This window comes from Nicotiana tabacum, chromosome 2 (assembly GCF_000715075.1).
Source record: "Nicotiana tabacum cultivar K326 chromosome 2, ASM71507v2, whole genome shotgun sequence".
NCBI classification, from domain to species: domain Eukaryota; kingdom Viridiplantae; phylum Streptophyta; class Magnoliopsida; order Solanales; family Solanaceae; genus Nicotiana; species Nicotiana tabacum.
In genome coordinates, this window is record NC_134081.1 from 102,985,166 (window position 1) to 103,057,254 (window position 72,089).

The 72,089-nt window shown below is 39.4% G+C and overlaps 1 protein-coding gene and 2 long non-coding RNA genes across 3 annotated transcripts; 1 reads left to right on the forward strand and 2 right to left on the reverse strand.

The window, feature by feature from the left end:
• Nucleotides 1-12,241: 12,241 nt before the first annotated feature.
• Nucleotides 12,242-15,076, reverse strand: LOC107826263 (uncharacterized). Its single transcript, XR_001657241.2, has 4 exons — nt 14,989-15,076; nt 14,400-14,465; nt 13,428-13,500; nt 12,242-12,867 (listed from the first exon to the last, which is right to left on the reverse strand). It is a non-coding gene; the product is annotated as an uncharacterized LOC107826263 (long non-coding RNA).
• A 1,233-nt stretch (nt 15,077-16,309) lies between these two features.
• On the reverse strand, nt 16,310-20,817 carry LOC107826261 (nicotianamine aminotransferase 1-like). Its single transcript, XM_016653228.2, has 7 exons — nt 20,108-20,817; nt 18,221-18,560; nt 17,924-18,142; nt 17,777-17,836; nt 17,368-17,523; nt 17,187-17,280; nt 16,310-16,901 (listed from the first exon to the last, which is right to left on the reverse strand). Exons 1-7 carry the CDS (start codon nt 20,281-20,283, stop codon nt 16,741-16,743), a joined length of 1,206 nt encoding a protein of 401 aa, XP_016508714.2. The 5' UTR covers nt 20,284-20,817; the 3' UTR covers nt 16,310-16,740.
• Nucleotides 20,818-34,660: 13,843 nt separating this feature from the next.
• LOC107826262 (uncharacterized) lies at nt 34,661-38,129 on the forward strand. Its single transcript, XR_001657240.2, has 2 exons — nt 34,661-35,436; nt 37,842-38,129. It is a non-coding gene; the product is annotated as an uncharacterized LOC107826262 (long non-coding RNA).
• The last annotated feature ends 33,960 nt before the right edge of the window (nt 38,130-72,089 follow it).

Here is a 72,089-nt window from a genome sequence, read left to right on the forward strand (position 1 = left end):
TCTGCCGATATTCTTTCTGACAGTGTGAATGATTGACGAGCCTTCGAATATTCAGGTTGTTCTTAGATCAAGTGGAAAAGTTAGGCAAGAATCAAGTATTTTCGTATGTTTGCAATAAAGTCAGATTCTATATCGAAAGTTACTGTGTTTTCTTACAAGTGAATATACTCCTCCCCTCCAATTATGTCGCATTCTATTTATAGGAAACATATACCTAAAAACCCTAATAGTACAGGTATAGAGAATATCTACTAGAATATACTTTTTAGTATCTTATCCTAAAACTAGTTGTTACAACTCTGTCTAAGGTGCTCGACCTCGACCTTGATCTAATATGACTTCTTCGACCTTGATCTTCACTGACTCATCGACCCCACCATTCATCTCTTGGAAGACCACTTCGACCTTGGGCAGGCCTTTGTTGAAGTCACACTGATAACACGTGGCAGTCTATGAAGGCCCTCTTAATGTTGACAGGGCTCAATCATATCACAGATGAATTTTGGCCCATACAGTTAGTCCCTCTGCTTGTTGAGGTCGTCTTTGCAGGCGAGTTCGATGAGCGGATAATGTCGTTCGTGGTCGATCTTATCGAGCAGACTATATGGGTTATAATTGTTGTGGCGAGCAGGCAATATGGCCCGCTGTGGGCCGCATATTTCAGTGAAAAGTCTTAGAGTAAAAATAAGGAAAAATACGAGCTATGTCCATTTATAAATAGCTTATTACAAAAATTGTCCAATTCATAAATTATTACTAATATTAGCCAAATAGTTATTTGTAAGCAAAAAAGGTCAAATGTTTGCTTTCTTATGAATGAGTGTTATTAGAATAGATTGGGTACATCTTAAGGAACTTGAATCTCAGTTTTGGGATGATTTGGTGAAGTTTTGAGGTAGTTTGAATTGAAAATTCGAAGTAGAAGATGTACATGAAAAAATAATAGGTGTATCACTTGTGTATCACATATGTATCATATTTGTATCAAATGTATATCACATGTATATCCATGTACACCTGCTGTAAGATACATGCGTGATACATGTGTCGCACAAGAATTTTTTGAACTCGATTTTAACTACGAATTTTGATACCAAATCAGTTCAAATCACCTACAATCTTCCTTAAATTTTGTATATTGAACCATATATATGTTTTCAAGGAATCTCAACCATACCCATTGAAAAAAAAAAGTCATTTTTTGCTTAAATTTTTGGAATCTTGTATATATATATATTTTTTGTATTTCATCACCTTATTTATTACCTCATTCATGAAATTATCCTTCCGTCTTGCATCTAATGTTGCTAATCACGCTTAAAAATTTGAAATGAGATCTTTGTGTGTGATTCTTAGAGAGAAAGAACCTTATTTCTTTGGGTTTTCAATTTTTATATGTGATTGGCTAGTTTTAGTAAGTTTATGATTAATTGTTAGAGGTTGGTAAGTTAAGATTTTTTTGGGACATTTCCGTAAGATTCCCTAAAAATAACTAATATGAAGTTCAAGAAAGCAATGCAAGAACTTTGGAAAAGTTAAATTTTTATCCTAGCTGAGGATGTACTCATTACAGTAGGATAACAAGATAGGTGTTCTAGCAGATATGGGATTAGTTGTCCAGATGTTGCCTTTTTTTTTTCCTTTGCATTGTACATATATACCTGGTAAAAAAAAATTCACTTACCAAAAAAAAAAAAAAAAAAAAATACTAATCACATAGAAACTTTCAAATTGCGTAACAACATTAGTGTTTTTTCAGTTCAATTTAAATCCTCTCTCGTAATTTGTTCTGTACATTTTCTCCAAGTCTTGCTTTACCATTTTATAAACTTGTTTTCATATTTTAAATGTCCTAAGATATTTTGTAATCTTCTCTTATCTTTTATACTATATTTCATCTACCACAAATTAAAAGTTTTATGTTAATACAAATGATATAATTTGTTATAGTGACAAAAAATCGATACTGATAATAATATTACATTAATAAATTGATCTCATGTTTGTTTTAGAAATTAGTCAAAATGACTTTAAAATAAAATTTGATAATCGGATATTTAAAATTAATAAATTAATAAGCGGATCCTTGTCCACACTTTCTTTCATAGTCTGATATTACATGATTGCAATATTGGACAACCCAAAATTAATATGCTTAAGTCCAATAGAATTTCCTTCTAATCTATTTGGAACATCATACTTCGAAAAATAGTTAAATGGATATATTTTTTATGTGTCCGAGATTTTGAGCCAATTTCTTTCTGATATATCCGATTAAGCATATTTACAGTAAGTTTGTGTAAAAAGATTTGCAAATTGAGTAATTAAAACGATATAAGGCTCGATACTAAGATCATAACCCATAATCTTTAAATCATGATTTTGTCTTTGTATGTAATTTTCAAGGAACATTATAAATGATGTGAATAAAAATTCTACTACTTTAATTTTTCTTTAGTTTTAAGATTCAAGGTGACGCGTTGCTGGCTCAGTAAGGTGTTCCTATGATATAGTACCAAATTTCATATCAATTGTTTGAACATATTTAAAAAGGAAATGTAGAAATATAATTTCCCATATCGATTCTGTAAACGTAACCAAAGGAGTCTAATGAATGGGATAATTCACTCGTCATTTTAAGATTTTGACTTGAAATTATATTTTCCACACATAATACTTTAGAACAAAATTATTTCTAATATTTTAAAACAGGTTTATAAGGGTCTATATAAGTATTATATTCATTACCTTATTTCTTCAATTTTTTAGCGGATGTCTCATCGGGCAAAAGTGAAAACCCAAAAGAAAAATAATAAACAAAAAAGGAGCCAACGTTATTCACGTGACTCCCATGATTACTAATTACAAAACCAGATGTTAAAAGCTTAATATATGTGATGAACAGTTGACAAATGCAAAGGTGAGAAACACTTTAGTTAGATTAGAAATAAAAAATTTAAAAAGTATTTTTTTCCAAGATTACGTGGCTAGTAGCTACTTTTTTTTTCTTTCTTTTTCACCTTGTTATAGCTACTTCTTGTGTATATTCTTATTTGAGTTTTAAGTTATATATATGATGTTAGTGTAAAAATTTTGTTACACTATTAGGTTATTCAAATGATATCTAAATGAATTGTTTGCTATAATAATAATAATTAGGGGATTTGATAGTACAATTTTTTTTTAATAGTGTATATATAACTTTAAACTCATTTTATATTCACCACGTTATAGCGACTTTCTGTTATTATATGATAATGAACTGAAATTTTAAAATTGTACTAGGATGGAACAAAAACTAAAATATCAAAAACAAGAAAAAGTTACGTGAAATGATAGATTTTTATCTGAAATAAATATCTACTATCTGACGTATTTCAAATTCTAAATTGTAAATATCTTTCCTCGTCTTGCCTTCCAAATCCCAATTGCCCGGCAAAGGAGAAAGAGGAAGGCACTAGAGGTGAAGGGTTTAATATATTTGTTAGCTCTAGTTCTTTTTCCTGTATAAAATGTATAAGTCGATCCTTGTTATCAACAATAAGTCTAACGGACGAGTACAAAATACAACATGAAATTAATACTCGCTAGCCAAAGATAATATAGATAAATTATAATTTTTACAGAGATTGAATTTAAACAATGTTCGAGTAATTTCTGGTTTAATTGCTATTCGAGAGGATCAACACTAGTTAAATAATTATAAACCAGTATTTTAAAAGGCGTGGGCGTAAGGGGGGCATTTTACATATGCCTCAGCGGGGCGTAAGCCCCATAGGTATTTAATTTTTAATATTTTATAAAATAATATAATGACAATTAATATTTATAAACAGGTAAAATTGCATAAATATTGAAGAAAACTATATATATGTGTGCTTCATCCCCATAAAAAATTAATCAAAATAATCTATTATACGTTACTTACAAGCACAAGTAATTTGAGTCTAAAAGAATAAAGTTTTCTATATGGAGGAACAAAAAGGACGATTAACCTGCAATTTGAACTTTGAATTTGCTGCTATGAAGAAAAATGTAGTTCTCTTTGTATTTGTAAAAAAAAATTAAATATTCGTTGCTTTTGGGAGATATTAGCAGACTAGCGGACAAGATAAAAATTTGAAAAAATCATGAATTAGGGCTTAAATCAATAAAAAAGATTTTTACTTTTAAATTTAATACTTTTGAGTTCCTTTTTAAACCTTTTGAGTAATTACCAAACTCACTTTTGAGAATTTGGGTATTATATGAAGGACTAATTCAATAAATTTTATTTTAATTTGAAAAGGTCTCTGGGGCTTACTCCTTACTAAAAAAACACGCCCCGAACGCCCTGGCGTACGCCCCAAATTGCGGGGCATACGCTTCTTGAGACTTTCGCCCCACACCATCGCCCCGGGGTATTTTTGGTACGCCTCGTCCCGGAAATGCCTTTTAAAACAGAGTTATAAACTAAGTTTAACTACTAAAATAAAGCAACTAACAATTGACAACAAGGAAATAGAGATTCACAGAGTTGGTTTCTTATCGATGTGAGGAATAAGGGTTTGACAGGATAAGTGCAATATAGCTATTTGGGATTTAACTCTAGTTTAATTCGCTTTAATGTTCTAATGATTCTCACGAATTCACTTGATGATTAGTTCAAATGTGTAATCAAGACTCCTCACTCGATTAAATCTTTACTCTACGAGGTGAACTAATATAAGCATTGTGAAGTATGCAAGCATGCGTTAATGGACTAGTCCTTAGGAAAATATCTCTCGAATATTTTTCTAACTTGATTTAATCAACAATTCAACAAGCTCTTCCGAATACTTAAGAGAATCAGTGAATTAAATAAAATAAAATAATACAAATATAATCACCAAAATATTTCTCTTTCGATTAAATAAACTGATGAATAAAGTTACAACAATTCAAAACTCCATAAACGAATTCAAGCATGAACTAGAGCCAAAATCCACAAATATTTATCAACGCACGAAATCCGTCAAACCCTACAGGAAACTACTCCATAATCATAGAGGAAGTCATCACAAATATAATTAAAGAATAAGAAAGCACCAATCTAACGTTACAATCCAAACTCTCGTATTGAATTGATGGAAAGATAATGAAATCCCGTGTCTTGTTGCCTCCAATGCTCTCCCAAAGCTTCCAAGGTCAAAAGTCCTCTAAAAATCGTATTTTTGGTGTATTTATATCATGTAGGAACGGACTCGGACGAAACTATCCTTTCCAAGCTGAAGTAGGAGAAATACTCTGTAAAAATTGCACATGAGCGGCGCATGGCGCATCGCCCCACGCGGTGCACCTATGGAAAGTTCATAGAGTTGATTTTTACACTATGCGGGAATTTTGCACTTGCGCTCCGCTACACATGGCGCGGCGCGGTAGTGCAATTTTCTTAGAGTAATTTTTGTTTTCTCACTTTTTGACATCCAGACTTGGTCCTCGATACCTGAACGTGATCCCGACTTAATTTTTTAGGTTTTTACTCAGACTTTAAAGCTCCGACTTGTTCAAATTAGCTCTAACTTATCTTAATAGCTCAGAATCACTTCCTTCAAAGCATAAAATACATAATAAGTGAAATATACTAACATTTAAGCTCAAATACAAGTAAAATACAGTAATTGGAGTGTAAACTATGACTAAAATAAGGGATTCTAGCCTACCATCAACACCCCACGCTTAGACCATTGCTCGTCCTCGAGCAATCAAACTGCACTTCACATAGAGACGGCCTTCTTATCAGACAACTTCCCTAACACATAATGCCAAGAATATTAAAAGCCGACTAAGCATCATATCATAACATCCTCGCCTCAAGACTCGACTCAATAGCACCACGCATCTTTCACAACATGCTCACTTACTCTAACACAGAGGTCAAAGAATTTACCTTACCTTCATAAATCATGTGCCCACATACAAACAATAGAGAGTAGTTCCACACACGATAAATTCAAGAACAAATAGGAACTCAATACAGAAAGAATTCACTCACTCTTAGAATTAATATTCATATGCCATAGAAGACGTACCATAGGCTTACCCGTAGTATAATACTCTATTAATTCGAGCTCATTCAGTCAAAGATCAAGTAGAACTTAATTTGGTTGTAATATAGGTTGCGGGACGGGTAGGATAGATTTGGATATAGTGACTACACCTCCCTAAGCACTTTAATACGTATACATTAACAATTCAAACCCCACATTTATGTTGAACCAAATCCCACATTTATGTTGAACATATTAAAACCAAGCTCCCAATTTCTTTAAGCACAAATAAGATGAGAACTACCACTAGCATGGAATTCATTTTTTTTTCTATTTTCAAAGTTCTGATTTTTTTTCTTTTCTTTCAATCAAACTTTTTCTTTTCAATTACCTACAAGTGGCTCTCACAATTTTTCAAACAGTGCACCTTTCTCCTTTTTCTATAGTTCTACTTAAAACCCGACCATACCTCAACTTTCGCTTTCATAGGCTCATAACAATTTCAAGTGCTCTAGAGAGGTAAAATATTCAAATAAATAGACAATTCAAACAAGGGATCAAGCTTGTAGTGTGGTTGCCAAAAAAGTAGGATTACAAGCTCAACGGGGCTAACAAAGATACATATTAATTTAGTGGGTAAAAGCACATATTTGGCTTAATAAATAAATGTCTGTCACTTTCTAGACTGAACAAGACTACTATTTCGCTTTGCAAACATACGGGGCAAGTTCTAGACATCAATAAAAATGCAGAGAATATCAATAAATACCTCACACGCATATTGTCACATAACTCACTTAGGACCTGATTTATCCTGACTCTCTAGTCAAAGCAGTTTAGAAAAATCAGAATCAAACAATTTAAGGCACTTATACGCGAGTCAATGACTAAGCCTAGGCGTCACAATTAAGGCACTCACTATTTTCAAGGTACAACAAAGTCAAGAAATGCCATCTCCATTTAATACATAGCACAAGACTTCACTATTCCTATTAAAAGAAAACTAACTACACCCGGTTCTAACAAAACCCTTGAAAAAGAACCGTGACACAAAGAAAAACTAAGAGGCAATTGTTATATTACCTAAGAAAATAAAACAAAAATAAAAGACACCTTTTTTTTCTTCTTCGACAAAAATTCCTCAAGAAGACAGTCGAGTAAATCCATTGTTGGGAAACGTCAATTTTATTTTTCAACAAAACAATAACAAAAAACACAAAAATAAAAATAAAAATATACACACATATTTACATCCCCTACCCCACACTTTAAATTGTGGCATGTTCCCATGACACACAAGTAAAAAGCAAGAGGTAAAGAAAACTCCCTTGAATTTTTTTCTTTTCCCAGAACTGATGAACTTTATCCCTAATTCTGAATTCATTCCTCGTTTCTGCTTTTCGGGCTTCTTTATAAAGCTCCGTAGGCCAAATTACTCTGTGGATATCTGCAAAATGTGCTCTTTACTTTCTTTTTTGGCCTTATTTTGAGCGGTAAATTGTTCTTGCATGATGATCCTCAACTTGTTCCTACATTCTTTCACAGGATCCATCCATGCATATTCCTGTAAATTTCCAAAAATAAAAATTCACATGATCAATGTTAGAATAAGAAAACAAAAAAAAACAGTCATGTGAATATTCCTATGGCATTTCCAAGACCATTTGTTTCTCATTCTCTTGCAGTACAAGCTGTAAATATGAAAAGGTGGATGTGGGTTTGAACTCTTCTTTTATTGCTTCACAATCAACCAAAGGCTCATCTTTAATCATCTCAATTGAATCAGAGTCTTCTTGCAAAGTGGGAAGTTCTCTCTGTAGATGCTCATCCTCTTGGATAGGCTCATTCCAATAGGGTGTTTCCTATATATATTCATCATCACAATGCAATGAACTTTCTAAAAGTATATTTACTATTTGACTCACTTGTGTTGTTAGTGTCACGATCCAAAAATTCAACTAGTCGTGATGACACCTAACCCAACCCGCTAGATAACCCAGTTATTAACTATCCAATTCCTATGAAATTCAATAAGACGATTAAGTAAAAGAAAATATCTAAATCTTATACATTCCCCAAGGACCGGTAGTACAAATCATGAGCTTCTAAGATTAGAATTTACAAAGTTAGTATGAAATAAATACATCATCTATTCGAAATGTACATAAACGGATCTTTATAAATCTAAGGCTACCATGAACAAGAGGCAGCTACAGCCGGAACGCATGTACATCTTTAAATCCAGCTCTCGTCAGTCTCCGCAACATCAGTGTCCAACATCTGCACGCAAGGTGCAGAAGTGTAGTATGAGTACAACCGACCTCATGTACTCAATAAGTAACAAACATAACCTTAGGTTGAAAGTAGTGATGAACTTGTACCAAGGCCAGAGTCCAACTCCAATAACCAATAACAGTTCATAACGACATAAAGCAAGTAATAAAAGAAGTGACTCAAAGATAAAATACTCAGCTTAATCATGATTTCTGAAAATTAGTTCTGTCTTTCAAGCATATCAGTGAAAACCCAAGTCGTTTACCGAAGTTACCAAAAATATGAGTAAGTTTGAAAACAGTAATTTTTCCAAAACTCCTTTCAACAATAAATAAGACGTTTTATTTTCTTTCTAGATAGCTAGTGTAAAATACATCACTATGCCCATATGTCAATATGTGGGAGAAGTCATGAATGACGTGATACCGTACAATATGAGAAAAATACATCTCGATGCATGTATGTCATGTGTGCATGTTAATACAATGTATCTCAAAGATGAACTCATGTACTCACACTCTCAGAGTACTCAATCTCATTGTCTCACATATTTCACTCATCATGCTCAATCACTCGGTACTATATATGGCCAATCCGGCCCAGGGAAGATCTATCCCAGAATATACACATCAACTGATCATCAGTCATTCAGTACCGAGTAGGGCTAATCCAGTCTGTGGGAAAGATCCATCCCTAGGTATAAATGCTTCAGACAAGATCCATGTCCAGGGAAGATCCATCCCTCAATATAAATCAACCGCGCTCACTGGGGATGTGTGCAGACTCCGGAGGGTTTTCTTCAGCCCAAGCGCTATCATAAATCAGTACAACCACTGCGGCGTGTAGCCCGATCCCATAAATGTCTCTCTTAATCAGGCACTCGGCCTCACTCAATCATCAACCTCTCTAATCTCTCGGGCTCACAATGACATGAACTAGCCCAAAAATGATGATATGATGTATCAATAAATAACAATAAAGACTGAGATATGATATGCAATGAAATGAATATGACTGAGTATGACATTGCAATGTAAACGAATAACTCAACAGCAGTAATGACCTCAGTGGGTCCCAACAGAATAAGCATGTAGATTAAACATGGCTTTTAACATGAATCATAGCTCGATAACTCTAGTACGTAGAGATTTCATGATCACAGACAAGTTCAGGTAACTACACAGTACCACAGAAATAATGAAATTACAGATCACACGGTGCATGCCCACATGCCCGTCACAAGCATGCGCGTCACCTCAACACCAAACACATAACATGTATATTCAGGGTGCATACCCTCAGCTCTAAGATTAGAAGAGTTACTTACCTCGAACAAGACTAATCCAATGTCGAGCAAGCTAAACAATGCTCCAGAAATTCTATTCTGTGCGTATCAACTTCTGAACGATTTCTATCTCCTCAATTCAAGCCAAACGATCTGCATCTATTCAAACATCGTGCAAATAAATCACAATTTACTTCAACGCTTACAAATTAACAATTTATAAAAATTTTCAACTCCGCTCGAAAAATCGACACTGGGGCCCATGTCTCGGAATCCGACAAAACTCACAAAATCCAAAAACCTATTAAATTACGAGTTCAACCATACTAATTTCACCCAAATCTGACTCTGAATCGATATTCAAATCTCGAAAATTTATTTTTTTAAAATTTTGGAAAATTCCTCTGATTTCTCTTGAAAAATCAATAATCTAACGCCGAAAAAGAAGATTAACTCATGTAATATAATCACAGGGGAGTCAAGAATACCTACCCCAAGTTGTCTGGAAAAATTCCTCTCCAAAGTCGCCCAAACCGAGCTCCAAAATCCAAAAATGGCTAAAAAATAGCGAAACCCCGAAGTTAAAGGGGTTCTGCCCAGCGTTTCCGCATTTGCGGACAAGAGGTCGCATCTGCGACCTTCGCTTTTGTGGGAAAGAGGCTCGCATTTGCGAGACAGGCCGCTTCTGCGATCGCGCTTCTGTGATTGAAGATTCGCTTCTGCGATGCCTCCCCAGCCAGCACTCCCTCGCTTCTGCGACCATCGCACCTGCGCAAACCAGCCGCAGGTGCGGTCACACTAGAACCAGAAGGAATCATCAATAACAACATGAAGAAAAATGGTCTGAAATCAATTCGAAACACGCCCGAGCCTCTTGGGACCCTGTCCGAACATACCAACAAGTCCCATAACATAATACGGACCTACTCGAGGCCTCAAATCACACCTAACAACATCAAAACGACAAATCACACCTCAAATCAAAATCTATGAACTTTAAACTTTTAAATTCTATATCTTGCCCCAAAACACATCAAATCAATTCGAAATGACTTCAAATTTTTCACACAAGTCATAAATGGCATAATTGAGCTATTCCAATTTCCAGAATCAGATTCCGACCCCGATATCAAAAAGTCAACCCCCGGTCAAACTTTTCAAAATTTCAACTTTTACTATTTCAAGCCAAATTCCACTACGGACCTCCAAATAATTTTTCGGACACGCTCCTAAAGTCCAAAATTATCATACAAAACTACTAAAAACATCGGGATTCAAATCCGAGGTCGTTTACACATAAATCAATATTCGGTCGACTTTTCTAACTTAAGCTTTCTATTTTGAGACTAAGTGTCTCAATTCGTTCCGAAATCCTTTCGGACCCAAACTAACTAATCTGATAGGTCATAATACAGCTATAAAGCATAAATAGAATAGTAAATAGGAGAACGGAATTGTAATATACCAAACGACAGGCCGGATCGTTATATTTAGGTTCTTAATTGCTTCAGCAATTTGTATAAGTCCTTGATTTTGTATACATTTTTATTTAACACTATTCATGAACTAATACATAAGCTCTTCTAAACTAACATTCTCCTCTTGAGGTGGTTGTCTCACTTCGCTTTCATCCCAACAAAAGTTAACATTAAGCCCATATGAAACCGCATACTTGTACGGTCTAGAAATAGAGTGAGACTCTTCAAAAGATGAATCATAAGAGGAATACTTACCTGCTTGACAATCAACACATAGATGATTGTCGGGTACTACAATAGCAGATTTGTGATAATGCTCAACTACTAACTCTTCAACCGTTTTCTTAGGCTGATTGTGCTCCATCTTCACAGCATTTAAAGTTCAATATCAGGAATATATACTTCAAGTTTTCTTCCTAGGACTTGTCACGTACTACAAAAAAAATCTCGATGACAAGTTAACTAATTAAAAAAAAAAGACAAAAGCTAATTCCTGAATTAGTACCAAAATTTATTTTGAACACTATTGGTTGTCAATCTCCGGCAACAGTGCCAAAATTTGACGACCATAAAATATAATGCGAAATTAATACTCGCTAGCCAAAGATAGAATAGTTAAATTATCGTCTCCACAATGATTGAATTTAAATAATGTTCAAGTAATTTCTGATTTAATTGCTATTCGGGTGGATCAACACTTGAGTTAAATAATTATAAACTAAGTTTAACTACTAAAATAAAGCAATTGACAATTGACAATAAGGAATTAGATATTCGAAGAGTTGGTTTCTTATCAATGTAAGGAATAAGGGTTTGACACGATAGGTGCAAGATAGCTATTTGGGATTTAACTCTAGTTTAATTCACTCTAATATTCTAATGATTCTCACGAATTCACTCGATGATTAGTTCAAACGTGTAGTCAAGACTCCTCTCTTGATCAAATCTTAACTCTACGAGGTGAACTAATATAAGCACTGAGAAGTATGCAAGCATGCGTTAATGGACTGGTCCTTAGGAAAACGTCTCTTGAATATTCTCCTAACTTGATTTAACCAACAATTCAACAAGCTTTTCCGATTCATTAAGAGAATCAATGAATTAAATCAAACAAAATAATGTAAATATAATCACCAAGACATTCCTCTTTCGATTAAATAAACCGATGAATAAAGTTATAACAATTCAAAACTCCATAAACGAATTCAAGCATGAACTAGAGTCGAAATCCACAAATATTTATCAACATACCAAATCCGTCAAACCCTATAGGAAACTACTCCATAATCATGGAGGAAATAATCACAAATATAATTAAAGAATAAGAAAGTATCAATCTAATGTTACAATCCAAATTCTTGTATTGAATTGATGGAAAGATGATGAAATCCCGTGTCTTGTTGCCTCCAATGCTCTCCCAAAGCTTCCAAATTCAAGAGTTCTCTAAATTTCGTATTTTTGGTGTATTTATATCATGTAAGAATGAGTCTGGACGAAACTATCCTTTTCAAGGTGAACTAGGAGAAATACTTTGTAAAAATTGCACATGCGCGGCGCATGGCGCGCCGCCCCACACAGTGTGCCTGTGGAAAAGTTCAGAGAGTTGATTTTTACACTCTGCAAGAATTTTGCTCTAGCGCCCCGTTACGCATGGCGCGGCGCGGTAGTGCAATTTTCTTAGAGTAATATTTTTTCCTCACTTTTTGACATCCAAACTTAGTCCTCGATCCCCGAACGTGATTCCGCCTTAATTTCTTGGGCTTTTACTTAGACTTCAAAGCTCTAACTTGTTCAAATTATCTTAATAGCTCAAAATCACTTCCTGCAAGGCATAAAACACATAATAAGTGCAATACACTAATATTTAAGCTCAAACACAAGTAAAATACAGTAATTGGAGTGCAAACTTTGACTAAAATACGGGATTTTAGCATACCATCACTAACCATAAATCTATATGTTTATGAAAACAAAAACTAAAAATCAGTTCGCTAGTTCAATTCAATGTGTACTTGTCACGCCCCAAAATGGATTGCGACGTGGCCGGCACCCAGTGCCTCACCGTTTGCACCGACCAAACCATTGCAGCTTAATATTTACCTCAACTCGCAATTGTGTAGCTCAATCTATTTAATAAATTATAATATTAGACGAGAGAAATAAAATAAACTTCATTAACAATAAAAGTTCATAGCGTAATTTGGACATAAGTAAAATGTCATATGTGATACCATGTGAGTACCCACTGCCTAAAATAATACACATACTTTATGGAGCCTCTATGACGCAACGAATGGAATAATAAAGTTGCAGGGGTAGCCCGCACTATTCAAAAATATACAACTGAAACAAAGTGGCCCACGAGTGCAAAGGTGGACTCACCAAAAATAAGAAAAGAGGCTGCAGGAACTCTAACTTGTGCGCTGACCGTCCTGCACCCGACCGTCTGCTAAACCTGATATCATTTAAACAAACGATGACTGAGTATTGAAATACTCATATATGCGTCAACCACCACTCGTGGTAGGGAAAGAGTTATATAGATAATCATATGTAACAAAATAAATGAGATCAATAATTTCAAGTAAGATATATAAATAATGTAAAGTACATAAAATTACACCAAGGGATTTAAATTTGCAAGACGAGAAATGTATTTCTTATGTGTCAGGCATCTTATTATAATTATTGTTCTCATTATCTTGTGTCTCAATATCAATGGCACTTATGGTGCTGGAATACATCAGGATGCCATCCACGAAGACTGACGTACTATCCCCAAACAGTTAGGCTAATGTATACAGTCAAGGATCCAAGAGGCTGCCGTACCACTCTCGCACAGCTAGACAAAAATATATTTTTCATTCTTTTATTTATTTATTTATAGAATCGTGTCCATCGACCAAGAATTATTTCATTATGTAATACATCAAGGATCTAAGAAGGCTGTCGTACCATTCCCGCACAGCTAGACCATAGGTGTTAGTCGCTATGGATAGCGTTTTAACTTTAATTTTATGTAAACCAAATAACCAAAAGAAAGGAACACAACAATATATGTAGAAGCATGTCACGAATTATATAAATCTATATGGATCAAGAATATCATACTGATAGTGTGGGGCATCACTCAATAGCACAATATATGTATAGCACCCATAGATATCTTCATCTAATTTGAGATTTAGTCATATAAGTGATTTTATTCGTTTAGTTCCAACAAAGAGTAAATAATGCGAGCTTGTCCCGCACGTGCAAGGAATATCATCAAGTCACCAAAATAAATAAATAAATCATAGATTAGTTAGTTTTTTTTTTTTTGGAAAGCAACAAGAAGCTAGAAGCTCGACATACCTCGATATTCCGCTAAGTTAGCTAAAAGTCGCACCGGCCGTTCCAACAATATTCAACAAATTCATTCTACATATATGAGCTCATATTAATTAATAAAATATCCCAACAATATCAATTTAATTTATTATTTTTTTTAAAAAAAATGTAAGAGACTTAGATTAATTCTTAAAATTTTCTAAATCAACCTTGCTGGTAATATCATGCTCAATAGCTTTAAGAACCTCAACAATGGTAATACTAGGCCCATTCAAGTTAATAAAGTCCAACATTTAAATTCCAACGACATTATCCATCACCCCTTCCCCCAAACCACCAACACCATTAACAACAAGCTATTGTTACACATTATGGTCTCCAACAACCAACCAACTCAAATACTATCTTTCACAACCATTACTACTCATAAATAACTCATACTTATTTTCCAAAGTGTAAAAATTACCTTCTTGAAGAAACCCCCAAAAATCAACTTTAGGGATTTTTGAAGACACTTAGTATTCTTATTGAATCTACTCAATTTAAAGGGGTAACAATGTTAATATAGATGCTAATATCTCTAACTAATACAAAATTTTGGACAAAAACTTACTTTCACTGGTATAGGAGTCGTCTTGGCCGAGAGCTTCTTGAGGAGCCACACTAACTATTTTGTTTGGTTTTGTAATGTAAAATTATCGGGTATAGCAATACAAGGGAGGTTTATTCCATGTTCATTATTTACTCCATTGGCTTGGACCCACTTAGTGGAAAAGATTCTTTTCATTTAAAGGTCCCATTTCATGACCAAGAATAAACATATACAATCAAATCTCTCTATAATAACGTCGTTTGTTCTGAATATTTTTGGATGTTACAGAGAAGTGCTGTTATACAGAACATATATTATAACATAATATAAAAATTAGTTTCGAAAAAGCTTGGCTTTTATAATGAAATGTTGTTATATAATGATTCTATTATAGAGAGGTCTGAGTGTATACAAAAGCTATAATTTGGCCATTAAGTGCATATTCACGCCAACTTCTTTTCGTTCTCTTTTTTTTTTTTTCATCTCATATTTTGAACATAATTAAACGTTAATATATAAGTATTAACATGTCCATTAATATTTTCTCAATCCCTCGCTGTCATTGGTACACAAAATAATATTTTCTATATTCATAATCACGATTAAAGTATTAAACTAAATTCGAAAATTTTCAAAGCGCTACAGTTCTGCCGGTTTTAGGAGTTCTTTTGAGCCCCCTAGAGAAGAGTATTGAGGCATATAAGGACGATAAATACTTATTATCAATGAGTGTAATATATGTTTTGCATAAAAACTTTCAAACACTTAACCATGATTGTTAAGGTTAATTTAGTTAGGTGTAAATATCTTCGGATTAGCTTTTTGAATTTTGGGTTTTCTTATCTATTTCAAACAGTAAACTATCAATCATTTTTGCTCGTGCTAGTCCCCAGAGATTTTTGGATTTCTTGAAATATGAGATTGAATGCCAAACTCTTATTTGTATTTTGTATTTTATTTTATATTGGTGATGTTAGGAAATTTGCACACCTGATGCTATGGAGGCCTTACTTCTAGCATGCGGTTTAATGCATATTAGCTACTATGGTAACAGTTGGCGTTTCATTATAGCAAGGTCCTCGCCTTTATTATGAATATCCACATATGGTTTTGATTATTATGATATCATTCTTTGAGGCATCTCAATTAGGCTATATGATTTCTACTTGCGGCATCTCTAACGGTTCAGTACGGATAAGTATTTACTAATGCAAGACGGTGTTTGCAACTACTCCATACAATATAATCTAACTGAAGGAGTGAAGAAAGTAATCATGAACATGAATGGGATCCCATATGTTTGGCAAAGACAATTACTGCTAAAAAACAATGCACGGATTGCTGGAGTTGGCAATGCGAGGATGTTAATATTTCGAGAACAGTAAGGTGCACAATAGTTTTCGCCTTAAATGACCCACTAAATTCTGTTTCCTTACTTTGCAAATCAGGAATTAAGATCAGCATAATCCACAACATTTCACACACACTTTTCTAGCATAGCTAGGCTAAAGCTATCTTTCAAACACATGCAGTAAAACTAGCATGATGCTATTCTGATGCTACAGAACCATATACCATTCCACATAACATATATATGACTCAATGAAATTGTTGAGAGTTTGGCCAACTTATTTATGAGCTATCACACACCACAAACGATCGAGTATCCAACGTGCAGTTTTTTTTGGTAACAACTGTGAATATTACCATACCAACAATCCAACGTGTAGTTAATGATCACATTTTCAACTCTTGAATTGAATCTGAGACTTCCTAAAAATGGAGAGATATCAAGTTTCCTTCTAAGAGTAGCTTATTGTTTTTCTTTGCATGCCTTTGACAGAAAGCAGTTAGTCTCTTGAGACCATCTTCTAGAGTTGATAGTTCACATGCAAAGGTTATCCTGAGCCAATTCTTGAGTCCTACAGTAACACCTGCACCAAGCCTTATTGTCATATATCTATACAACAAAGCATCGAGTACATGCAGTAAATTCATGCAACAAAATCAAAAGCGCATAAATTTGACTTTCATATAACTCGGTTACATATATTTATGGAGTCTAAATCAAATTTGACAAATGCTTGTCTGAATACGAAAGTTCTAACTACTAAAGGCGTGCGAGAAATCCTCCAAAAAAGACATTTTCTGGAGTACGAAAATACTACTGTCTTTGATAGAGTTTGATGCTTTATAAGAGAGTTTGCTTGTTCTTTTACCTGGTAAAATTATCAAAGACTCCTCCTTAGCAAGCTTGACACAGAAGTCCAGGTCATCTTCAATGTCTTCTAGAAGGTTTAAGTGAAGTTTGACCTGGAAAGGGAAAGACCTTAATTAGATATTTGATTATATCTACTAATCTCAAACTAAAAGTTAATTAAGCTTCCATTTTTCTCTTACCATCACAGACATAGATCCTTCAGGTTTACTTGGGCAAGTGATGCAAGGTATATCCTTGATTTTGTCATAACAAATGTCTGCAGCTTGTCTTAGTATATTTACTATTTTAGAGAAGAAATCATCTTTTGTTTTCTGAAGGATCATAGGAATTGCTCCCTGTCAAAAAGAAATCAGATACCTTAGTAAAAGATGTGGAAAATACATCCAAACTAATAAGTTCTTAAATAACTACGCCATTAGACCAAAGTGTGGCTAGAAGCAGAGGCGGATTAAACTAATAGGGTTTGAACCAAAAGCTAATGGGTTCGACCGAATTAACCCGTATGCAACATGCTGGCTCCCCCTGGATAGAAGGAATAACATGCATTAGATTTTCAAAAGAAGGCAAGCAGAACAGAGTATTATAAACCTGAATAAGGGTTGCGGGGTCAGAAATTAGATTGAGATACCCCATAATAGAATCTATGACCTGCAAATAGGAAAACACGAAAGTGAGAATATGCAGACATATGTGAATATAGTACAGAATGACCATCTTTCAAAGAAGAGTAAGTACCCCATATTCTTTTAGTATTCCATTTGGATCGTTTGTAACAAGCCAACCAAGTCGCCAACCAGGGACAATCCACCTCTTTGATATGGATCCAAGTGTAATAACAGGCGCAATCGATCCAAATATTCCCATAGGCACAAATGGTTTACTTCCAAAAGTAAGATGATCATAAACTTCATCAGCAATAACTAAAATTCCAAGCTTCTTTGCCATCTCCGCCACCTGAAGAAATTAAACCACTTTGTTACAATCAAAATAACTCGAAGTCAATATATTACCAAAAGAAAAGGATATGCATACCTCCTTCAAATGTTGGTATGTGTAGACATTACCGCAAGGATTCCCAGGATTAATAATGACAATAGCAACAGTATTTTCATCTGCCAAAGACTCAACTGAATTAAGGTCTACCTCCCACTTCTTTTCAGGGAGAAGATTAAAGTGACGCATTTCAAGATGATTATACGCAGCTCGCGCTTCATAATAAGGAAATCCAGGCCTTGGAAGTAGAATATTTGCATTCGGGCGAGCAAGAACATTCAAAATTATTTCAATTGCTTGAGTACATCCAATTGTCAAGTAAACATCATCAGGTGACAACTTGTATGGAAGATCTTGAGATAAGTGTTCTGCTACAGCCCTTTTCAGAGATAAAAAATTTAATGAATTTTTCTGAATTTGAAGAAAATCAATGGTGTTTACAAGAATCAGTTAGTTGATGTTTGTTGAAAGTAAATTAACAAATACACTCTAGCATCAATTCCTCCTCCCCTCCCCCTAGGTCTAAAAGAAAATAAAAAAACGAAAAAACGGAAATTAAAAATAGATTGAGTTGTGATCCTTTAATTTGTTCACACAATGCTGATAGTTTTCTTGCCTTAGGGAGAATTCTTAAGTGGACTAGCTCCATACTTGCTTCATAGTCTTGTATGCCAACAATGTAGATAGAAGGTACAGCATGTTTCGTCATGCTTTTAAAATCAGTTTATTTTGAAAAATATTTTCTCAAATATGCTTTTCAAAAAAGATGTGTTTTTCAAAAAAATACTTTTAGTGAGAAGCAATTTGAATTTGGCTAATTAATTTGAAAAGTATTTTTAAGCCGCAATTATTATTTGGCTAAGCTTTTAAAAAGTCCTTATAAATGTATTTTCTCAAAAGTACTTTAAAAGAGATACTTTATGAGGAAAAACTACTTTTTTTCAACTTCTCAAAAACATCTTCTACTTCTAATTGAAAGCACTTTTTTTCCTTCTAAATATTTGGCCAAACACTTTAATTTTAGAAAAAACACTTTTGGCGGCAAAAAGAAATAATTTGATCAAACAAGCTATTAGTAAGATTACTGGCTACAACTGATACATAGAGTACGCAGGAACTATATGACAGAGGTCGATGGCTCTCTCTCAAAAAGGTCCATGGACTAGCGAAGAGCGGAGATAGTAAAGCAAAGGGAGTTCAATTAAATCCTTGTGCAAATAGGGTAAAAATGAAAATTATTCGGTATATAAACGTTTAAATCCCTTTAACATAAGAAAAATAATGCTAATACGGGTTGAAAAGTTGCCATAAGTCATAATTTTAAATCTCAACTATGACATCCTGGTAATTTTTGTAATTTTTTTAATCTCCTTATCCATATAAAGTGTTGGCTCCACAAGGAGCAGCAGAAACCAATGAAGGGAAATGCCATATAATGGACCACTATATTCATTGAAGGAATTAAAATATGTATATACCGTAAGTAGTGTACCAATTAAAGCACGACTTTTTACTTTGAATGACTTTTTTTTTCTTTTTCTCATACTTCGAATGATTGCGTCAAAGTGTTAATGGACCAACTTCTTCAACACTTGGGAAACTGATGGAAAATCACCTGTTGCGCATGTGAACTTTAGCCTTCCGTTAGTTTCTTAACCTTCAGTAATTAAATGACATCTTTTGGTCATTGTGCTAAACTTTAAGGAAGTTTTTTGTTTACATAGATACTTAAAGGATGAAACTTAAGTTTGAATATAGTTAACGAACTAAAATAGTTCACACAAACTAAACTGTAGTAAAAGTTACACTCAGTTATTGTGACCATTAGCTAGAATGAGTAGACTAGAGCATGTATAATTAGCAAACATGTAATTGAAGAAAAGTAAAATACTCCGAAATGAAAAGTAGAATGTAGAAAGTACGTACCTTCTAGCTGAAAGTATGCCGACGGAGGAGGAATAGCCGTTGAACTTAGCAGAGCGAACGGAATCAAAGATAGCATCTTCAGCGACGGGAGTGGTCCGAAAGCAGGAGAAGGAAGAAGGGTCGCCGTGGGAGAGAGGGATAACGGGTCGGGTGTCGGACGGGTCGACGCTCTGCATTAATGTATTACGAACCACTCTTATGGACAAACCCGACCCAGCCAACAACTTGTCGTTCTCTCTAAAATTCCATCTTGTTTTTGCACCCTTCTCCTTGTTCTCCCCTCCACCTCTACCTTCTTCCCCTCTGAATAAATATTTTAGAAGTAGATATATGGTGTGGAAGGAGGAAAAAAGTAGACAATATATAATGGAAATAGATTTCTATATGTGTACTGCAAGATATACTTGTTACAGAAATATATATAAAGTCAGAAAATAGAAAAGAGAATTGTGTTCGTGGAAATAATTACTAATATTTGTATATTATAATAGGTTGTTTATATCACTAACGGTCTTTCTTGAGGTTGTGCGTGAATACGAAATGCATGAGACTGCTTTTTTAGGTCATTGGAAAAAAGAGATGAATCATGCCTGATGCTCTCCTCCTCTGATCCTCCTCAACATTTTTGTCATTTTCTGGAGGTAGTTGTGGTGGGAGCATCAAACTGTTGTCTTGTGCAGTGGAATTCTTTTATTTTTGGTCTGAAAGATGGGGTGCATACATTGCTTTAAAAAAATTAGTATAAGAAGCATCAGTTGATAATCACACCTACTGACGAAGCTGGTGGATTAGGAGCAAAAAAGGCGTGTATCAGCAGGAGTAGGGTGGCAAAAAGCTGTTTCCATTTATTATATTCGTTCCCAAAAACATAATACTAAGTATATTTCTATATTTCTTACCTCCAATTTGGTATCTTAATTAATATAGTCTGACAAACAGTGCTCCATTGAGTTATGGACCGAAACTAATTAAATTAACATTCACCCACCTCAAGATCCTCACAAATTTAATTAGGATTCATTGAAATCGAGGGCACCATGTGATAAGACATTTAGTAAAAATACCCGAGCATATCGGAAGACTAAGCTTAAAATATCTTTATTCATCGGGTGAAATTAAATATTTGAAATAATCAGTACTATAATTCTTTAATCATGTAGGTTAGACTAAGGTCATGTTTGATTTCACATTGATAGCATAAAGAGTACTTAAAAACCCTACATTCAACAACCTGCAAGTAAAGTTTTCTAATCAAGCTCAAAACAGGAGCTGAAAAAAAAGAAGAAAAGTTTAGTGCAATACAGTCAGCAAAACAATCAATCAAGAAAAATATTTAATTATGTATTTCATACTCTTAAATGATATTAACAAACGGAATAAAGAAAGCAAGAAAGAAAAAGCATGGAGAATGCCAGAAAATGACCGATAAGAAACAAATAAAAACGATAATTAAGTATGTTCACCTTCAAATCGGATAACAATTAAATTTGTAAGTGGCTTTAAAGATACGCGGATTAACTTGATACAAAGCGATAAATTGAGTTGATATTGAATAAATAAAGATAAAATAAATTCAAACCACACGAGTTGGATAGTTTCAGTTTCGATGGAATAATCGTTCTCGAGCCGGGCTCACCACGACCGATGTTGATTAAAAAAGAACAAAAGCTTAGAGACAGAGAAAATAATAATGTATTGCCTTTTAGTGCGTATTACAGTGTGTCAAATGAATTGTTAGACCCCCTTTATATAGTAGGGGAGTCATATTTTAGGTACAACTTTATAAAAGATAAAAAACCTTCTGATTCGCTGATTGTCGGTTCCTTATCGATACGTGTCGAGATTCTTGCCGTAATATTCGGCCAGTCACGGATATTTCGGGCTTCTTTTGGCTATGCTGGATTGTCTAACAATGTTCTTCGAAGTCGTTCGAGGTTAGGATCGATTCCGGGATCATGGCCTCGATATCCTCGAAGGCAGGCGTCATGCCCCCGGATTCTAGCCCGGGAGACTTTGACTCGATTTCGGTCTCTTATTACCATATCTCGAGCCTGGCTTATCTTGTCGAAGGCTAGGAATATGGCTGTCCAAAGGACGAGATAAAATTAACGGGACGGGACGGGACGACATTTAGCCGGGACAGTGGCGGGACGGGACGAAACGGTAGGTCCATCCCGTCCCGCTAACAAACGGGATGGGACGGGACGGGACGAACGGTAGGCCCATCCCGTCCCGCTAACAAACGGGATGGGACGGGACGAGTTCGCGGGCCTTAAGTGCTGTTTTTAAAAAAAATTATTTAAGCATTGAGTTTGGCAACGGATATTCTTTTGACAATGACTAAATTTTTAAAGTTTGCAATATCTAGTTTTTTGACTTATTTAATAAATTTAAAAATTAAACGAAAATTAGAAAACTAAGTAAAGAATTATAAAATATTAAAACAAAAGACTTGTAATAAAATATTCTAGCAATTATAAATATATAATAGAGTTATAATTTATTTAATATAATTTTAATCCATTAAGTAACTAAGTAAGAGTGTAAGACAATTCATAAAATAAATTCAACGCTTAGAGCCTTTTATTTTATTAATAGAATTTTCAAATCTCACATACAAATATAATTCTTTTGAAGAGCACCTAATCTACGCAACCACCTTCTAGGAAGGGTTCTGTTTGAACTAGGCCTCTTAGTAGCCAATAACAAATTATCATACTAATATTTGTAAGCTCCTATATAACTTCGTTGTAACTTATCTATAATTTCTCTCGGACATTGTTCTGGAATTGGCAATGTTGATTGATGTTCCATGAGTTCCATGCCGTCATCGCTCCCAGTGCTAAGTATCTCATTGTATTCTTCTTCTTCCCTAGTGGTTAATTTTTCAAAACCAAGATTTCTTCTTTCTGAATTAATCCAATCTCTGAATAATACGGAAATCTCTAGGCTGTCCTCCGCTAATGAATGTCTATGATCTCCGATTTGAAATCTTGCCGCGCTAAAAGCACTCTCCGATGCTACTGATGATGCTTGAATAGCAGGGATATCTCGGGCCATTATTGAAAGTGTTGGAAAAGCCTTGCCACGCTCCCTCCACCATGCCAAAAGTTGTTCGTTACCTTCTTCGTCTTTAATACTTTCCAATCCTTGATTAAGATAAGAATCAAGTTCATCATCAATAGAGGAATTAAAACCTGTTATATCATCCATATCTTCCCATAGAACTTCTACTCTAGACTTAGAAGTAGAAGGAGCAGTTTCACCACATGTTGTTTTCATAGATTTATATTTATCAAACATTGATCTAACATAAGAATATATGTTAGCTTGGCATTCTTCGAAAGATGGTTGTTCATTTTCTTGAATTGCTAAATTCTCATAAATTTTACGAACAAGTCCCTTTGCACCTCTTAATTTTAAAGATGAGTTAAGTATAGTAGAAATTAAATAAACTTGAGAAATAAGGAAAAAATACTTTTTAAATTTTGTAATCATTTCATTAATGGCCTGTGCATAAGTTGGATTAGTTTTATACTTACCAAATACAACAGAAATTCCACAAATATACCATAATATTTGTGTAATAGTAGGATAATATATACCAGAAAATTATTTTGTAGCATAATAAATTTTTTCTAAAAATTTAGTAAGCTCTTTGATCTGATCCCAATCAGAATCAACAATTTGATCAGCGGAGATACCATTATGCATATTAAATACCTTTTGTATAGGCACCCAATAATCATAAGCAACTTTAAGCATTTCATAAGTAGAATTCTACCTAGTACAAACATCTTTTGGAATTTTTCTATATGGAAGGTTAGCACTAGCACATTATTGAGCAAATTCACAAATTCTACTCGCTTTATTAGCCCGAAAAATATAGCCGCAAGCATGTTGTACTTTACTACAAGCATCAGAAAATAAATTAATACCAGCTTTTACAACCAAGTTAAAAATATGGCATGCACATCTAATATGAAAAATTACCGGATTAATTAAACAAAGTCTAGTTCTTAAGCTAGTTGCTGCAGTTGTGTTAGCAGAAGCATTATCTAAGGTGATAGTTAAAACTTTATCAATGAGTCCATAAAAATCAAGTATTTGTAGAACAGTAGTTGCAATATATGCTCCAGTGTATTTTGAATCAACAAATTTATAACCAATAATACGTTTTTGCATGTCCAAGTGATGATCAACCCAATGACTTGTAACAGTTAAATAATCACAACCATTAGGACTACGACCTATATCAGATGTGATAGACACTTTACAATCTAAGTGAAAAAATACACAACGAATATACTGAAGATTACTACTACTTTCACCTTTACTATTTTTTTACTAGTTTTTTTAAATATGCCAAATACATTTTTAGGTGCCATAATTTAAATACGAAATTAAATTTAAAAAGTTAACACAAAAATTAAAAACACAAATGAAACATAAAGTAAACACAAAAATTAAGCACTAAAATAATGCGCAAAAATATATATATTAAAATTAGGAGATGGAACGAGTGCACCGTGATTAAATATTAAAACTTGAAGAAATTGCCCAAAATATTGCTCCAAATACTTGAAGAATTAATTTGAAGCTTGAAAGTTGCTCCAAAAATTTATCCAAATACTTGAAACTTATCACTTGATTGCGAGAAAATTGAGAGAATAATATAGATAGAATGTAAGAGATTTGAGAGAGAATGATTTATTTTTGTGGGAAGAAATGAAGAAGGATTGAGGTATTTATAGTAGAAAATAGGGCCAAAGTGTAATTTAATAAATTTAGGGATTATATTAAAAGTTTGGGGGGTAGGGGGTGCTTTGGGGGGTGAGGGCCAAATATGGCCGTTTTTAGCCGTTGGGAACGGCTATTTTTGCAATTATAGCCGTTGCCCAACGGCTATAATTCAAAAAAAAGGGACGCGGGACGGGACGGGACAGGTGGGACGGGACGGGACGAAACGGGACGAAATGGCCATCCCGTGTCCTGTTTAACATGGGCCCATCCCGTTTAAAATTAAGTGGGACGGGACGGGACGTCCCGTCCCGTTGGACAGCCTTAGTTAGGATGCACCATGAGCTCGATTTTACCTATATACAGATAGTCCCTCATTTTTCGGAGAGTAAACGATGAGAAACGACATGAGCTTCCGATTCTTACTTCGATATACCGAGACATTAACGACAAAACAACCAAAACGTCTCGTTAGTCAAGTCTTAATGGCATTAAATGCATGTCAGCCGCCTGTCGGCCGTCCACGGATGCCAAACGCAGCTGAACTACTATAAATACCCCATCCTTTTTTCATTTTAACTTTACATTCAAACCTTCTACCCTCATACCCTTAAGATTTCAACACTCTTTAGCACTTTTACCGCGGTTATTCGAGTCCCTTTGCAAGAATTTTTACCCATCTTCATCTCAAGCCAACCTCCTTTCTTTCTCCACCGTTCTCAGACTTTCCTCTATTTTTTCAAAGAAATGGCAAAAATTTCCAAAACCGTTCCCCAGAAAGGAATTCTTTCTACTTCGCGACCGGCTACTGAAGCCGAGGAGACCGTTTCGCGCGCTGACGTCGATGAACCAGTACCTGAACCCCCGTTGAAAATGTTCATCCCTGGGGGATATTCGGTCAACGTCAATTTCAAGGTCGAAAAGCCTTCCACCGTACAAGGTCAGTGTGAGGAGGTCTCGAGATACACCTACTCGATCACCGACGAGATCCTCCCCACATTCCGAAAAGACTGTAACTGGGCCGATAAGGAAATAGTGGTTCCGATCCCGATGAAGCCATTACCACCCATGTTGAGGGATACCTAAGTGTTTACACTTATCCCTTTACATTGGTCCCGGTGGATCCGGTCATTTTGGATTTTTGCAGAAGATACAGCGTGTGCCTAGGCCAGATTCACCCATCGCTCTGGAGGATCGTGATCTTCCTCCGGTTCTTTGTGAATAAAATCGATGGGTGCTCGTTCACTATCGACTATCTTCTATGCTTATACACTCCCCGAATCTTCTGGGTGAGACTGATAAAGCTTGTGCGGCGGGCCAGTAAAGCCTCATTCTTAAGTATTGATGAGGACCAGGATCGGGACTGGCAAAGCCATTTTGTCCGAGTGAGAACTTCGGACTTAACTTCAACCGAGTGCAGGCCATTCCCCGAGAAGGGGAATACCTCACGTAAGTACGATTTACTTTTGAATGTCGATTTTACACTTACTTCTCTTTTTCTTATTGGTGCTTTGTGGTGGTGCAGTCATTGCTCGGGTACCAAATGTTGTCCCTCGACTCAAAGAGTGGATCGAGGGTATCGTATCACAGATGCCCTATTCTGAGCGCTCGTGGCGCAAGCTCTCGAAGGGCCGTTGGGAGGCTCATTCCTATGGTGAGACTTCTTTCCCTAATAGGTAGTATTAAGGTTCCCTTTTAACATTAAGCCTTTACTCCCTTTACTTCTTTTTTGCAAGTTTATCTAAGGATGTCGAGATGAGGCCTCTAGCCGATAGCGAGGACTTACCTACCGAGTCCCCTGCTCCGAGACAGACCGAAGAGAAGAAACTTAAGAGGGCTCCGAGTTCCCCGAGCTCGGAGAAAAAGAAAACAAGGAGAAGGCTGATGCGCAAGTCAAAATAAAGCACTAGCGCTCGAGCACCAGCTTCGGATTCGCTCTATCAGCTGAGGGACGAATTCGAAGAATAAGAACCTTTTGTTCTAGTGGCCCGTGAGCCGTCGCAGCTCAAAAAGCAGGGGGCCACTAAACCAGAGACACGTGAGGCCGATCTGCCTCAAGCCAGGAAGGTCGATGAGGAGACCAGGGCCGAGGCTTCCCAGGAAGGTCGATGAGGAGACCATCACCGAGTCATCCTCGTTCACCGAGTCTGTGTATAATGAGGCTCAAATGGTGAAAGAGCATCCCAATGAGGGGGCCCACGGAGTGGACGACCCCCTTCGCTGCCTTTTTGAAGGCGTGGATTCCACCGCCACGGAAGACGTCACTAGATTAGGTGACATAGAGGTACCGAGGAAGAGCCCTTTGCTGCCTTTTTGAGGCAGGCGGGCTTAACTTGAGCCCGAAATTGGTCAACCGGTTCCCTTCCCTGAGTGTGGATCCTGATCAGAAGTGGTACATTGTCATTACCATTTCGGAGGATGCCCGGGTTCTTTCCGCCCCCGTAGGGGTGGCCAGTTACCTCCGGTGCTTGTGACGGAAGAAGACCAGGCCAAAATGAATTAGGAGAGCCCTGCTTGTTCAACGAAGCACAACGGGCGCTGAACCGGGTAACTTTAGATAACTCTTGATGATTTTAATTTCTCATTTTATACTTGAATTAATTCATTGATAATCATAATATTTTTCTTCGTATTATTAGGCCTCGGTGCTTCACCATGAAACTTTCCTCCGATACCGGGATTAGCTGAACCAGCTCGATGCAGAAGTCAGAGAGCTTACTAAGAAGAGATACACGTACAAACTTCTCAGTGAGTAGCGTGAAGGAGAGGCTAAGAACCTTCAAGATGAGTTGGAAGCGGCTCGAAAAGAACACGCTGACCTGGTTGAACAGGTAAAACTTTTTGAAGTTAGTGACAATGAGCTAGGCACGGTGTCTAATGGTCGGAACCTGCAGGTTCAATAGAAGATTGATTGGATCGACCAGCTTTGAGCCGAGATAGATGTAGTCAAGGTCGAGACCGAAGAGTGGAGAGGCAGGATTGACCGCATGGCCTAGGAAAAAGAGACTTCCCAGGCGTAGTTGACCTTGGCGGAGGTCCAGCTTCGAGCGATGAGGGAGAAGGCTGAGGCACGGTCCTAAAAAATTGAGGAGCTCCAGTCTTAGCTAAGCTCGGTTGTTTCTAATCGAGAGACCCTTGCCAAGGAGCTTAAGACCGCCAAGTCAGTGGTTGAAGTAACCAAAGCTGATGCCGACGAGATGGTGGCCCAGTATAAGGCCGATGCCGAAGCAGCCCAGGACCGGCTGAAAGATATCGTCGAATATGTAAATTGGCAGTCCCGAAGGGCGGCCCTTGAGGAATTTCATGCTCAGGGTTTTGATTCGTCGGCTTAGGTCAAAACTGCTAAGGGGCTTGAAGCCGAGGCCAAGAAACTGGCGTATCCCGAGGACGAAGAAGACTTCGAGGGTTTGGATAGATTCGGGGGCGGAGAAGACTCTGATGGTCTCGATGACGAGGCGGACTCCGGTGGAGACCAAGCCATTTAAGTGCCTTGTATATTTTTCTTTGTTTTTATACTTTTGTACTTTTTTGTCAAGGTCGTTTGGCCTTTGTGAAGATCTTTTCATATATATATATGGCTCTTTTTTTTTCCTTCGACGGTTTTTAAGCTCGTTTCCTTTCGCTTTTTTCTTTATGATTGCAAAGATATCGAATGCCTTAGCACGTAATAATTAGGTCTTGTTCAGAGGTCCGAACAGTCTTTACTCTCGATATTATTTTTTTTAAGACTGGTGGGGGCTCGGTATGATCGGAAGCTTTCCCCAAAGTACTTAGAACTTTTAGATTATAATTTGCCAAGGGTAGCCTTTTGAACCGATTTAGAAATTTTGAAGGCCTTGTTTTTTGTTACGGGTCTCGAACGTCTTCGAACCATTTTAATGCGGCTATAGCCTTTCTAGTTCGGGTGTTTCCCAGTGGGCTTGTTACCCTGAGTCATCCGGGCTTAACCGAGATAACCGTTCCCAAATGGGGGTGGCCGTAGCCTTTAAAGTTCTGGTACTGCCAAATAAGCTTTGTGCTCTCGTACTTTATTATTTCGGGATGTCCGAACCTACCTTGGGCAGCAGTCCCCGAGTAAGGTGGCCCTTGGGCTCGATGTCTTCGGGGGATCAAATGTAAGAAAGAAAAATTTTCAAGGAGAAAAATATTTATCTACAAGGTAGAAACTTCCTTTCAATTTTGTGCATAATATACATAGTTATACATGTGTTGTTCAAGCTTTGTGTCCGGGCTCGGGTGGTGTGTGTGGGCACAGTTCATTTGACTGTTTGGCCCTTACAGATGATCTTATCGATCGAGCCTATACTATTCGAACATAAAGTTTCTTTCCTTGCCAAAATCATTTTCCAAGGGTGATGCCCCATAGTGTTCGAGGTCGATCATAGAGAAGCCTCGAACACTATCGACAACCGATCTTCGATTCTAAGTTAGCACGGTCCACTGTTGCCTCGTTAAAAACCTTGCCGGAAAATCCATTTGGGATAAAATCGGTTCAATGGAAAAAGAGTGCAACGCGTGCTTTCTGGCCTAAAAAGTTGTATCGTTCTTTGATGAATACCTGCAAGTGTTTGTCCAAAACGTAAATAAATAAAAGAAGTAAATGAGTTCGTACCTTAGCAGTAATATCGTTTCAATTGAGATACGTTCTAGTTGTTCGGTAGTCGCTCACCGTTCAATTCTCTGAGCTTGTACGACCCTTTACTGATGATCTTGATAATTTTATACGAAACTTCCCAGTTCGGCCCCAGCTTTTCTTTGTTCGGATTTCGGGTGTTTAATGTGACCTTACTCAACACTAAGTCCCCAACATTGAAGTGTCGAAGATTGGCTCTTCGATTATAATACCTCTCGATCCATTTTTTTTGGCTGCCATCCGGATGAGGGCGGCTTCACGCCTTTTATCTAATAGTTTCAGGTTCGTATTCATGGTCTCGTTATTTGATTGTTCGGTTGTACATCAAAACCTGAGACTCGGTTCTCTGACTTCGATCGGTATTAGAGCTTCTGTGCTGTAAACCAATGAGAACAGGGTAGCCCCGGTACTGGACTTCGTGGTCATACGGTAAGCCCATAGGACTTCGGGCATGATTTCTTTCCATTTTCCTTTGGCGTCGGTCAATCTCTTTCTGAGGTTTTGGAGTATGGTTTTGTTCGTGGACCTTGCTTGCCCGTTCTCACTAGGGTGTGTCACGACCTAAACCGATGGACTTTGACGAGTGCCCGAGTTTTACCTACCGAACACCCCTAAGCATATGTCTAAGATATAAACATGAAATAAGTGTAGGTCATGCTTAACATCTGCCCCTAAACTGCTGAATCATGTGAATAACATACGTGAGAAGACATACTCAAAAGACATATATACATATACATGCGGAATATAGTAGGGCGAGCCAACAAGGCCACATACTATCCAACTAAAGATGACTGTCTACAGACCTCTAATAGAGTGTAAAACTGTATAAAAGATGGGACTGGGCCCCGTCATACCCTTATATGTATACAAAAGTATCGTTCCAAAACCCAATTGTAGCTCTGGATCAAATATAGCACACCAACTCTCGCTGATCTAGGATCCTAAGGAGGGGGACCGTCAGCCTGTCTACCTGCACCCGCGGTCATGAAACGAAGGCCCTAGGCAATAGGGGCATCACTACGAATAATGTACTGAGTATGTAAGGCATAAAATTCAATATATAAAAGGCATGAAAGAAACATGGAGTAAAGAACTCAATATGTAAGTTTGAATAGCTCTATGAATCATGAAAATATTTATAATGCCATGCGTATGCATATAAATGTCATATCATGCATAGGTATATGCGTACATAACATCATCAAGCCCCTGAGGGCATCCCATCATATCATCTCAGCCTCTGTGGGCGAAATCATAAACGTATACCAGCTGATCAGGTGGTGGTGCGTATATAACGTCATAACCTTTCCCCATACCCCATATACATATACTATACGTGTATATAACACCATCTGGTCATGGGTCAATATACATATATAAATGAATGCAATGCATAATGAAATAAGTCAATAAGATCTCTCAGAATGTAATGAGACCCATGAACAGACAATATGGTAGTAGGACATATGGGGAATCAAGAACATAGGTAACCCTAGTACTTCTAGGAATAGAATCATTCGTGAAGGTGGCGTGCTTGCTCGTTTCGTTATATCATATGGATCATGCCAAAAGAAAAGAAGGGATAGCCTTAACATACCTGTATAATCACTTCCTTATTACTCAACCAAGCTCAACACAACTTCTTGCATCTATAACAAGTGAAATGATATTGTCGTTAACATATAATGTCGTACCATCGTATTTGGCTAGTCTTATGGCTTAAGGAAAATCGGGAAGCAACTCCCCTATTTTTAATACATCTCAAACACCACTAAGGGTCATCAGCAGCCCAACAATAACAACTATAACCAACAATAGCAACAACAACAATATAATCCAATATGAGTTTCTCCAATTATCTTAACAATCACATTGAGTGGCAAGCTCATTTTTACTCATAACAAGATATAAATTAAATCTAACTCTTATTCCATAAATTAGTTTACAACCTTCAGAACATCATACTTATATGTACTATATTATTTCTAGTTCAAAACATCCACAAAATGCCTTTCAAAACAACCTCATATGTCTAGCACCTTAATTTTTATCGTCAATCACTTGTTTTTCATCTTTTCTTCTTCAATCAACTTAATTAACACCTAGAAAAGCTTAACAACAGCAGCCACAATATGATCAAATTATTTCTCACAATTTTCAGCCACCACAAACCATATATTTAGCCACAAAACAGTCCAACCTAAAAGACCACCATATTCCATGTTCTTTCAAGTGCTATCTTATGGTTTTTCACTCAAACAATACAACCAACACAAGATTAACCTTAGGTACAATCAAGAAGATGTTATACATACGTTGGATAGCAGCTACAACTCGAAACCCTATCCCAACTTAGCTCACAATAGCCCTCAATCACACCAAGCATTCTCTTGTAGTCTTTAACATCTTTGATGAAGATTTGAGTTGATTTCCCTTGAGTTTGGTTCTTGGGATCTTGGGATATGTTAGGGAGGGTTTTGGAGAGCTTTTGGACGAAATTTGGGTGATAAATGACCCGAACTGAGGCTGAAACATCTTTTAAAAGACGTAAGGTTGGTGGTCATCTCAAGTGGGTCCCAACCGAGCTGCTTGCGCAGTCTCGCGAAAAAGCAGATATCTCTATACTCCGATGCCGTATCGACGAATGGTTTAATTCGTTGGAAACTAGACTCATAGATCTTAAATTTTATATATAATATGTCCCAAAAAGACCTACATAGCACAAGAAATATATTTCTCAAAAAGCTCTATTACACGGCAAATTATTAGTCGGTATTTTCGTAACTTTAGTCCGATTTTTCCCAAACTTTATATTTTCTATCCAAACATCGTATATAGCCATATTATGACTTTAAACACATTTAAATCATGATTAGAAAGTCTCATATTCATTACATCACCTTGAGACGCACAGGGTGTAACAATCCCCTCCCCCCCAGAAACATTCGTCCTATAATGCTAAACTCCCAGAAATCTATAAAAATTTTGGCAGAGTCTCCTCTGTAATGGTACTACTACCAACCTGTTACACAGCAAACACAACAATACAAAGCCACATAGGGACACATTCATCAATAACTCCAATGGCCTCACACGACCAATAACAATAACTAACATAAGAGTCAAGTATCATATGTGTACATAAAGGTTGTGATGTCTCAGTCCGATCCTCCTCCGGAAGTGGAAACAAGTGAGGATACCTAGTCTTCATTTATTCTTCAGCTTTTCAAGTCATCTCCTCCACATTATTATTTCTCTAAAGTACTTTAACCAAAGCTACATCATTAGTTCTCAATCTCCGAACTTGTCTATCTAGTATAGCAATGGGAGCTTCATCATATGATAGCTGCTCTGTAACTTGAACATCATCAACTGGAATGACTTTAGAGGGATCTTCAATACACTTACGGAGCATAGACACGTGAAAGACTGGATGTACATAATCCAAGTTGGAAGGCAAGTCTAACTCATATGCTACTTGGCCTACTTTGCATATAATCTTATAAGGTCCAATGTACCGAGGGATATGCTTTCCTTTCTTACCAAATCTCGTAACGCCTTTCATCGGTGATACCTTTAGGAATACCCAGTCGTCTACCTGAAACTCCAAGTCTCGTCGCGGATTATCTGCATATGACTTATGACGACTCTGAGATGCTAATAGCTTTTCCGTTATAAGCTTAATCCTCTCAACTGTATGTTATACCAACTCTGGTCCTATTAACTTAGTTTCCCCAATCTTGAACCATCTGATATGAGACCTACACTTCTGCCCATAAATAGCTTCGTATGGAGCCATCTGAATGCTAGAATGATAACTATTACTATACGCAAAATCAATCAGTGAAAGATGATCATCCCAACTACCCCTGAAGTCCATCACACAAGCCCGTAGCATATCCTCCAATATCTGAATAGTACGCTCAGCCTGATCGTTTGTCTGGGGATGAAATGTTGTACTAAGACTTACCTAAGTCCTCAATCCTTTTTGGAAGGACCTCCCAAAATTAGTTGTAAACTGAGCACCTCTATCGGAGATAATAGATATATGGATACCATGAAGTCGTACTATCTCCTTAATGTAAAGCCTTGCATAATCCTCTGCTGAATACGTAGTCCTAACAGGCAGAAAATGGGCTGATTTTGTAGGTATATCAACAATAACCCATATAGAATCGAACTTACGCTGGGTACGAGGTAAGCCTATGATGAAATCCATATTAATCACTTCCCATTTCCAAGTCGGAATCTCTATAGCCTACAATAATCCACCGGGTTTCTGATGCTCAATCTTAACCTGCTGACAATTAGGGCACTGAGCAACAAACTCTGCAATATCCTTCTTTATTTTATCCCACCAGTATATTCCCCGGATATCATGATACATCTTTGTCGCTCCTATATGAATAGAATAACGAGAATAATGAGCTTATCCCATAACCTGCTGGCGCAACCCTGCCACATTAGGAACACATAATAGACCTCGATATCTGAGGATTCCATCTCCTATAATCTCAAATGGTGTCTTCTCCTTTTGAGGGGTTGTATCTCTGTAGTGAGCTAGCACAGGATCTTCATACTGGCGTTCCTTCACTTCAGTTACTAGAGAGGATATTGTCGTGTCCTGAATAGTAACTCCGGTACCACCTCAATCTAGTAATCAAACTCCAAGATTAGCTAGCTGATGAATCTCACGAGCTATCTCACTCTTCTCTGGCTGTAAATGTAAGCACGTAATTTTTGACCCGTCATATTTTTGAGCTATTTTTAATGTTTAAAATATTTATTTAACTTAACTTTAATTTTTATGGAGTTTTAGCCAATTTTTACTTCAAATTACAATTTGAAAACACAAAAATATTTTTCATCTTTAGTTTAAGATCAATTAGTATATTTATGTTTATAGTATTTTAATTTTATCATGACTTTGCCTATTTTATCTATTTTTTTTACTTTATTATAACACTTGAAAATACTAAAAAAATATATAGAGTTTCATTTTTAATTTTTAGTTTTATTTTAACCAATTAGGAGTGATTTTAGGTTTTACAAGCATTTTATATTAATTTGGAACAAAGTTGGCTTTGTTAATGAATTTTAAGCTTTTCTTGTCCATAATTGAGCCCAAATTCGAATCTTCCACCTGAGCCCAATCCCTTGACCCAACAGCCCTTTTGGAGGAATTAATCCAAGCCATGCACTCCATCCCCATCTAATGGCCAAGGTCATTTTTCACAGCCATATAAAAATATCATCTTCCTAATTTCAAGAAACCTAGAGAGCCACACACCCTCCTCTCCAAGATCCAGCCGCCCAACCCTCTCTTAAGCCGCCGCCGCCGGTGGTGCTCCAAACACCACCCAACTTACGCCAATCTCTTTCTCTCTTCACCCTCTCGCCGATTCCAAGCCTCGAATCCTCGAAAACCCCTTCTAACTCTCAGCCGCCCCACTCCATCTTCACCCCATTCAACCACTTTAAAATCTTATCTCCTTCACTGTACCACCACTTAGCTCCACTATTACAATCAAGAATTGAAAGCATCTTTTACACATTTTGACAAGCACCTAGCAGTCATGTAAAAGCCTTGGCCGCCGAACTCCACTCCTCTTTCCACTTTCACCTTCTACACAAAGAACGTCCCTCCCCTCCATTATTCTGCTATATGAGCTTCTATATTCCAACTCTAGATATTACCATTGCAGTATTACTAAGGATTTGAGATGATAATCATAGATAAGATTTTCAAAATTGCACCGCCACAGTTAAGGTTGTTCGAGTTGCGCTCGATTCTAGTTAAAAAGCAAGGTCGTCGTTCAAGCTTTACAACGAAGTTTCCGTTCTTGGCTCGACAGTTCCGGTCCCATGTGATTTCAGTCGAGGATTTCCGGTCAAGTTCTGGCCTCGGTTCCTATTCACGCACTGCTACTGTAATCAGATGACTCATTTTGAGGTCCATTTCTTACTTTCTCTCGTTGGTTGCTATCTATTTGTGTGGGTATGTGATTTTGTTTAAATGATTTGATATTTTTTATTAATTTATATTTGTTTGGACTTCAATTGAAAAGCATGTTTAAATGAGTGTATGTGAAATTTGTACCCAACTTCTGATTCTCCTCTGGTGGTGTTCGAATTACTTGAGCAAATAGTAAAATTAGGAGATTAAGAATCGGGAAAGAAGTAAGGTTCGATAATTCGGATTGGGTTACTAAAATAATTAGATAGTAGTTTTTTTGTGATTTAAAAAGCAAAAAAAAATAGTTTTGGACTTTGCAAGGCAAATTGGTAGTAGCTGAGAACTAAAATTATAACGATTTGAGTGTAGGATGATTTTTTTTTTGTTTTTTTTGTGAATTTTTTATTTTGCTTTATTAGTTTAACCGCTAGGAACATGTTTAGGCCGTTAATGTTCGGATAGGCAAACTTTAGTATTTTGTTTGTTTTAATTTCGAGGCGAGAGGTCGTTCCCTTTAGTTTATATTTAGGGGAATGGCCCGTAGACTCTGTAAATATTTTTATCAGGAGAATGCCCCGAAGTATTATGTAGTTAGAGGCCAAAGACGGGACGATGCGAAGAAGCGTAGAATAGAATTATAGTATTTTTATTTTATTTCTTCTTTTATTTTTATTTTTTTAGGTGGGGACAACCTCGAGCCTCTTGTGTGTTTATGTTTCTTTCTTTCGTGTGTTTTTTGCCTCAGTTTGAGTTTTCTTAAAAGCCAACTTGATCATGTATGCAACCGTGACCTTCACGGGACTTGGGGAATGCCTAGCACCTTCTCCCCGAGTCAAATGAACCCCTTTACCTTGAATCTCTGGTGCAGTCATTTTTAGGGTCAAACGTGTTTTGAAAGAAAAATTATTTTTAAACGGTGACCTGACACACCGAAACCAAATGTCAGGTGGCGACTCTGAAAAATCTTTCGAAACACAATCTTTTGTCACTCTTCAAATTGAAACCCTTTTGAGCTTTACAAATCTTTTATTTATTTTAAAGAGGGTTAGTGAGGTGAAAAAAGGGGTGTGACAGCTTTGGCGACTCTGTTGGGGATTTGCAGGTTCGAGCTGATACTGTGATCTTGTTGGCTTTTTAGAATACTCAATTGAGGCATTTTTGTGTTTTTGTTTCTTGTGTGTTTTTACACTTTGTTGCTTAGTTGCTAATTGTTTATGTGTTTACCATTTTCCTTTATGTGTTACTGCTTTATAATTATCATCATTTGCATTACCCGGTCAATTCTTTCTACAATAAGTCTCGTAGTACGTGTGGCGTACACGAACTCTTTATTGAGTCACCCTTATTTTGGGGGGAAGGGGGGGTCGTCGGACGTATGGAGTGGGTGAAAAGCTTGAGCAGCCACCATCGACCATACGTTCCCCCGAATTGCCTTGTCTAGTGAACCTCAAACTTAGGTCAGCCTTTAGGTCATTCTTATTTGCATCATGTCATTTAGACCTAGTAGGGCTCGGTCCCAGGCACCGTGTCCCTTTGTAGGAGGCCTATCCAAATTATGTCAAAATAGGCCCGCTGGCCCAAAAGGACATTCAATCATTCTACGTGCTAAATGTTGCATCTTTGAGGGTAGAAAGGTCATTTAGCAGACTGATGTTTGGGAAAGAATGGTGAAAAAAGAAGCAAGAGAGAATATTGAGGGTTTTGTCACTTTTATATTCTTGCTCCATTTTCTAAAATAAAAAAAAAAAGCAAAAAGATTTTACACTTTCTTATCATTTTCAAAAAAGACAAAAAATATTTTTTTCAAATTAATTGCATTTTTCAAAACTTTCTCCCATATCCAATCCTCCCGAACTACACATACCTGATTTTCGTCTTTCGAGGTGGGATATGTAGGCAGCCCACATAGAGTCCGGTCTTCCTAGTTAGTCTTAAGTTCTTGGCTTCGCGGGGTCTTAGCCAAATATTACATGTCTAGCCACATTAGGTCACATCGGCCCTTTTTTGCAAAATAGGGATATTTTCGCAAAAAGTGGTTTGTTAACCCATGTCTTAGAGTTTTAAGTCTACCACAAGGTGTCCTCTCTGTCTAAGGTCCATTCATATTTAATTTGCATGCTTAGCCATTTTCGACCACATAGGCCATTTCTGCAAAGTGGGATCATTTTCACAAAGCAACTTTAGGGACCGCGATTCCTGAGAGTTTATGGGCCTTCGTGAGGTGTTTCCATATTTTAGAGGTCGTCCTAATTGAGTTTTCACTTTTAGCCACCTTTTGGCCACGTAGGTCAGTTTGCAAAAATAGCCTTAATCATGTCTTGCATGTGTCCAACAGGAAGTGTTATTGTCTCACATAGTATTCTAAGTCTTTAACTCTATTTGGTCTTATTTTTTTCATAAAGGTATAGATCCATTTGCCGGAGATTGAGCATGACAGACGCCCCAGGACCATCCAGTCAGGACCACTGCATTCATGAGTTGCTTGAGGATACTTTTATGTTTTGAGTCTGTCATTCATGTTGCCTTTTATTTTTAGTCTTGTACAGTAGTATCGAATCTTTTAGGTGGTGTCAGAGTCTGTCCTAGTCTAGTTGAGTTTGTCGAGTCTTTTGTTATCGTATTTCCTATTTTGTATGTGAAAACCAAAAAGAGTTATAAATGAAAAATTCAAAAAGATTTTATTTTTAGTATATTTTGTCCATTACTTTTCCAGAAATACGCTTGGTCTGATTCATGTGGAACATGATACGTAGGCAATCTACATCGGGTTCGATCGAATCATTTTAGAAATTAAAAGAAAAAAAAAGAAAGAAAAAAAAGAAAAAAAGGGATGTGAGAAGCGAGAAGCGAGAGAAAAGAAAAAGAGCGATAATCAGAAAGAAAAGAAAGGGAAGAAATGAGCAAATCCAGGAGCGTAAGAGAGGAAATGAAGAATAAAAGGGCAATGAGAGTAAAATTGGGATGATGCCATATGACCTTCGTACCCTCGGAGTCATTTTAGAACCGATAAATGTGACTAGGTGCATTGCACATAATGCGAGATTATCTTATGTTAAATGCCATAACGCTAACGTGATGACTTTATTTTGTTCCTCTTTGTTATCTTTATTACAGCAGAAGGGTGGTTGGTTTGTGGTTCTTAAACTGGTAACTCTTTCCTATAACATAAAGTCGAAAGGTAATGGCAGACGATAACAGAGTTGAGTTAGGTGATATTGGTACCCGAAAGCAGTTGGTTGAACAAGACATTGGGTTGGTTGAAGAGGTAAGTATGTTGAGACAACACATGTCGACATGTATCAGGCTTGGATGACTGGGAAGGCACCACCCCCGCCACCACCTGGCTTCCTAGATGCTACCCTTACCCAAGCTCCGGTCATAGTGTCAAATCATCCACCATATTCTCCGAATTTTCCCGCTTATCACAGCTTTTCTAACCTCCTTAGTAGCTCCATCGTACGTCCTCCAACTACCTTTCCCAAAAATAGCCCTCCTGATGTTGTTGAGCCCCGCCAACGACAAGTCCCAGTGCGCGTTCATGCTCAACACTTTCAGCCTCAACATCGACCCCATGAGTATCTCCTACTCCAAATAATCCTCCCCGATGCTACTTCTCTCCACAAAATCCCCAAAGCCATACCTCACCTTCCCACTACTTTATCCATAATGCACCACCATATGCTTCATATCCACAAGACCCGCAATGGCCTGCACCACCTCCACAAATGTCTTACCCAGATCTACAAGCATATAAACCACCTACCCTCAAGAGGTTCCAACCAAGGTCGGAGTACAAAATAAAAAAGCAGCAACAAAAGGTTTCACTACTATTGGAGAATCATATGCCAGTTTGTTCCAAAGGTTGAGGCAATTGGACATGTTGAAGCCAATTTATATAAAAATGTCGAACCCCCTTCCAAAGAATTTTGATTATTTTCAAAGGTGCGCATATTGCTCTAATGCCCCCCGGGCACAGTATAGAAAAGTGTTGGCATCTGAAAAGAGCAGTCCAGAAGCTTATTGATGCAGGTGACATTACCATGCAAAATCCAGATACAACGGATACTAGCCAAAGTCCTTTGTTTGTTCATAATGAGACGCATATGGTGGGCATGATTTGTGCTAAAAAGAAATGTGAGAACTCTTCTGAATCGCTTGGACGGCCACTTACCGCAAAGTTTTCAGCACTATCAGTCTCGGTTCCAGAAGTTGATCTTAAAAACGAGTTGGCAAAAGGGACCCAAAAGTTATTTGCTAAGGTCAACGTGATCGAGACTTATGAAGGTTCTGGTAATGTCTATGTGCGACTCAGTGGCTAAAATGTCGAGCTTGGTAATTGGAAAGACACTCCTTTCTTGGCTAGCCAGGGAGGAGTTTTGGTGGTTTATTTTGTTGTCATTTCTATTGTCCGAGTTATTTCAAGGTCGTAATCCGGATATTGTCTTATGGCTCAAACCCTTCTTCCTCATATTTTGCCTAGTTCGTTTAGTTGTAGTAACTGGTCTAGTGTTATCTAGGTATTTCCAGGGTTGTAACCCATGTCTATTTTTCTTGTTTTATTGTTCAAACCCTTTCACTGTCTGTCTAATGCAATCTCCTATTTTTCTGTTATTTCTAGTCCATCTTTGTTTAGTTCTCTTTTCCTTTTATAGTTCTTTTCATTGTTGACTCTAGTGATATGACATACATGCGTAATTCTCAGTCTGGTCTTAAAAGTTAGTCTAATTATGAAATAATGAAACAAGGTTTGAAGATGACATTGATATTTGAGGGAGATAAGTAATGATTTGGACATTTTGAGATCATTTAAAGCCTGAACTATGTAAAACTGGGCCAGATAGGTTGGGAAGTTAATAGGACGACAAGGATTTGGTATAAGAGAGTGCGTCCTAGACAATTTAAAGCAAGGAACTTTGAGTTCAAGTGCATCTCAAGTTACAAGATAAAGCCAAGGGATTTTGTCCCAAACTGATGGAGGGTATCCATTGTGAAGAAGAAATCACCCATAGAGAATTCTGTAGTTGACAAGGCACTAAAGAAAAGTGGAAGGCATATCAGTGATATCAATGCCGAAACTACAAAAGAAATGTTGTGCATGATCTTCATTTTTCATCCTCAAGTTGCATGTGTTGTACTTGGCATTTTCAGAGATTGGGAGGCCCTCTTTCAGCTATCCAAACACGTTATACCCTTCGGTACCCTTTTGAGCATGTGCTGATCTCTTTGACCTCCCTTCTTTTGGAATCAAGTTAGAGTCATAAAAAAAAAAGTTCGTGTCCCCAAAGGTTTGTTTTAGAAAGTTCATTCCAAGAGAAAAATTCAAAAAAAATAGAAAAAGAAAAAAAGAAAAAGAAGAAAAAGAAGAAAAAGAAAAATAGCAACAACAAAAAGTAGTTTTTTGAACTACGTTCGACCTGATTCTTATCCCCACAAGATACGTAGGCAGCCTTACGGTTCGGTCGCACCAAATAAAATATTTCATAATCCCACGAAGTCAAGAGTGGGGCAATTTTCTTAGAAATTCCATCTAAAAAAAAAAAGAGGTCCAAATTCTCTTGTTTTAGAAACCGGGGCAAAGTTTTAAATAAATTCCAAAAGTTGTAAATAAATTAACCATTTTGTCTTAGTTTGAATTTGAGCCTTCATGCCTTTCTTTCTTTCTAACCCTGTCCAAAAGCCAAATTACAGTCCAAAAAAGACCTCCCAGATGATCTTTGAGAGTGCCGATTTAGACATGCCAAGAGCATATGATATTTTTACCATGGTTAATGCTTTGTCATCTGCAGAATCAGAGGAAATAAGAAGAAAAGAACAAAATGAGAGAGTCTTATCGGTGAAAACACTCACGGGCACCATAAGGCGATGGTGAGTTGAGAGAAAGAACAAAATGAGAGAGGCTTGATAGTGAAAACCCTTCAGAGCACTACAAGTCGACTGAGGATCGGTGAAATAGATAGGACAATTGGAGCATTGAAGCCTAGTTTCACAGCTTAGAGGTATGACAAGAATGGAAGATTAGACTTGCTTGACAGATCAGGCCATTTAATCCAAGATGCACGTCATGGTCATTAGAGTTGGTGTCACATCAGATAACTTTCTACTTGGTAATTCTCTTGTTAGATGTCATCTCTTTCCACTGTCCCCTTACTTTGTTCTTCTTGCTTTGTTTAAGTCCTCTTTTTGAGTCTGCTCTGTCAGAACAAGTGAGAAATGACTTCAAAATTTGCTATCAGCTTTCCAATTGCACAAAGCGGAGTGTGACTAGCACATCAAAATGGCATAAGTCAGGGAAAAGTGGCATGCGTACTGAGTTGATAACAATTGAAGTGCTTTGGGATTCATGTGAAATGCAAAGGTTCGGTAAATGTCAATTCATGGGCACAATGCAACAGATAGAGGATTTGGGCTTGAACGGATCATAGGTATTTTTTGTGATAAGGGTGACTGAGAAAATGGTTAGCCAATAACAAACAAGGTCTTTCAAGTTGAAATCAAAGTTATCATGGCAAGTATAGGAGCAATTGCCCTCAAGATCAAGGCCACAAACCAACCACTATGTTTTAAACTCACAAGTCTTCTTTGCTTGAAACAGGGACGAAGACTATGTCCAAGTCAAAGATTGGAAGCTTAAATTTTTCTGGTGTCGTGCCCAAATTTTGTGAGCACAAAAGTTGTTTGAGAAGGGTTTTACATGCTAGACATTCCCCTAGTTGAGAAGATCATACCTCCTGGGCATTCTCCCCAGTCGGAAGAGTTTTTAGTTTTTCTTTAAGTTCAGGAGTCCCGCCTATAGAATAGGGTCAATTTTAGTTGTTAATCTTTAGCATTTCTTTAGTTCAGGGGTCCCACCTGGAGAATAGTGTCAGTTTTAGTTTCTCTAAGTCGTTAATCATTAGCTTTTCTTAAGTTCAGGGGGTCCCTCCTGGAGAATAGGGCCAATTTAATTTCCTTAAGTCGTTAGTCTTTAGTTTTACTTAAGTTCAGGGGTCCCGCCTAGAGAATAGGGTCAGTTTTACTTTAGTCAAGTTTAGTTCATAGTTTTCTTCAAGCTCAGTCTCACATCTAGGAGACGCATTTCCTAGTCTGGGTCTTTCAGGATATACTTTTGGGAGACGCACTTCCTAAATTGAGATTTCACCCCTAGGAGACGCACTTCCTAGTTTGGGTCATTTAAGTTCATCCATAGGAGACGCGCTTCCTAGTTTGAGTCATTGAGATTTCACCCCTAGGAGACGCAATTCCTAGTTTGGGTCTTTCAGGATATACTTCCAGGAGACGCACTTCCTAAATTGAAATTTCACCCCTAGGAGACGCACTTCCTAGTTTGGGTCATTTAAGTTCATCCCTATGAGACACACTTCCTAGTTTGAGTCATTGAAGTTTCACCCCTAGGAGACATACTTCCTAGTTTGGGTCTTTCGGGATATACTTTTAGGAGACGCAATTCCTAAATTGAGAGTTCACCCCTAGGAGATGCATTTCCTAGTTTGGTTCATTCAAGTTTCACCCCTAGGAGATGCACTTCCTAGTCTGGGTCTTTCAAGTTAATATTTTAGGAGACGCACTTCCTAAATTGAGATTTCACCACTAGGAGACGCACTTCCTAGTTTGGTCACTCAGGTTCATCCCTAGGAGACATATTTCCTAGTTTGAGTCATTCAAGTTTCACCTCTAAGAGACGCAATTCCTAGTTTGGTTCAATAGAGATTTCACTCCTAGGAGACGCACTTTCTATTATGGGTCGTTTGAGCTCATCCCTAGGAGACGCACTTCCTAGCTCGGATAATTCAGGTTATTTTTCTTAGCGGATGCATTTGCTGGTCAAATTTTCTTGGTCTTACTCACAGGAGACGCACATCCTAGTCGAGTCTTTAGTTTTACTCTCATCATTGCATCAATAGCATAGGTGATTTACAGTTTTGCTAACAGCTCACAAATCTTCCTAGTGCAAACTGGGGCAGAAAATTTTGTTTGTTGTGTTGTTTTGATTGCAGGCACCCACCTGGAGAACGAGGGTCAATATTTTAGAAATTAGTTTTAAGTTCAAGTCAGAAAGGCATCAGAAGCCCGCCTGAAAACAAGGTCAACTTTCAATTTTCAAGTTCAAGTCAGAGAGGCATCAGGAGCCCGCCTGAAAAACAAGGTCAACTTTCAATTTTCAAGTTCAAAAAGCATCAGGAGGCCGCCTGAAGAACAGGGCCAACATCCAATTTTACTTTCAAGTTCAAGAGGCATTAGGAGCTCGCCTGAAGAACAGGGTCAACATTCAGTTTTCAAGTCCAACTTTCAAGAGGCATCAGGAGCCCGCCCGAAGAATAGTGTCAACTTTCAGTTTTCAAGTTCAAGTCAGAGAGACATCAGGAGCCCGCCTAAAAAACAGGGTCAACTTTTAATTTTCAAGTTCAAAAAGCATCAGGAGGCCACCTGAAGAACATGGCCAACATTCAATTTTACTTTCAAGTTCAAGAGGCATCAGGAGCCCGCCTGAAGAACAGGGTCAACATTCAGTTTTCAAGTTCAAGTTAGAGAGGCACCAGGAGCCCACCTGAAGAACAGGGTCAACTTATAATTTCAAGTTCAAGAGGCATCAGGAGCCCGCCTGAAGAACAGGGTGAACTTTTAGTTTTCAAGTTCAATTTAGAGAAGCATCAGGAGCCCGCCTAAAGAACATGGACAACTTTTAATTTTCAAGTTCAAGTTAGAGAGGCATTAGGAGCCCGCCTGGAGAACAGGGTCAACTTTTATTTTCCAAGTTCAAGTTAGAGAAGCATCAGGAGCCTGCCTGAAGAACAGGAACAACTTTCAGTTTACAAGTTCAAGTCAGAGAGGCATCAGGAGCCCGCCTGAAGAATAGGGTCAACTTTCAGTTTACAAGTTCAAGTTAGAGAAGCATCAGGAGCCCGCCTGGAGAACAGGGTCACTTTCATTTTCCAAGTTCAAGTTAGAGAAGCATCAGGAGCCCGCCTGAAGAACAGGAACAACTTTTAGTTTACAAGTTCAAGTCAGAGAGGCATCAGGAGCCCGCCTGAAGAATAGGGTCAACTTTCAGTTTACAAGTTCAAGTTAGAGAGGCATCAGGAGCCCTCCTGAAGAACAGGGTCAATTTTCAGTTTCAAGTTTAAGTCAGAAGCAGCAAGAACCCACCTGAAGAATAGGGTCGACCTACGGTCTTTAAGTAAAATCAAAAGTAGCACGGGCCGCCTGAAGGATAAGGTTTGCAAGCTCAAGTCTACTCCAAATTCAAGTTTATTTCAAGTGCAAGCAGCAGGATGCCCGTCTGAAGAACAGGGTCAACTTTCAGTTTTCTTCAAATCCAAGTCAGCAGGATACCCACCTGAAGAATAAGGTGAATTTTCAGTTTCATGTTGAAGGATCAAATGGAGATTCAAGGAAGATTCGAGACAAGAAGTAGATAGGATCTTGTATTTTTCTTTTATTTTTGCTGTAATTTTCCTTTTTATTCTTGATGTAATGGCAGGAACCGGGGACCGGAACCTCGACGGCACCTCAATCGGCTCTCCACCTCGTTATACTCCATCGCTCTTCTCACTTCTGAACTACACGTGGCCTGATTCCTTTATAGCCAATGATATGTAGGCAGCTCAGATACCAGGGTTCGGTCACAATCTTTTTATCCATCTCTACCTTCTTTTGAATAAGTATCGGGTCAGAACTCAATTACGTTGTTTACTTATTTCTTTGCTTGAAAATACTTTGTGTTTTCATGCAAAGAGGGGCAGCTGTAAGCACGTAATTTTTGACCCATCATGTTTTTGAGCTATTTTTAATGTTTAAAATATTTATTTAACTTAACTTAACTTTAATTTTTATGGAGTTTTAGCCAATTCTTACTTCAAATTACAATTTAAAAACACAAAAATATTTTTCATCTTGTGTTTAAGGTCAATTAGTATATTTATGACCATCGCCTCTAACGTAACTTCAATTCCTTTTGCTTGAATATATACTGAAGGCTCTTATGGTCTGTATATATATCAACATGAATGCCATACAAACAGTGCCTCCACTTCTTTAGTGCATGAATCACCGCGACTAACTTTAAATCGCGGGTCGGGTAATTCTTCTCGTGGTTTCTTAGTTGTCTAGAAGCGTAGGCGACGACCTTACTATGCTGCATCAATACACAATCCAATCCAACTCCCGAAGCATCATAATAGATAGCATAACCATCGGTCCTTTCTGGAAGTGTCAAAATCGGTGCTGAAGTCAATCCATCCTTCAATGCCTGGAAACTCCGCTCACAAGCATCAGTCCACTGAAACTTAATTGCCTTCTGAGTCAACTTTGTCAATGGTGCTGAAAGAGAAGAAAAACCCTCTACAAATCTCCTGTAATAACCTACCAAACCTAGGAAGTTATGAACCTCTGTCTGTGTCGTGGGTCTAGACCAAGTTTTCACTGCCTCAATCTTCTGTGTATCAAACCGGATACCCTCACCTAAAATAATATGACCAAGGAAGGCTACAGAATTCAACCAGAATTCACATTTAGAAAATTTTACATACAACTTTCTTTCTTGTAGAACTCTGAGTACAGTACATACATGATCTGTATGCTCAGCCTCTGAACAGGAGTAAACCAAATATCATCTATAAATACAAGCACAAACAGATCTAGAAAGGGTCTGAACACATAGTTCATCAAGTCCATGAATATTGCTGGGGCATTGGTCAACCCGAACGACATAACTCGAAACTCAAAGTGCCCGTATCTGGTCCTGAATGCTATCTTGGGAATATCTTTCTCTTTAACCCTTACCTGATGGTATCCAGACCTCAAGTCTATCTTCGAGAAAAACCTTGCACCCTGCAACTGAACAAATAAATCATCAATTCTCAGGAGCGGATTCTTATTCTTGATCGTCACCTTATTCAACTGCCTGTAACCAATACACATCCGCAAGAAACCACCTTTCTTTCTTACAAATAACACAGGTTCTCCCCACGGTGATGTACTAGGTCTGATAAAGCCTTTTCCAAGCAAATCCCTCAGCTGTTCTTTCAACTCTCTCAGCTCTGCAGGTGCCATTCTATACGGAGGAATAGATATCAGTTGGGTATCTGGTAATGTGTCAATAGCAAACTCAATCTCCCGCTCTTGTGGAAGGCCTGGAAGCTCATCGGGAAACTCATTAACCACCGGGATAGACTGAAGGGTCGGTGACTCTATTTTCACATCCTGTACCCGAACTAAGTGATAAATATAGCCCTTTCTGATCATCTTCCTTACCTTGAGATAGGAGATAAACCTACCTCTTGGCGATGCAGTATTACCTTTCCACTCCAGAATTGGCTCCCATGGAAACTGGAACCGAACCATCTTTGATCTACAATCAACGTTAGCATAACAAGAAGCCAACCAATCCATACCCATTATAACATCAAATTTTACCATATCTAACTCAATCAGGTTTTCTACTGTAGAACGACGATGAACTACTACTATACAGTCTTTATATACCCATCTAGCTATCACTGGATCCCCGATAGGTGTACACACCTCAAAAGGTTCAATCAACTCAGGTTCTATCCCAAGCTTACTAGCAACCAACGGAGTGACGTATGATAAAGTGGAACCTGGATCAATCAATGCATATACATCATATGAGGAGACTGATAATATACTTTTAACAACATCAGGTGATGACTCCTGATCATGTCGACCCGCTAGTGTATAAATACGGTTCTGAGGACTGCTCGAGCTAGATTCTCCACTTCTGCCTTTACTACGACCAGCTGGTGCTTATGAACCTTACCCAGTGAGGCGTGCTAATGATGACGAACTGGCTACAGATCTCGCTGACTGAATTATACTTGCACCACCTCTCATCGGACAATCTCTCATAATGTGGCCTCGATAACCACAAGTATAACAAATACCCAACCCTACAAGGCACTGCCCGGCATGCTGCTTACCACACTGAGCACATCGTGGCAAGGGTGGCCTCATCTGACTTGACTCACCCATATACTGAGAATTAAAGGCCCTAGAACTCTGACTGGGCCTTGAATATGTGGAACGATCAAATCTCCTATCGGAAAACTGGATGGGTGCACTAGCCGATGGCTGGGCTGGATACCTCGGGTACTAATATCGCTGACCACCTCGAAACTCACTAGAAGGACCTGGAGATCTCGCTCTCTTAGTCTGGCCCCTATCATGATCACGATCGGCCCTCTACTTCTACTTACGCTCCTCTACACCCTAAGCGTATGCCTGAATACGATAAATATCTATGTTTGGCTGAAGTGAGACCGACATACAGTCATTAAGCAGGTGCGGCTCCAACCCATCACGAACTGGTGAACCCGATCCTCCATCTTAGCTATAATAGTGGGAGCATACCTAGCCAAATAATCAAACTGAAGGTTGTACTCCCAAACACTTATATTACCATGCCGAAGGATCAAGAACCTATCAACTCTGGCCCGTCTAAGCTCTGGTGGCAAATAATGACGAAGAAAAGCCTCTGTAAACTCTTGACATACTGCTGGAGGGGCATCCTCACTTCTACTACTCCCAAGACTCCTACCAATTAACTGCAACATCCCGAAGTATATAGGAAGCTAGCTCAACTAATTCAGTCGCAGTGGCCTTCATTACCCTCAAAGTTCTCTGTATCCTATCAATAAATACTTGAGGGTCCTCATTTGGATCTGCTCCAGTGAATGTGGGAGGGTCCAAATTAATGAAATCACGAACCCTCGCACTGATGGCCCTATCTGCATGACCAATACCTACCTCCTGGGGTCGAGCCTATACGGCCACTAATCGAGTCAATAGCTGAATAACATCTCTCATCTCCAAACCATGTGCATTTGGCTAAGGAACTGGGGTATTGGGGCTGGCGCTGGAGCTAGTTCCCCTCAGATCTCCTCCGGAGAGGGTAGGTTATGTGAAGTCTAAGATGGAGTCTCACTATGTGACTCTCCCCGAGCCCTGGTAACTCATGGCGCTCGACTTGTAATCTCATCATCCATGGACTTGCCCTTATGGGCGGCTGTAGCCTTCTTGGGCATCGCTGAAAACATAACATAACGTTAGGAAAATGAATTCTTATATCGTATGATCTACGATAAGAAGAGAGGATAACATCATATATGTCCTGCAGCTTTCTGTTTATAAGTGTGGTGCACAACACACTCATAAACAAGACTCTACTAGACACGGTCTATAGACAACCCTAGGATGGAATTGCTTTGATACCACTTTTGTCACGACCCAAACCGATAGACTTTGATGAGTGCCCGAGTTCTACCTACCGAACTCCCCTAAGCATACGTCTAAGATATAAACATGAAATGAGTGTAGGTCATGCATAACATTTGCCCCTAAACTGCTGAATCATGTGAATAACATACATGAGGAGACATACTCAAAAGACATATATACATATACATGCGGAATACAGTAGGTCGAACCGACAAGTCCACATATTATCCAACTAAAGATGACTCTCTACAGACCTCTAATAAAGTGTAAATGTCACAACCCGCACTTTGGGGTTGTGACTTCGGCCAAGAACCGGTGAGAAAAGGCTCTTCTGATTGTCTGACGTAGATCTGTCTACTCAAGTAACTTGGGATTTTTAATTTTAAGCATATATAAGGGGAGTATAGGTGATGAAAGCTTCGACCTTCCTCCCCCATACGTGCTGCCACCAAGTCGTATCGAATGAGCTACCTTGGGGGAGACCTCAAGGGCCTGCCTGAATGACTCAAAGGAGTGTCCTAGGTATCCATACGAGTTAGGAAACTCTATGTACGGCGCGATGCCTTCGGTCTAGCATTGGGCATCAAGTAGGAGCTGAAGGCTCGATGTGTGGGATGGCCTGCCCCACGGGCAGCCGAAATGTTGGAAGAGACCTCTGTGCCGATTGGATACTTGATGAACCTATCTTAGGGGCATCATATGTCGACTTGTGAGCATGGCTTGGGTTCAACCATGCGAGTAAGTGTCCGTTGGCCTAAACGTGTGGTTGTGGGGCGACACTGCACTATTCGGGATGGAAGTGTGTCGCGAGGGCTATGTATGGGCATAGAAAGAAAGACGCGCATGACAATGGCCAAGGACTAAAGGTTACCTTACTCGGGCGAAGCTCGAGCCGGCTGCGGATGCACTAGGCGAGTGTCAAGCTTAAGGATTAGGCTGTGCACGTGAGAGCGATGCTCAGTCTCAGGTGAGGGACAATACATGTCCTAAGCCAACCCTCAGGGCGCGCATGGATTATGATCCTAAGAGGAGTAGTGCCACGACTTGTCTAGGGACAAGTGCCTAGACATCTTACGAGTGGCACAATTGGAGCATGCCTTCCAGGAAGGCTTCATCAACAAGCACAGGATCGTGCTTGAAAACCTGGGAAAGGATGAAGGTTGGCCTATAGCGAGGGGAACTGCAGGTGCCACACGGGCAATTCGGTGTCACTGGCGAGCATAAGGAAGTTGGCCTGTGACACGTGGTATCAGAGCTATTCAGACTTACAGGTTGAGTTCTTTACTCCATATTTCTTTCATGCCTTTTATATATTGATTTTTATGCCTTACATAATCAGCACATTATTCGTACTGACGCCCCTATTAACTGGGGGCCTGCATTTCATACTCGCAGGTGCAGATAGACAGGTTGACGGTCCCCCTCCTTAAGATCCTAGCTCAACGAGAGTTGGTGTGCTCCATTTGATCCGGAGGTGCTATTAGGTTTTGGTACGATACTTTTGTATACATATAAGGGTATGACGGGGCCCATTCCCGTCCTTTATATAGTTTTACTGTCATGGGATGACTTCCTTACGTTCTCCAGCGACATCGAAATACCCGTGCGGCGCCTGCAGTTCCCCTTGCTACAGGCCAGCTTTCATCCTTTCCCAGATTTTCAAGCACGATCCTGTGCCTGTTGGTGAAGCTTGCCTGGAAGGCATGCTCCAATTGTGCCACCCGTAAGAGGTCTAGGAACTTGGCCCTAGACATGTCGTGGTACTACTCGTCTTAGGATCATAATCCATGCGCGCCCTGGGGATTCACTTAGGACATGTCTTGTCCCTTGCCTAAGACTGAGCATCGCTCTTGCGTGCACAACCCAATCCTCAATCTTGACACTCGCCTACTTCATCCGTAGCTGGCTCGTGCTTCGCTCGAGTAAGGCAACCTTTAGTCCTTGGCCATTGTCATGCGCGTCGTTCGTGCTATGCCCATACATAGCCCTCGCGACACACTTCCATCTTGAATAGTGTAGTGTCGCCCTACAACTGCACGTTTAGGCCAATGGACCCTTGCTCTCATGGTTGAACCCAAGACATGCTCACAAGTCGACACATAATACCCCTAAGATAGGTGCATCAAGTATCCAATCGGCATGGAGGTCTCTTCCAACATTTCGGCAGCCCGCGGGGCAGGCCGTCCCACACATCGAGCCTCCAGCGCCTACTTGATGCCCAACATAGAGTTCCCTAACTCGTATGGATACCTAGGATACTCCTTTGAGTCATCCAGGCAGGCCCTTGAGGTCTCCCCCAAGTTAGCTCATTCAATACGGCTTGGTGGCAGTACGTATTGGGGAGGTAGGTTGGAGCTTTCATCACTTATACCCCCCTTATATATGCTTAAAATTAAAAAGGCCAAGTTACCTAAGTAGACAGATCTACGTCAGACAATCAGAAGAGCCTTTTCTAACCAGTTCTTGGCCGAAGTCACAACCCCAAAGTGCGGGTTGTGGCATCCTCCCACACTCATTTTGTCATCGTCCCCGATGACACATCATGGCCTATGACATATCGGAGTTTGCCCCCTCATGTATGTACTTTGCGGCTCCCTTTGTCCTGTAGGTTGGACTTCCTCAAAGTCCTGTCTCAAAAGGAGTCGTGCCCCATACACTTCTCCCCCATGTATCTTCCAAGCGTGCCTCTGCACTTCACCTCCTTTCTGTGTTCACTTGGAAAGTGCCTCCGCACTTGCACCCTCTGGTGTCTAACTTTGTGATTGACCCATACTAGTCAATCACACCATGACCCTCACGGCCTTCATGTTCATCTGAATCTTTCCCTTCAATGGTAAGCACATCAACGTGCTCTTTGGCGCGGCTCTAGTAGCTCAATCGCTCACATAGCCTTCAACGTCCTCCGGCATAGCTCCCACAGCCTTCCGCTCCCGTAGCTTTTCCCTTGCCTTCATTACCTTGAAGATGTGTTGGATTCCGGACTCACTACTTTGCCTTTATGCCTCTTGCATAGGCGGGATTCTCCCACACTCAATGTGAAGGATACTTCTTAGCGCTGTCGTCCCACTTGGCATTCGTCCAGCTCTTGGGACGACTCTTGGTGAGTACTACATTCTCAAAGTCATAGCATCGCCGCATTCCCGAACAAAGCTATTTGTTTTCCAACTATCACTTCCTCAACAAGTACCCAATGCTCCCGGTAGTACTTCAATACTCGCCCTATAGACAGGTACTCTCTTGGTCCTGCTAGCACGGCTTCCCGGTTCGGTTGTGCCTCGCACTTGGACTCTCAACGGTCCCCGATCATTCGGCGTACCTCTTTCCAGAATGATGACACCTTCTAACTTGGAAATCCGCCAAATTCTGAAGCTTCGTTATTCCTTTGAATTCGTCTCCTCACCTTGACAATGCCCTCAGACAGTCCAAAAGTCTATCCCGTAGGAAAGACACTCAACTGATGCGTCGCACGCATCCTTTGCAAGATCTCCGCTATGATCATGCCCAATGTTTATAGTCCACGTCTCCCACCCTTTTTCAATATGGTTGCACGACCTGGCAAATATGGCCTTCTCTTGACCATCCGACTCATCGGCATATCACCTCATTCAGTAGCACCCTAGACTTTCGAAAAAAAGTGGAATCACCTATTTCTTTCTTCGACCAGCAGTATCGGATTCTCGATCTCTGGTGGTATATGAACATCAATATTTGCTTGACCTTCGAAGTTAGAGAGGAAAAAATGCAAAGGTACTTGGATAAACTACAGGTGACATTACATCAGTTCAAATAATTGACTCTACGACACGTGCCTTGGGATCAAAACAGCGAGGTTGATGCCCTTGCTAACTTGGGGTCGTCGATCGATAACGACGAGTTCAACTCGGGAGCGATCGTGCAACTCATGAGATCGATAGTGAAAGAAGGTCACGCTGAGATAAACTCAACAAGCTTGACTTGGGATTGGAGAAACAAATATATAGAATATTTGAAGACTGAAAAACTACCTTCGAACCCAAAGGAATCGAGGACTCTGTGTATGAAGGCAGCCCGGTTAAGCCTGTTCGAAGACGGTACATTGTTCCGGAGAACGTTCGATGTACCACTCACAATATGCTTAGGACCCGGAGACACTGAGTATGTTCTGAGGGAAATATATGAAGTCACCTACGGAAATCATTCGGGCGCCGAATCATTAGTTCAGAAAATAATCAGAGTCGGCTACTATTCGACATGGAAAAGGACGCGAAGGAGTTCGTACGAAAATGTGACGGGTATCAGAGGCATGCTCTGATGATTCATCATTCCGGGGATCTAGTACATTCAGTCTTGTCCCCCTGGCCGTTCATGAAATGGGGAATGGACATCGTGGTCCCCCTTCCATGGGCACCCGGTAAGGCTCAATTTATATTATTTATGACTGACTATTTTTCTAAATGAGTGGAAGCCCAAGCGTTTGAGAAAGTCAGGGAGAAGGAAGTCATTGATTTCATATGGGACCACATAATATGTAGGTTCGGAAAGCCGGCTGAGATCGTGTGTGACAATGGGAAGCAGTTCGTCGGCAGTAAACTAAGCAAGTTTCTCGAGGATCATAAGAACAAAAGAATCATGTTGACACCCTATCACCCTGTTACACCCTGTGCATCCCAAGGTGACGTAATGAATATGAGACTTGTTAATCATGATTTAAATGAGTTTAAAGTCATAATAGTGCTATATACGATGTTTTGCTAGAAAATATAAAGTTTGGAAAAATCAGATTAAAGTTGCGGAAAAACCGACTAAGGATTTGCCTTGTAATGGAGTTTTTTGAGCAATAAATTTTATATGCTATATGGGGTCTTTTTGGGACATATTATATACAAAATTGAATATCTACGAGTCTAGTTTCTAACGCATTAAATCGTTCGTCGATACGACATCGGAGTAGAGAGATATCCGCGTTATCGCGAGGCTACGCAAGCAGCTCGGTTGGGACCCACTTGAGACGACCACCGACCTTACGTATTTTAAAAGTTGTTTCAGCCTTATTTCGGGTCATTTCTCACCCAAATTTCGTCCAAACTCTCTCCAAAACCCTCCCTAACATATTCCAAGATCCCAAGAACCAAACTCAAGGGAAATCAACTCAAATCATCATCAAAGGTATTAAAGACTATAAGAGAATGCTTCTATGATGTTGTGGTGTGATTGAGGGCTATTGTGAGTTAAGTTGGGATAGGGTTTCGAGTTGTAGCTGCTATCCAACGTATGTATAACATCTTCTTGATTGTACCTAAGGTTAATCTTGTGTTGGTTGTGTTGTTTGAGTGAAAAACCATAAGATAGCACTTGAAAGAACATGGAATATGGTGGTCTTTTAGGTTGGACTGTTTTGTGGCTAAATATATGGTTTGTGGTGGCTGAAAATTGTGAGAAATAATTTGATAATATTTTGGCTGATGTTTTTAAGCTTTTCTAGGTGTTAATGAAGTTGATTGACGAAGAAAAGATGAAAAACAAGTGATTGACAATAAAAATTAAGTTGCTAGACATATGGGGCTGTTTTGGAAGGCATTTTGTGGATGTTTTGAACTGGAAATAATATAGTATATATAAGTATGATGTTCTGAAGGTTGTAAACTAATTTATGGAATAAGAGTTGGATTCAATTTATATCTTGTTATGAGTAAAAATGAGCTTGCCGCTCAATGTAATTGTTAAAATAATCGGAGAAACTCATATTGGATTATATTGTTGTTGTTGCTATTAATTGTTATAGTTGTTGTTGTTGGGATGTTGATGACCCTTAGCGGTCTTTGGGATGTATTAAAATTAGGGGAGTTGCTGCCCGATTTTCCTTAAGCTATACGACTAGCCAAATACGATGGTACGACATTATATGTTAACGGCAATATCATTTCACTTGTTATAGATGCAATAAGTTATGTTGAGCTTGGTTGAGTAATAAGGAAGAGATTATACATGTATGTTAAGGCTATCCATTCTTTCCTTTTGTCATGATCTATATGATACAATGAAACGAGCAAGCACGCCGCCTTCACGAATGATTCTATTCCTAGAAGTACTAGGGTTACCTATGTTCTTGATTCCCCATATATCCTACTATCATATCGCCTGTTCATGGGTCTCATGACATTTTGAGAGATCTTATTAACTTATTTCATTATGCACAATATTCATTTATGTAAGTGTATTGACCCATGACCAGATGGCGTTATATACACGTATAGTATATGTATATAGGGTATGGGGGAAAGGTTATGGCGTTATATACGCACCACCACCTGATCAACTGGTATACGTTTATGATTTCGCCCACAAAAGCTGAGATAATATGATGGGATTCCCTCAGAGGCTTGATGATGTTACGTACGCATATACCTATGCATGATATGACATTTATACGCATATGCATGACATTATAAATATTTTCATGATTCAGAAAACAACCGGCTTATTCTGCTCATGTTGAAGAAGAAAGTGATGGAAATCCATGGTTCCACGACATCAAGGAATACTTGGCAAAGGGAGAGTATCTGGAGCATGCGACTCATACTCAGAAACGCACACTCCGAAGGTTAGCCAACCACTTCTTTCAAAGTAGAGGAATTATGTACAGAAGGACTCCGGACCTGGGATTATTACGGTGTGTCGATGCCAAGGAGGCATCCAGATTGCTCGAGGAAATACATGCCGGAACTTGCGGACCACACATGTATGTCTTCATCTTAGCAAGAAAATACTAAGAGCAGGATATTTCTGGATGACTATGGAAATAGACTGCATCAAGTATGTTCAGAAGTGCCACCAATGCCAGATACATGTTGATATGATACGAGTGCCACCCAGTGAACTCAATACAACAAGTGCACCCTGGCCTTTATCCGCTTGGGGCATGTATGTCATCGGTCTAATCAAACCCGCTGCTTCAAATGGACATAGGTTCATTCTAGTGGCCATAGACTATTTAACAAAATGGGTCGAAGTTGCATCTTATAAAGCTGTAACTAAGAAGGTCGTCGCACATTTTGTTCGGGATCGCATTGTTTGTCGGTTCGGAGTGCTAGAGTCAATCATCACCGACAATGCCACCAATCTCAATAGTGATCTAATGAAGGCCATATGTGAAACTTTCAAGATCAAGCATAAGAATTTCACAGCATACATGCCGCAAATGAACGGAGTTGTAGAAGCCGCCATGAAGATACTAAGAAAAATAGTAGATAATTACAAATAATGGCACGAGAAGCTTTCATTTGCCCTGCTTGGGTATCGTACCATGATTCGCACATCAACTGGGGCAACTCCCTACCTATTAGTTTATGGTACTGAAGAGGTCATTCCTGTCGAAGTACAAATCCCTTATTTAAGAATTATACAAGAAGCTGAGCTCAACGATGCAGAATGGGTACAGAGCCGATACGAGCAACTAGCTCTCATTGATGGAAAGAGAATGAATGCGGTATGCCACGGTCAATCTACCAGAATAGAATAACAAGAGCTTTCAACAAAAAGGTCAGACCAATGCAATTCACACCGGGGCAGTTGGTGCTAAAGCGGATCTTCCCACATTAGGATAAAGCCAAGGAAAAGTTCTTACCCAACTGGCAAGGTCCCTACATGGTTCATCGGGTACTAACAGGTGGAGCACTCATACTTGCAGAAATGGACGGAGAGATTTGGCTAAAGCCTATCAATTCAGACGTAGTCAAGAGATACTATGTTTAAGATTGTTTGCATTTTTCATTTGATGTAACTGAACTACGCTTGACCTAATTACCGTTTAAGAGTGGATACGTAGGCAGCCTTGTGGGTTTGGTCACATCTTAATAAAATCTTCATTTCCCCATGATCAGAAATTGGGGCAAGATTGCAAGTTCAGCACACTTCGTCATATGCAGAACAATCAACAATATTGTCAGAAGTATTGCATTTAAACTGGGAGGAGGTCGCAATGTCTCTAAATGTGTCACAGTCACCGGTTCATCTAAATTATTTGATATCACAATTTATTACATTTCAAATAACTATATTTATCAAATGCATGCATATTTGTCGAAAACTTTGTTTCTATGACAGCCAGATGTTGCCCAGGATAACTCAAACAGGATCTCAAGACAAGAGCAAAGACAGAGCAAGAAGACAAAAGCACGAACCGACCTTTCCCCACAAAACTCACGATTTTTCTTTGGATGCAGGCACGATAAGGCAATAATATCCACAAATGCATCAAAGGCACTATCTTTATGACAACAAGTTACCTAGCGCAAACACCTCCAGCTAAGAAATACTTTGCTTTCTCGCTATCACTTGTTATTTTCTTGCATAAGGCTAAGCATTGCCTTTCTTTGCATGAGACTAAGCATTGTCTCCTCTTCTTGAATGAGGCTAAGCATTGCCTCCCTAATTGCATAAGGCTAAGCACTGCCTTTCCATGCATGAGACTAAGCATTGTCTCCTCTTCTTGCATGAGGCTAAGCACTGCCTCCCTAATTGCATAAGGCTAAGCACTGACTTTCCCTACATGAGACTAAGCATTGTATCCTCTTCTTGCATGAGGCTAAGCATTGCCTCCCTAATTGCATAAGGCTAAGCACTGCCTTTCCCTGCATGAGACTAAGCATTGTCTCTTCTTCTTGCATGAGGCTAAGCATTGTCTCCCTAATTGCATAAGGCTAAGCACTGCCTTTCCCTGAATGAGACTAATCATTGTCTCCTCTTCTTACATGAGGCTAAGCATTGTCTCCCTAATTGTATAAGGCTAAGCACTGCCTTTCCCTGTTTGAGACTAAGCATTGTCTCCTCTTCTTGCATGAGGCTTATCATTGCCTCCCTAATTGCATAAGTCTAAGCATTGCCTTTCCCTGCATGGACTAAGCATTGTCTCCTCTCCTTGCATGGGGTTAAGTATTGCCTCCCTAATTGTATAAGGCTAAGCACTACCTTTCCTGCACGAGACTAAGCATTGGCTCCCTTTTGGCATAAGGCTAAGCATTGCATTTTTCTTGCATAAGATTAAATACTATATCTGCTACACTACCTAAAACCTAGCACTATCCCTTTGTCACCTAGGGCTAAGCACCGCCCTCATCTTACATAAGACTAAGCCTTGTCTTGTCTCTTCCTCGCATATGACCAAGCATCCTATATTTGCATTTCATAGGCTGAAACATCGTCGCTTTGTCCAAAGGTGTCATAGTCCGAAGGCATCATTCTCATAGCCGGGAGACACCATTCCATGGCCTGAGGATCTCTCAAAATTGCACATCAAGGCGTCAGGAGACACCATTCCATGGTTTGAGGATCTCTCAATATTGCACATCATTATTCAAAGGCGTCATCGTCCAGAAGCACCATCCTCATAGCCCGAGGACACCATTTCATGGCCTGCGAATCCTTGTCATGCGCTTCATGGCCCAGGATGTCATGGTCTAAGGATATCATCCTCACCGTCCAAAGACAACCTTCATGGTCCAAAGGGAATTTGCATCATGTTTTAAATTTTTGCAATAATCCATATATATATTCGCATGCACCGTGCTTCAAGTTTTGCAGGTAATATATTCGCATGCACCGTGTTTTATGTTTTAAAGGTAATCCAGGAGGTAATCGTTCTACAAACGGGAGAAATCTTTGCTCCGGTTTCCGTTCACAATGTTCACATCCTTCAATTGTTTCAAACGTAACCGACCACCAGCAATTGCCCACTTTTTACTCTATGATCGTTTAGATATTTGCTCTATGATACATCCATAACATTTCAAATTCACATTCATGACTTCGCATAAATTCATTCGATACTATCCTATCCAAAAGAACCCTTTTCGAAACATACGACCATTCTTATAACAGCTCCATCGGTTTCGTTCACCGTTGGATCCAGAACTACACACGACCTGATTGCCGTAACACCAGAGATATGTAGGCAACTCAGGAACCAGGGTTCGACCTCCATTTTTTCAAATCACATCATTCCTCACTCAATTCGACCAAACTTGGTCATCATATTTTTTACCCGACAACTCTTTCATCATTTCCGGGTAAAGAGGGGCAGCTGTTGATACCCAATTTTACCCTCATATTTCTCTCAAATAATATATATACTTTCAAAGCATCATTATATAGTTTACGAATCTATACAAGCATTTTCTATAATTTTCCATAATATTTGGAGCTTTAAAATTAATTTTACTGCATTTAAATTACTTGAATATTTATTAATTACTCCTTTCAATTATTTTGTGATGTCCGTCGTTTCGTTGTACATAGAAATCTCGAGTATGCGAAACTTTTTTGGGATCGGCTTCGGTGCTGCGCTCGGAGGAAAAAGTTTTTGAACAAACTTCTTGGAATCCAAGCCCTTCAATATCGAAGGTGCTCCTGGGATTTGATCGACCCTGGAATTGTAGGTTTCCACCTTTTTGTTATTGGCTTCGATTTTCTTCTCCCCCGATTCTATCCGTTTTGTTAATTCTTCAAGCATTTTTATGATCTCGGGGTTAGTCCTCGATTCATTTTTATTCGGCCTCTCCGTGATCAGTTCATTTCTAAGGGTGACTTCCCGGAATGGCTCGGGCTCAGCCCTGCTCGGTGCTCGGCTTTGATTTTGCAACTGGGCTATCGCTGCCTGTTGAGCCTGTAACATTTTGAAGATCACTCGCAAGTTGATCCCATAATTTTTGCCTATGCGAGTATTCTAGGCAATTGATCGGATTTCCACACGTACGTTGTTCTCGGGGTCAGTAGGCAAATTTGTGTTAATGGCCAAATACGAACTGGCGTCGATAGGGTCTGCCACTGAAACTCTGCCGAAATCGACTAGGGGCACCTCGTTATCGGGTGTTGCATTGTTGTTCTCGCCATGGTGGCTGGACTCCGCATCCGTGTTTAGAAGGGTAAACTGTGGGTTTGACATTTCGATTTTAACGTGGAATCAAAGACACTTCAAAGAACAAGTGTAAAATAGGGTGTGTTACGGGAATTTGTATCAAATCGCCGCTATTATCCTTAGCCCCACGGTGGGCGTCAAACCGTTTACCCTTAAAATCGGATAACAATTAAATTTATAAGTGGTTTTAAGGATACGCGGATTAACTTAATACAAAGCTATAAATTGAGTTGCTATTGAATAAATAAAGATAAAATAAATTCAAACTACACGAGTTGGATAGTTTCAGCTTTGATGGAATAATCGTTGTCGAGCCGGTCTCACCACGACCGATGTCGATCAAAAAAGAACAAGAGTTTATAGACAGAGAAAATAATAATGTATTGCTTTTTAGTGCGTATTACAGTGTGTCAAATGAATTGTTAGACCCCCTTTATATAGTAGGGGAGTCCTATTTTAGGTACAACTCTATAAAAGGCAAAAAATCTTCTGATTCGATAATTGCCGGTTCCTTATCGATACGTGCCGAGCTTCCCGCCATAACATTTGGTCGGTCACGGTTATTTCGGCCTTTTTGTTGGCTATGCTGGATTGTCTGATAATATTCTTCGAAGTCGTTCGAGCCTAGGACCGATTCCGGGATCATGGCTCGATAGAGCAAACCGATGGACCCAAAACAAATCATTCCGTAAAATATTCTCCAAACTATTTAGTATATTACTACTACTTAAATAGAAGTTTAGTTAACAACGAGACGTTTATTTTATACATAAAATTGATTGGAATAAGAATTGGAAGAACATACAGATTATTTCAGTTTTGAAGTGCTATTATTCAAGTCAAATTATTATTTTGTAACAATCCTAAATATTAAAAAAACTAAATAATAATTTTATTTAATGTGAAATTTATTTTTAAAAGGTAAAAAATTGATTAATACTTTAGGGTTAAGTGCACAAGTAATCAATTTTGGGGCTATTGCTTAAACAATGCCCTAAGTTCATAAATTTTTGCAAGTCAACCCACTTCGAAACAACTTGTAGAAATGATGCCGGATAGCCAATATAAAGGGCTGATATTTAGGAATTAGCCGGTGCGTCCTGAATTTTAGTTTTTTAGTTCAAATTTTCAAGACAAAAATGTCCTGAGTTATCCAGAAGTTAAGATTTTTACTTTAAAATTTCAGGAGAAAATAAGTATTGGCTAATATTTAAATAGCATCCTTGAGAATGGCTATCTATGCACTTGCCCAAACAACTTCATACACATAGGACTAGAAGAAGACTTGCAATTTTTACACGCTTGATCATTTTTTAACTATTATTTTAAAAAATAGCATCATTTATTATTTATTCCATAAAAAAGCATTTTTTTCATTATTAGCATATTATAAAAATTAAGCTCAACATTTAATAAGTTAACTGACTCACTAATTATAGGAAGTACTTTTTTTGTCCATCTCCATTCTCCCTTTCCAACATTCATTTCTTCACTCTATTTTTGAAAATCTGATGCATATGTGAATGCCACCTATATTCAAGATGTATTGATTTGTACGTCTTTTATACTTTGTATATCAAGTATCATTTTAATTCAAAATGTATTTTTATGTATATAATTGTTGTATATTTATTTGTGAAGTGCCATCTTATTTTAAGATGTATTTTTAATGTATATTTCAAATGTATTTTATATGTCAAGTGCCATTTTAATTTAGGATGTATTTTTTATGTATATTTATTTTTTGTATATTTATATGCCATCTTAATTAAATTTAAGATATATTTTTTATGTATATTTCACATGACTAAGTGTCATCTTAATTGAAGATATAATTTTTATGTATATTTTATATGTTTTAATTCAATGTATATTTTTTATATATACATTTTGTATATATTAACATATATTATTATCGAAGTAAGATCTTTATGTCAAGAAAGGAAGAAAGAAGGAAGAGAAAAACTTAAGAAAGATAATTAAAAAGAAAACGAATGAAACAAATTTAGAAAATATATTGGCTTCGGCAGAAAATAAAATTAAGAAGATGAAGAAAAAGAAGGAAAGCTAATAGATAAAGAGAAGAAAAAAAGGCATGATTTTTGTACAAAGAATTATTGACTTTCTATTCAAATTGCTTATGTTTAGGGATTAATAATTAATATTTCTATTTTAATAGAATTGTGTGCTACAAATATAAATATTTTCCAGCCACAACTGTCATATTAGGTTTCATGTTAATAATTTATTATATTTCTTATAAATTGTGACAGTTATGTAAAGTGTAACGTTGGTAGGCCACATATATGACTGGACTTCAACATGAGCAAATAAGTTCAGCCCAGTAACGAGGAGGAAGAAATACATACTGTATGAGCCAACTATTGGCCTAGTAAAAAATTGGGCCAACATAGATGTGCATTACAGCATTAATTTGTAAACCAATCTGAGGATTGGAAGACAAAGGAATGTCAGCAAATTTTTGGAAGTTTTTCATTTCTAGCAGTGCGGCACTCCCCTCTTACAGCGGCCTAACCAATTAATTTGGGTTACAAATTCTAATCGAAAAAGGATAACATCTGCTAAGCGCTAAAGAATAGCCGTCCACCCTATCACTTAAACTAAAAATAGCCGGTGAGTATATAATATATGCATAATTTATGTATTACATGTGTATAATTATGTATAATCTATGTATATGTCTAGAAAAAGTAAACAATTAATATTAGCCGGCTATTTGTGTAAAGATACAAAATCTTAAATCGAAACCTTAGTCATCACCGAATCAACCCTTCCTCTGTACTCTTCTCTTTTTTCTCTCGCAAAAAAATGATACAAAGCCTCCAAAAAGATACTCATAGCCAATCATTTTCAAATAATCCCAGCCATTGAAATAATACACTTAGTAAGTAGTATAAGTGTTATAAAGTTCTTTAGGTGGCATCAGAATAAATGTGTTGGCACTTTTTAACTCATTGATTTCTTTATCAAAATAGAATAGGAAAGAGCAAATAAGGTCAAGCGTTGAACTCTCCTAGCAATAAGTTGATGTTTTCTTCACTTTATATTGATTACGAAGTTACTCTTTATTTTTGTTTCTAGTAATTCTACTAAACTCGCTCTCTTATTATTGCAAAAGACTTTAACTTCCTTTTGCTTATTTGGACTGTTAAACCCTCTTACATTCTAGCTACACAACTAGTCATTCTCTTGACTGGAACCTTTTGACTATCCATATTGAAATCACTTCTTAGTTGCTTATCACTGTTGTTCAGATTACCTACATTACTGACATCATTGATGGAACTCTCTCTGTTAAGTACCTGAAATGTGTTTGAACTGACCATCTTCTGTTACTGATAGTTTCCTATTTGCTGTTGCTGCTTGCCTTGGTTACGCCCAATTCTCTGGGGAGTAATCCATACACTTTCCTTAGTTCTTTGTTCTGCCATATTCCCTTCATTTGTATTTGTTCCATTCCCTGTCTTCACCAATGGTACATGTTGAACTACATTCTCATCACTTATGACTTTCCCATTCTTCTCCTGTGTTGCATTGTGCTAGCCCTTCTTCTTCCTGCAATTGATCTCATCGTGCCCATATTTATTGCAATACTTTCATAAGGTAGACTTCCAATCGTACACCACCTTCTGCTCCACCAAATTTCCTCTTTCATTCCTGAAAGTTACAGAGTCTGGTAGGTTCGCATTCACTTCCACCTCGACCAATAGTCTAGCAAAGTTCAATCCAGACTTCCTCTCTATATTTTGATCAACCATTAGTTATTTCCCAACCAAACTTCCTATCTTACTCAAACCCTTAGGGCTCCAATATTTGAAATCAAGCCCAGGAAAGTTTATCCAAATTGGTATTGTATACAACTCATCTCTTGTAAACTCCACTTCAGAGTTCCAAGCTTTCACAATGAAGGGTTTGTTATCAAAATGATAAATTTCCCCCTGAATTATGTCATTTTCCTCCACCTTAGAGTCAAATAAGACTAGGAAAATTCCATTTTTTAGCATGAAAATTTTATTAATTCCATGCTTTGCCCACATCCTTTGGATAAACCCCTGTAACACAGCAAACGATGGGTGTGCACCTAGAACATAACACACCACTACCGTCTTCCAATACTCAATTTCAGAGCTAATATCTTCCAATTCAATATCAATGATGGGAGACTCACCATTCAAGGAAGGAGCAATATACTCCAATTTGAATGCGACATTTGATACCTTTGAGATGTCAAAATTATCCCAAATCGATGGCTTCTTCATTGGGTCTACTCTTTCCTCTTCATCCACCATATCTACCCATGATTTCCTCTCACTTTTTGTTGGGGTTTAACTACCTACACTTGTTGAAGCTTGCATGACACTATTCCACAATTTCTGAGCTTGCTCTTGGGATATTTGTTCACTCTCTTTTTGACGAGTTACTGTTTCATTGATTTTCGATCCAATTCGAATCTCTTCCTGAATTGCTATAGCTGCCTTCTTCTTCTGCCCTCATCCTTGTGTAGCCGTAGCCAGCTTGAAGAGCTTGAAGAGCTTTTTGCGATTGCATGCGTGCCCTCTTTCCCATGGTCAGTGCAGGTTAGTAAACGCGCGCCGAGAGAGAATACATGCCTAAGTTAACCTGCGCTAGCCTTATGCTGATTGTTATGAATGGTTTCATTTGAATTTTCTTTACAGGTTAAGCAATTATTGTAATTTGAAAGTTGAGTTACCATTTTATTTCGCATGTTTGGTTGCATACTTTTATAATTAATCGTATTAGTGTTTGACCAAAAAATGTAGACTTTTAATTAAACTAATTAATATTGTATGACGAAGGGTTAAACCTAGTTAATGATAATAACTTTAGATCTATAATCGATTAACACCAATCACGCAAGAGCAGTGTTGAGAGAAGATTAAATGTGATGTATATTCAATGTTTCAAGATCATTAATGATAGGGAAATATCAAGCAATAAATAACGATAAATGACATTAAAGTAAATAAGAAGAATGATTCACCCAATATTTAATGAGGTGGATGATTCCTCTTTCTGACAATGATGAATGATAGACAAATACTAGAATGTTGGGACCCTTCTCGGATCTAATAGAAAAAGTGTGGAATAGTAGATAATCGAATCTCTTTAGAAAGGTCGTGATTGTCTTTTATCTAGAGAGAAAGTATGCTTTTCAAAGAGTGTTCTTATCAGAGAATATTACATATCCCTCTTCCCCTATATCTTTTTCTATTTATATGGGACATTCCCCAGTCAACCCTAAACGTACAGACACCAAGAATATTTTCCTGAATATTCTATTACAAAAACTAGTCGTTAGCACTCGACCTCGGCCATTATTGACTACTCGGCTACGAGCCCCGTCATCTACTAATCGACCTCGACCATATAACTTTCTACAATACCGCTTCGTGTCAAATCTTAATGAAAGCAGAAATTGACCCATACAGTTAGTCCCTCCGCTTATTGATGTCGGCCCTGGGTGATCTCGATGAGCGGACTCTGTCTGTCAGGCTTGAGAAGTTTTATGCGAGCAGGCCGAGTAGTAGCGCTTCAGACAGGATGAAAACGTGGCCTTTTGTGATCCACAACCTAGGGTCACGTTGTTTCATCGTGACGTCATGTCATCATGCGTCATTATTACGCATTTTTCCGATATCCTGTGTCGTTTCCTGTGCCTCTGCCGCTTCGATTTTTGAGCTGGGCAACTACGATTTACTTTCTCGGTATTGATGCCCTAACTCTTATAAATGGGGATATTCAGTTCTTAGGTTCACTCTTTGCTTTCTCAAAATCGGATTTTCATACCCTCTTCTTCCTCAATCAGAATCTCTGTTTCCTTGACCTTACTTCATACTCCTGCCTTCACCAATTTCGGTGGTTCTTGCTACTCGACTCTTCTGCGTTTGCACCCCCTCTATTCATAAACAAAAATGGTTAATGTGTCTTCCAGTTCTGGGAGGATACCTAATCCTGCTCCTTTGGCAGTGTACATGGCTCCCCATGACGGTGAGGCTGCCATTGTCGGAGAAGATGAAAGCTTCCTATGGTGGAGAAAATAATTCCCCGTAGCGATAAGGCTAGAACTGACTTCTCAAAGCTACCCGAGGATAACCCTGAGGCCGTAAAGTCTGAGATGGACGCGACTGCTCTTGCTAATTTTAGGGCGAAGTTCAAAATTCCAGTCCACATCGATCTGGTCCCGGCTGGACGCGATGTGGTACAGATTCATTGCCCTGGATATTGCGTGTTCTTTGCATATCTGTTCTATATGGGCAATTCTTTCATATTCTCCCATTTGCAGAGGAGTTCTGCCGCTACTACGACGTCTGATCGGCTCAGATTTCTCCTTATATGTACAAGCTCATCCTCATGGTGTCAAAGTACGCGGAATTGGCTGGTCGCGGGGTCTCTCTTTGTCACCTGATACACCTTTTCGCGCTGACTTTTTATAGAGGGATGATTTTGCACCTTCGTCACCGTGGAGGCAAAAGTTTGGTGGTAAAGATGGATGATAAAGCGAATCGTTGATTCTGATTTAATTACTTCTTTGTCAAGACAGAGGACGTGGTGGCGAACGCGAGCGGATTTCCTGAGGCGTGGAATTATGCTCATAAGTATTTTCACTAAGTAGCCATTTTGCTCGTTCTGGTCGTAGTCTAATTGTTCTGTCTTTTTCTCTTTCAGCTGAGACTAAGCCCCCTCCATTGGTCATAGACATTCATGAATGGGTTAGCCAGATCTTGCCCCATACAGTGGGGATTCGTGGGTGACCGGCTATTTTCCAGAAGTTCGGGCCCAAGCTTTCAACGACCAGTGAGTTTGTCCGTTCATATAGTGACTTTTTACTTATACCGTCCTGGCCTTGTTGTCGCGTGTTCGTCATGGCTTTGATAGTTGCCGTTCTAATCACTTTTGCAAGAGGGTATTCCAAGAGGCAAAAAGCTCCTGCTTCGGCATTCCGTAAGAGGAATGCCATTTCTGTTCCTGTTGCTGCGGTGAGACTTGCTCGGTCGTCGACTCCTGCGACGGGTGTCTCAACTTCGCCTCTACGTCATCTAGTTGATGAGGACGATGAGGAAGGATCGTCGCCGACTGATGATAATCTGCTTCGCCGCAAGAGGCGATCTGTCGGTATCGGCGAAGGAAGTGTCCGCGTGGGATGTTCGGTGATGGATAGTTTCGTCATCATAGAAACGACAACTATAGATCTCAGAGTTGGTGCTGAGCAGCCGACCACGATTCTGCCGCAGTCGGGGGCCGAGGGATGTACTTTGCTCCTTGAGACCGGAACGGGTTTTGAAGGGTCGTCGGTGCGGATACCCGACGCCTTTCAAGGGGACGAGACATCGACTTCTTTACCCGACGCCCTTCCTCTCGGGTTGACAACGAGGGAAAAAGTGTTTTCAAAGAGAATTATGAGACGAGCTCCAATATGGATGCCGAGGAAGTTAGGATGATGGGGGAAGGACTTACCCGGCTTGAGGTGAGGTTGAAGGGGAGCACACGGACCATTGCGATCCCTTTGAACTGGGACCTATTAGTTGATATAGAGGACGTGGTCCCTTCTCTTGGTCCACTCTGTTCTGATGTGGATGGTAAGATCCTTGAGAAGATGAAGGATTCCACTTTGTCGAAGAGCATATCCGGCCTTGCTCTTAGGGTATGTTTGGTATTTTGTTTCCTTATTCATTTTGTATGTCAATTTTTACTTCGTTCTTACCCGCTCTGGCTTTCATTTCAGACCGTGATCTTAGAGATTGAAAGTTCCCGCGGAGAGGAGAGGCATAAGGCTATCTTCCAAAAGATGGAGTCAAAATATCGCGAATATCATTATAAACACCGTGAGATTAGCCGGCGAGTTGGTGGTAATAGAAACTTCTGGGCCCTCCGAAACGAGCTAAAGGAGAAGGATGACGAATTGGTGAAGTTCATCGAAAAATGTAGTGAGCTCGAGGGGGCGTTGATGGACAAAGAGGAGGGGCTTGAAGTGAGTAGGGTAGTTGAGGCCCGGTGCGATGACCTTCAGTCCCAAGTGGTCTCGCTGCGTGCCGAGCTGGAGGAGTATCAACTTCGTGCGGCCATTTTGAGTGGCAAGGTTGCCGAGAAGGAAGCGGATTTGGAGAGGGCGGAGTCGGCCCAGTTATCAGTTGCGTGTAGAGCTGCAGCTTTAGAGGACGTGATCCGTGTTATTCGTTCTGAACGGGATTGCGCCATGGAGATAGCTAGCTTAGAGAGAAGCGGCTTGATGAGTGGATTAGGGAGTTAGAAAAAGAGACTGCGGATCTTAGTGATCGAGTTGCTGCCCTCGAGGCCGAGAAGGCATAGTTATTGGCGCAACTGTCCTCCTCCTGTATTGCTTTCCTGATGTTCCTCAGGATCTGTATGAGGAATGGATTCACGCTGAGGCCCAGCTGGACATATTCAGGGATCTGATGGGGATGGGGGCTATTTCGGAAGTCGACTTAGTGAATGCACGTGCTAAGTGTCATGGGCTGCTTTCCATCATCGACCCATGACCCCTTGGACGCGCCCCGTGGCGTCCCGGCAAGCCTCCCAACGCCTAGCGCCACGGTCGGCCCTGTGGTCTCGGCAGCGCCAAGTGACAAGCGAGCATGCGCCTCTGTCGCCCCACCGACAATCAGTGCCAGCGCCCAGCGGCTGGCGAATGCCATCAGCGCCGCGCACACCGACAATGCCGTGCGTGCAGACCCAATGCCAAGCACCAGCGCCCCGCCGCTGGCATATCCAAATAGTGTCGCGCGCGCCCACAGCAATGCGCGCGCAGACCCTGATGCTCAAGACAAAGTTGCTGCCATCGGACTTGCTTCCATAGAAGACTAATTCCTTTTCATTGTAATTATAGAGTAGTTTTACTTCATTCATTTTCAGTGTGCTTCTACAGCTTTCTTAGGTCAACTCATGTAACTTTGGTTTATTTTTTTTAAGCATTATTAAGGGGGACCAAAGCATTCAAACATTCAAGCATTCAAACAATTCTCTGTATTGGTGTCTCTCCCCCCCGACACCGCATTGCATCTTGAAATATCTTTCATCATCATCAATACAATCATCAGCTTTCATCATCAGTTGCTCATTTTTCGCTGCTCAATTGCTCACGACATTGGTTTTCCCGTATGGCACTGACAATCTAGTCTAGCGTACGGCGAGGACCTCAGTTGGCGCATAGCAACCGCACTGACATCGGTTGCTTAGCCTTACGTCGCCCTTCCAAGGAACTTCAGGAAGGCGCCACGTAACAGTTGGTATCAGAGCCTAGGCTCGACATCGGACGAGGGAACTCATTGGCATCATCATCACCATTTCTGACCATGGTGAATTACGGGGATCGCATCACGACCCTAGAAGAGACTGTTGACACATTACGGCCCATCGTGGATACGTTGCCTGATCTAAAAACCAGCCTAGTGCAAAGGTTGGATGACCCGGACCGCAGAATGCGGTAGGCAGAAATTGACATTGCAAACATCAGTCAAGACTCTGAGGAAGACCGGGAAACGGCTGCCGTCGAGGCAACCAAAATTCATGGCCAATTCGAGGACCTCCAACAGGAGCGTGCCGAGGATTTAGCCCATCGGGAACTAGAGGCAGACAGACTGACCGTCATGCAGCAAACCATAGACAACTTGACAGGCCAGCTCAATATTATCAATGCTGCCCTTCAAAGCCTGCTCAAAGGAGGCGAAAACCACATCAGGGGTGCCATGAACATTGCCCCCATGCCACAAAAGCTGAAAATTCTGGAGCCCAAGCCATACAACGGAGCCCGGGATGCTAAAAAAGTGGAAAACTTCATCTTCGACGTCGAACAATACTTCGATGCCGTTGGACAGTTGGAGGAATCCAAGAAGGTAGCAACTGCTGCCATGTATCTTCAAGGCGATGCAAAACTCTTGTGGCGAGTCAAATACGAAGCCATCAGGGCCGGTGAAAATACTCTCCAGACATGGGCAGAACTGAAGGACGCCATACGCCTACAGTTCTTCCCCGAAAATATGGAATACAATGCACGAAGAAAGTTGCGTGAACTCCGCCACACCAGGTCGGTGCGAGACTACGTGCGTGAATTTTCCGCACTCATGCTAAACATACGGGATTTGGGGGACAAATACAAACTGTTCACATTCATAGAAGGTTTGAAACCTCATGCTCGTATGGAACTGCAAAGACAACGGGTAGATGCCCTACCCAAGGCCATTCAAGCTGCTGAGTGCCTTGGGGATTATTAGTTGGAAACTCAGAAGGATAGGCCCCAGCCGCCTGTCCGAGGGGGATACAACGGGAGCCAACCTAGCAATGGTGGCCCCAACATAAACGGAGGAGATCGAGGTGCAACCAAATCCAAGACTCCTTCCTCAAGCAGCAACACTGCTGCATCAGTCAACAACAATCAGGGGAGAAAGCCCCCATCAGAATGCCGTCATTGCGGCGGGGAACATTGGAACAATCAATGCCCCAATACACAAATCAATGCTCAACAAACTGTTGACGACGATGAGTCAGATCAGGACGGCTCAACTGGCGAAGAACAGGTAGGGGCCTTCAACGCATTTGTTGGCTCCATTCATGATACCTTGGGGGGAACCAGTACTGGCAACCCCAAGAAGAAAGCATTCCCAATCGACAAGAAAGGGAAAGGAAAGGCGGACGAGAGGCCTCCCACATCACAAAAGAGGACCTTAATGTTCGTTGACATGAAAGTAAACGACAGACCTATTCGGGCATTGATAGACACGGGTGCTAGCCACAACTACCTGGCCTCAACTCAGGTGCAACGCCTCAGTCTGGCAGTGCAAAAATGCAAGGGTCGTGTCAAGGCTATCAACTCTCCATCTCAGCAAGTGAGTGGAATAGCCAAAGAAGCGCCAATCCAGCTTGGCCCATACAAGGGAATATTCGACCTACGCATAGCTATCATCGATGACTTCGAACTGATAGTGGGATTGGAATTCCTCAGGCAGACCAACACTATCCCGGTACCATACGCCAACATGCTCCTAATGATGGGAGACAACGGGGCCAAATCCCACACCATACCGTGCATATCCAAGAAGATGGCTGCTGGAAATATCACGGCCATGCAGTTTAAGGAGGGAACCAATAGACCTGAACCCACAGTTCTGGCTGCCCTCAACATCATCAAACAGACATCACATCATCGGGGTCCAACAGCTTATGGCGTCCCTCATTGTGTGAAGACTTGTCAAGTATTCCAAAAGGACAAGTCGGATCACTCAGCATAAGTGGGACTCTTGGAGCCGCTACCTGTCCCACAGAGACCTTGGGAAAGCATTTCCCTGAATTTCATCACAAGATTACCCAAGGTCGGAAATCATGCAACCATCATGGTGGTAGTAGACCAGTTTTTCAAGTATGCTACCTTTATCGCAGCCCCACAGAACATATCAGCAGAAGATACAGCTCGACTCTTCTTCTCTCATGTTGTCAAACATTGGGGTATGCCCAGCAACATCATTAGTGACTGCGACCCACGCTTCACTAGCAAGTTTTGGACCCAACTCTTTAGTTGCCTCGGATCCAAATTGAGTTACAACTCAAACCATCATCATCAGCAAACATATGATCAAACAGACCGGTTCAATGACATGATGGAGGAATATCTCCGCCAATTTGCAACCGGGTCACAAACACATTGGGTGAAGCTTCTGGATGCTGCTCAGCTGTGTTTCAATTCACAAAAGTGCGCCCATACAAACAAAACCTCTTTTGAAATTGTTACCGGACAGCAACCGCTACTCCCCCAAAATGTGAATGCACCAGACATGCCATCATCTCATCGAGCTGCCAGTTTCTCTACAGAATAGGAACAAACTTTGAAGATAGTGCGGAGCTATCTTGTCAATGCCCAAGACAGGGCAACGAGACATGCCGAACAAAACCGTCGCTTTGCCCAACATCAAGCAGGGGACAAAGTGATGGTAAGAACCCCGAGACGAAACTTGTTTGCAAAGAGGACCCAAGATCCTCGCCTATTGCCAAGCTACATCGGGCCTTTTTCCATTGAAAGGCGCATCGGGAAATCCATAAACCAGCTGAACACACCAGCCTGGTAGAAAATCCATCCAGTCTTCCATGTCAGCCGCCTCAGGCCATTTCAGAAATGCATGAAAGATCATTCAGAAAGACATCTCACAACACCAAGGGGAACAGACCTCCCAGCCAACAAGAGCCTGACCAATAATCATCATCCGGCAAGTAAGGCTCTGAGGACGTCGCCAACTCAGGTGGGGGAGAATGTCATGGGCTGCTTTCCATCATCAACCCATGACCCCTTGGACGCGCCCCGTGGCGTCTCGGCAAGCCTCCCAATGCCTAGCGCCATGGTCGGCCTTGTGGTCTCGGCAGCGCCAAATGACAAGCGAGCATGCGCCTCTGTCGCCCCACCGACAATCAGTGCCAGCGCCCAGCGGCTGGCGAATGCCATCAGCGCCGCGCGCACTGACAATGCCACGCACGCAGACCT

What these genes read in the sequence shown, in the direction of transcription:
- LOC107826261 (XM_016653228.2), bottom strand. Translation starts at nt 20,283, where the DNA reads ATGCAGAGCGTCGACCCGTCCGACACCCGACCCGTTATCCCTCTCTCC. An exon ending in GGCATACTTTCAGCTAGAAG is followed by an intron (nt 18,561 to 20,107) that starts GTACGTACTTTC and finishes ATCTCTGAAAAG; the next exon opens with GGCTGTAGCAGAACACTTAT. An exon ending in AAGGATCTATGTCTGTGATG is followed by an intron (nt 17,281 to 17,367) that starts GTAAGAGAAAAA and finishes TTCCCTTTCCAG; the next exon opens with GTCAAACTTCACTTAAACCT.